Source organism: Vidua macroura, chromosome 2 (genome assembly GCF_024509145.1).
Source record: "Vidua macroura isolate BioBank_ID:100142 chromosome 2, ASM2450914v1, whole genome shotgun sequence".
Lineage (NCBI taxonomy): Eukaryota > Metazoa > Chordata > Aves > Passeriformes > Viduidae > Vidua > Vidua macroura.
This window is the reverse complement of record NC_071572.1, coordinates 23,302,284-23,374,372: the sequence shown is the minus strand read 5'-3', so window position 1 is coordinate 23,374,372 and position 72,089 is coordinate 23,302,284. Positions and strand designations below refer to the sequence as shown.

Below are 72,089 nucleotides of genomic sequence, written 5' to 3'. Positions count from 1 at the left end.
TTTTCTACTAGTCAGTCCAAGGATTTTAACACTTAATACTTTATGCATGGAAAGCAAAAGAACTTTCAGCATGATATAATTAAATTTTCTCTCATTGACCCTTAACATAATTAACAGCACCTCTTCCAGTGACATAATTACAGTAAATTGGAAGGAAAGCTTCCAAATTCAGTTGGCTCTCCTGAATAGTAACTGCATTCCTGAATCCACAGCTGTCAACACTCCTGTTGAGATGTATTTAAAGAACCTTCAGAGAGTAACAACTACATACCCATAACAATATTAGGTAGAAAATCCTACTTACATCATTGATGATTTGTTAGATATCAAATACCTTTCTGCAAAATGTCAGATTTTCCATTTAGAACACAGTACCCAGGATTTAATCAAAATAATTTAGTAGATGTCTCTCTGCACTACATTCTCAATAACCAAAAGTACACAAACAGATATCAATTACAAACGTTTCCGATTAGAGATACTTAGGGGAGTATCCATGACCCAGGCCATGGGCTTCGGAAAGATGAATATCATCTCAGGCCATTGAGAGGTAAGATTGAGGAACAGATATAGAAAAAAAAATAATTATCAATGGAAGTTTTAAGCCTTTCTGCCATTCTCTCACACAGAGAAAGCCAGAGTACAGATTGCCTTGGTCCTGGGAGAGTCCACCCTTCAAGCTTGAAAGAGGGCCACCTGGTATGACTGTCACAGATACCCTAAATGAAGATTTTTCTCATTGCTATTTTCTTAATGTAACTAACTCTCAGTTTTAATCCCTACATGTACAGGATTTCACAGACAATTTCAAACTGAAAAACCCAAGCTTTTTTGTTTAGTCAAATGCTCTCTTTCACAATGCAAAACTTCCATGCAGTGACAGCTGGAATCATTATATATCCAAAAAAAAAAAAAACAAAAAAACCTGCCAATATTGTCACTGAAAATAACTCTGAGAAGACACTGGTTTGCCATCTGCATCCTCTGCAAGTCCACTTCCTGACTATTGATTTATAAGAATTTCCTTCCCTCCATGAGCAGTATTGACCATGCACAGCTTATTCACCGAGCAAGTGAAACAGAGGACCTGCATTTCAAGGGACCCCACAGCTGAGCAAGAGCAGCCACCCTTCTGAATCACACCAGCAAACCTCTGTTCTCCACAGAGAACTTCCCTAGACTTTTTCTGGATCAAAGTATCACCCAGTGATAATGTGGAGCAGAAATGGAGGTCTCTTGGCTGCTGGAGGCAAACATGATAGCACTCAAGGTTAACATGTGTTTTTGCTCTATTAGAAAATTATCTCAGCTTCCATCCCTCAGATTTCTTATGCTAGAGGAAAATCAGTCAAAACCAATGTAGCAGATATTTGAAGAGTGGGAGGAGAGTTATGTTTCTTTTAACTTAGGCACCATCAAGAGCTCCTTTCAGCTCTAGCACATCCATCTCCCCTTACTGCTGTGAGCTTTTTTGATGGGCAGAAGGCATCTTCCTCTCTGTCTTGCTCCACAGTGTGTTCAGGGCAGATTTCAAGGCTGTTATATACTTCCCTAGGCAGACCTAGGAGCTGGGCCTGGGGCCAGGAGTCTGGCTCATTGTCCAGAATGTGATTCTGATTTGGACCTTGTGATGGGTGAGGGAGCTGTGCTGAGTTTCCTTGGGGAAGAAAGGAGTTTGGCTAAAGCCTTTGCAACACAACAGAAGTCTAAACCTTTGAGCTGGAGAATGCCTTGTGATAGAAGGGGCTTTGGCCAACCTCATTTGTAGCACTTGAAGCACTCCAGGACCTGCAGCTGTACCAGAACTGTGTTGCATGTAAGTGCTAATCATCACTGTGTTCACAGCCATGAAAGGGCACAGCAACTCTTCCACATACGATCGAGCGCCAGTGATCCACACTCACCTCACAGCTGTTTGCTCCTGCTTTGGGAGAGGATTAAAAGTACATGGAGAGAAAGGAAATGGGATTTGTGCTGGTATCCTGCTTTTCCTTCCCTCTTGGAAACTGTTAAGTGTGGAAGAGCAGAGAGGCAAGCAAGCCCCCTTTCCATGAGCACTGTCTCTTTGCAAACTCAGCTGGATGGAGACAGTCAAACTCACTAAGACAGTCTGCCAAGACTTGGCAACACAGCTGTAATTATTTGAGCTGTTTGCATTTTGTTTATTTACTTGATGGTTATATAATTTAAAAAAAAATAATCTGGTTTTCATTATTTATTCCTTATCCTTTCAATTTCCTCAGGAAAGAAAGGAACAAAAGAAATTTAATAAGCAAAGACAGGGACCCACAGTATTTCTAAGGTCTTCTATCCTACAGGCTCAGGAATAGAAAGAGAGCAAATTCCCAAGTGTTCAACTACAAATTATGACTACTACAAAAGTAGGTAGGATTTTGAGAAAGAAGAGATGTGTACTTCCCAGCTTACCTTGCACAGCAATAATCTCTGGTTCGAGGACAGAGTGCTAGACCCCTACCAGGCTGCAAAACCCATCCATACTTGATCCTTGCCCCTATAGCATCACCTAGCTTCAAGAAAAAGCATGACCAGCGATGAGAAAGTAAACAGTGGTCTTTGAACTTCTACTTTCTTTTTATATTCTGGTTAAATAACCACTATTTTACAAAAATAACTTAATTGAGAGACTGTGTTTTCATAGTTGCCTGTGCCAATGTGTAAGAGAGGAATTGAGGCTTTCACTCAATCAGACTGAGGCATCCTGTGAGCACGTCTGTCTGACCACCTAACCTCAAGAAAGGAGAGTAAGTTCCTCCTCACTATTCCAGTTTAGAAACTATGCTATTTCACACAAAACTATAGTAATAGATAAGTTTATTTAAGTAGCTCATTATATAATAGAAGAGTAATCACTCTTCTAAAAGAAAAACAAAAACAAAAACAAAAACAAAAACAAAACAAAAAACCTAAACAAAAAATGAAAGGACTATAAGGAGAGGACAAACAACTGTATATTTATATTTGCAGCCTCCAAAGCAAAAACCAGGGCTTCCCAGAAAGGCAATGAGCTTTGCTGAAATGATGGCAGCAGCCCCTGGAGCAGGAGCCCTGCCTGTGCAGTGAACAGGACTGCAGCTCTGCAAAGCTGCTTGAGGTGAGCCAGGTCTGTTTCCACTCCACAGTCCTCTCAGGAGAAGGGGATTTTTCATCTGGCTGACTCATGCTGTAAGAACAAGCCTGTTCCTAGGGAGCAGCATGCTAAAACCCCTTAAATAGTTTTACTTTTTAAGGAGGCTGATTCTTCATCTGAGTGAAGGCGGATGCAAGGCAAGTGAAACCTCTCCATTCAAGTACTTTCAGCCTCATTCCTTTTTAAATTAATTTTGGCTGCGTGACAACTTCCCTTTCCTGTCCCATTGCTCTTTCAGATCTCACCTCTTCCCCCCACGAGCTGTCAGAGCTCTGTTTTCACTCTCTGGCTGTCATTTCTTAGTGCAAACCCGAGACCACAGGCTCTACCCTACAAGCTCTTTTTCCTTTCTTCCCCTTGGACTGTTCTTACAGACTCTCATCTTACTCAAACACAGTGGAAAAAGACCACTCCTCATTTTGACTCCTTTGTTTATGCTGCTGTTACAGAAAGTCTGAGGAGAGGCAGAAGAGACGTGTGGGTGTCTGGATCTGCATGTTGCACTCCAGGATGCTTTGACACCTCCACCACACTGAGAGAGACAAAAGTATCAAAGAATTTTAAGTACTCATTGTACTAATTTAAGGACTAAATTGACCCAAGAAGGTCATTTACAGTGACTCTGCTGGATAACCACCTGGAGGTTAAAGCCTTGACTCAGGCTCAAATAGGTGACTCAGGGGCTCCCTGCACTTATGTCTAACAACAATCAAAAATCCAGTGTACTGCAGGCCTTCAGAGTTTCTCCCACTATTTGGATGTGTCTGTAGGATACTATGGAAAGATCATATTGTGACAGATCTGCAGAAGGTCTTTACTGGATCATGGCACACCTGTTGTACACGAAAATGACATATTTCCAGCCTCTTGAATCACACCTTTTAAAGACTCCATATGGGACCTGGATCTGAAAATATTTTGGTGTATTAGTAAAAGATTTCCACATGTCTGTGAAATCATGTGTTGAGGCATTCTCATGAATCAAATCACTTGAATCACTTTGTCCTTAACTTCTCTCCCAGCTACTTCTCTGTGAGATTATTTAAAGCAAAAAAAAATAGAAATTTTGATTCAACTTTGTTTTTTTTTTCCTTTACATTCTCTGGTGCTAGCCCACATAACATACTTTTTTCCCTCAAAATACCTGACTTATATATTAAATTTAATAATGACAGTTACATTCAATTAAAACAGAAACATTATGATGTTAACCCCCTATGACTGGCTTAAGGGAGACAGACTTGCAGACATACAAAGAAACTGATGTTCTTTAAGTGTTTGGAAACTCCTAAGCTATTATAGGAGAAATAATCTTTCCAATCTCATGACTGTGTTCAAGTATTAGCCAAAATTATAAACATTAATGTGATGACAAAATTATTTTTCAGTGAGTAAAGGCAACCTAAAAGTATAGCAAAGCATAGCAACATCACAGCCTTCTTAAATCACAACAGAGCTACTTTTATGATCTTTTTATGAATAGGGAGTCTTTAATGGCTATTCAGTTAAACAGTTGCATAGTTTTCTTCTGGATAAACCTACAAGTGTCACTCTAGGCTAGAACTTCTTGGAAAATGCCACAAAAAAAAAAAAAAAAAAAAAAAAGAAAAAAAAAAAAAAAAAGAAAGAAAACCCCTGAAGTAAACCAAAATTACCCTTGTTTTATAAAATAGTTCCATGAGATGCCTCCCAGTTAAATTCACTATGTTTTGTATTATTACCCTCACTGATCCAGTGATGCTGTATCTGCAGACATAAACATCATAAACTATATATTTCAATTCTGTGAAGTTTTCCAGACTCACAAGAACACAATAAAAAGTTTTGGGATTGAAGTGTCAAAACTCTTGAGGCCCCCTATACTCCAAGCCTACGTTTAATGTCTTAACTCTGTGATGCCCTGAACGAGCAGACACAGCCTCTCCAGAGATCTATGGAATCTCCTTTTGTCCAAGGAGACATTTTGAAGCTCCCTGGCCATTTACTTAAATTCTTGGGGCAGATTTTCCATCTCCTGATCTGGTTATACCCCTCCTTTTCAAATCAGGACCATTGGGAGGAACCAGAGCACTTGGTGTGTGTCAGCTGATGTTCCTGTTATCTTGCTGTGATTTTGCTGCTGTGTATTACACTTCCAGCATTGTGATCAGCAGCATTAGAGGGCAATGTATAACATATTCAACACACTGCAAGCTGGAAGTGCAATCGCTTCTGTGCCCAGTAGTACAAAATCACTGAAATGTTTTTAAATAGTTATTTCAATAGGCTCATTTTTAAAGAAAAAAAAATTACACACTGGATTACAAATTAATGCTTTGCTTGTGAGAAGAGGACATTCTGTGATCCTTGACATGGTTCATGGGGGAGCAATGCATGCCAAATAAACTAAAGAAGAGCCCAAATTCACATCAATTCAAACAGGAAATGAGAGAGGAAGAGTTTTGTTTTCCTGCACATGGTTTTAAGATCAATTATTTTAACTCCAAATTTAGAACTGCTTGGAACTAAGCCTAGTTGAAACAATTAAATTATTTACTATTATTTAAAAATAAATATGACTTCAGAGTATACTTTAAAAGTACTTCTGTGGTTATTTTATTCCTTTTAATTTTTTTTTTTTAGAGGGAGAACAATTCTTCCTCTATACTTCTGTCACCAAAAGGACAAAGAACAACTCAGGCTCTGTTAATTAACAGTGGAAAAATGTTTCTTGACTTTGAAATGATTTATTAAACTATTGCATATTTCAAAAGAGGAGGATTAAAAAATATATTGTGTTACTAATGTATGTACATAAACTGATGCTTAAGTAAATGCGGAGTATATCACAAGAAAGGCATGACTTGGAAATGGCATCAGTTTCCCTCTGTTTTCAATTACATGTATTCCAGGCCAATTCCCATGGCACAGTTTTCAGGGGAGGAGAAAAGAAGATGTACTCTGTGCATTACCAAAATCCAAAATATTAAAGGGAATTCTTTTGCCGACATGAGGCCCCCTGCATGAGCAATATGGATGCAATACATTTGGGCTGCTTGAATAAAACCAGGTGGGAGCAGGCAAGTGTGTGTCTTCAAACCTATGGCACAACTCTGTCATCCAGCCCCAGGAACAGACGTGAGGCTGCTCTAGCCTTCATCCTGAATGCCTTCCCTGACCCAGGAAACATCTTTTCCAAGAGGTCTGCTGTGCTTTGTTCCCATCTGCCCAGGATAAATGTTGGCTGACAAGCCAAATGGGATCATGCTTGGGCTCTTGGTTCCTGCATGGGCTTTTTTGTGGAGACACATTCCCTTCCCACACTCCAGCCAGCCATGTAGGATCAGCATTTATTAATCAGACAGACTATGTCTGGTGGAAATGCAAGCACAATGCCACAAGATGTGATTATTTGTCAGCTTGTCACACCACGACAGAAAGAACTGGCTGCAAGTTAATTTCTTGTGAAACTTCTCTGTCTGACAGAGGCGTGTTTTGCACAGCAACCAGCACTCTTTGGATTGAGTGCACACCCAGCAGCTTGTGAGCACACCAGGTTTTGTCCTTCAGTTTGCAAAGAACCGAGTCCTGCATTAACTTCAACCTGCATCTGCAATCCACAGAAAGGCCACACTAGCTTTCAGACTTGAAAGAACAGAGGTTAAATAGCATGGTCATTTAGAACACCTCTGAGGTAAAAAGATGTATTAACTACTGGAAACTGTGGTTCTACACATGGAAGTCACTAAGGTAACAACTCTTTACCATGAACTTGCTGACCAAAAAAATCATTTTTCTTCCAAATGAAAATTCAAAGCTGTCTACAGACAGCAAATCCAGCACCACCTTTAATCAGGACTTGCTTGTCATAAGCAAACCAGCGTGCAGCAGCTGACACCAACACATGGTCCCTTTCACAGCTTCAGACCTGAATTAAGTCCAGAGAGGTTAAATAGTCCTTCTGTAGCATTTGAGAACACAAGGAACTGAACAAAATTCATACTTTGTAATTTCAACTCTACTGCAGTTTAAATTGTGAGAACAATTAATTATATTACTTATAAATAATAACTTGGTATTAATGGCTGCTTAGAAAACTATAAAATGGAAAAAATATTAATCTAAAAAAAATGCTTTCTTTTTCAGTGAAATACAGAAAAAAAGGAGCAGTGTATATTTTATTTTCTTGGCTTTTGAGGACGGTTCTAAGGATGTCACTTAAGATGAGTACAAAATATTGTTTTGTTGCTTTGACTCCAGAGGGCTCTGCCTGAGCAGGGGCATTGGGCCAGCTGACCTCTGGAGAGCCTTTCCAACCTCAACCACCCTGTGCTTCTGTGAGATGGTCAAATGAAAGTCAAAACTTTTCTTAAGTATTTCCTTCCCCTGCCTCAAATTAATCCACCTAATTTGATCCTTGAACTCCTGAACTACTCTGGTGTAACATAAGGTACTTGCATGAGATTCTGACAGAAAACTTTCAAACCCAAGGATGTAACACTTCCATTCCCAAGACATTGCTCTTCTTTAGTTTCAAGTACTCCCTCCACCCCTAGAAACTGCATCTGCCTTAAATCAACTACTGCATGGGTGGTTGAGTTTTTTAGTTGGTTTTGGTTTTATTCTCATAGAAGGGGATACAGTATCAAAGGAAATAAGCACTGGAAATTTTTATTTCACATAGTCCTTTTTCCAATTTGAAAACATTTGACCCTCAAGCAAATAAAGGTACACTGCCTAAATGTGCTATAGTGATACCAGACAATGCAGATATATTTTTCCCCCTTCTTGCCACAGGTAAATATTTGTTCTGCAGTGTTACATTTCTATTAGAGCATTTTGTAGAAGGTAAGGTTTTCACATTACCCAGACACCCTGCTTTCCCAGACACACACATACAGCCTTACTCATGTCCCACTATTCAAAACATGCAAACTGAGATAAATTGGGTAAATGCATCTATTGACATTAATAGGAGAAATTTTATTTATTATTTATTATTCCTTAAGCTTTGTATCTTTAAGGCTTGTTTTAAAGAATTTTAATTTAATCATGTTACTGGAAATCCTTTTAAATACCATGATAGGATGTGTTCTCTCTCTTTGTCTCCTCATTCATTGTCTTTCATGATTAATTAATCTGTAATGTATTGCTGCTATCGCTCATAACACATTGAGAAAAAAAACAGGATCAGGGATTTTTTCAATAGAATAAACAGCAGTGAAATCCACTGAATGTCACCCTCGGGGCTACAGGGAAACAAGTTTGAACATGAAGCAAGCACTTGCAAAACATTACAGGAAAATACAGCTATCAATCCTTTAAAAGGAACTAGCTAAGAAAAGTAAATGCAAGAACTTTATTGGCAATATATGAAACTATACTATAACTCAAAGCTGTAACACAAAGCTGTGTCTCAAGGTGGCTTTTGTTTTAGCTTCCAATATATCATATGGATATGGCCCTATTCAGAGAAAAGAAACCAAAACCCAGCAAAACCCTCACACTTTTGGACAACATATGTTCTAAATGTCATTGACTGTTTCTATATTCTTCTTGCAGATTTTCTTCTTTTAGTTGCTTGAAGTTATGCCAATCTCGGATCAACTAAAGCGATTTAGAGAGAGAACAAACTTATGGAATTCATTATTTCAAGTAGGATGACATCTCTACTCAATGTACAGAATACACTAGAAGCTTAAAGACAATACAATGTAAATGACTCCTCATTTGCATTTTTTATTGTATTAATTACTATTCTATTTGACAGTTTGAAAACAGAAAATTCAGCACACAGACCACAACAAATTAAATAACTTTCAGTACAGCTCATAATTTTGGTATTGGCATGATAAGAAAATAGATTTTTTTTTAATTTTTAATTACATTGACAAAAAGAATCACTTCACTGATCAATCTTCTTATTTTATACTTGAAAATATAAAAAATCTTAACCAAATCTTCTCTGTCACCAGAAGACCAATGGAAGTTTGTTTCCTAGACTTGTAAGTTATCTTAATGAAGGCTATTTCACTCCATAAATCCAAAGATTTTTACTCTGCAGCAAACTCAGAAGCTGAGAACTTTCTCGTATTGGCAACTTCCATGTGTCACATAAATAGAAAAAAAAAAAAAATCAGTAAAAAGCCCCATCTTTTAAAGCTGCAAAGCCTCCTTTGCTTAAGAAATGTGACATCACATGTCAAAATTAAAACCATTTAATATTTCATGAAGATAGTATAACAAAATAAGAGAAAAGGTTAATACTATTAACTCAGCTGCTCCTTTTCTAGTGAGGTGAACCTTGGTCTTGGGGGTAATAAGTAAGATTTTATACTTCTATCAAACCTACTTCAAAGTGATACAAAAGGCATTTAGAGTGATAACAACCAACAATCTGTTCTCAGGAGGTGACTCCAAACATGAAAGCACCCTAGTGAAACCTGATACAGAACAGAGGACAAGCTGCTCGGCATCACCACAAGCCAGAGTGCAGGTTTGAGAAATGCCCTGTACATATCCCAACTTCACTCCTGAATACTGGCTAGTGCCATAGCTACACTTTACTACATAATTATTGACAGGTTGAAGAGAGGAGTTGAAGAAAACTTCCTCTTTTTATTCCTCATCCAGTAGCTCCCAGTGTTAATTTAATCCCCAGCTGAAGAACTGATATCAGCCCGCCTTCATGATACTTGTTTATTCAAACAATATTACTCTATTTCCAACCTAAAATAGTTTGCATCCAAAGTTTTGATATGGTTAAATATCTTATTCCTAAACTGAATGCATAGTCTTTTCTTATTTGGTTGCCAGTTCAGTGCATTAATTAAAATTTTGAACAAATTAACATAATAATTTCAATTCTGCCATATTTTGCATGTAAATAATCACCATAGGAAAAAAATTATAAAGTTACTGGTAGAATCTAGTCCCTAAAACAGACTTCAGATGTTTTCAAAATCCAAAACCAAGGGTCAACAAAAAACCTGACTCAAGGGTAATGGTCACTCATGTTCTGATAGAATGCCTAGAAAATCTATTTTAAAATAATTATTAATTATTATAATTGTTATAAATCTCCCTTTCCTCAATAGCCAAATGATAATATTAAGTAATAGATTCAGTCTCTAACAACATTTGCTTAAGTGATTCACCACCACACTTTCCTTTTTGCATCATCAAGATTCCGCTGGGGATTACATGAGCCATGGCAGCTTTATGTAAATATTTGAAGATAGGTTCAAAATGAACTCTTAGAATTTTGTTTTATTTAACACAACATTGCAATAGTCACACTCCCTGGTGGAAAGTACCTGAAGAGCATAGAAAGACTTCAGTCACACTCAGCTTGTGAAATCTCCTTTTCAGATAAACTAGGTGGAAGAAGTGCTTTTGATCCAAAGTTCAGGTGCCAGCAGGGAAACATTTCTGACAGATCAGCTGGGTTAGCAGGCTCACTTACAGCTGCTACATGGAAGAGTGGCAGGAGGAGCAAGTGTCATGGCACAGGACTGCAGTGCTGCTTTAAGGCACAGCCCAGTAAGAATTCACAGAAGAATAAGAGAAAAATAAGAAAAATTCTAAATCTAAACACATTCAAAACAGGAATTTATTAATCTGAAGAGGTTGCTGTTTCTGGATAATGCATTTACATGAAATTGCTGTTCCTTGATAATGCATTTACACTATCAACTGACAGCTCAGCTTTATTAACAGGGAAAAAAAAATAACTACCTCAGTTTACTCATCTGCTTATTTTTTGCAAAACCTGCTAGTAGAATATGTAAAAGCTTGACCAAAAACGAAGAACAGAATGTTAAGCCATCTAATTAACATGCATCAACGGAAACTGGTTATCAGTACAAATGGAAAACATGCCACTTGTGAGTGTTTTATTTACTATATTAATACAGCCTAGCAGCACTACTTCACTTAAATGGTGCTTCACAAGCACCTTGATTTTAGAAGATTTAGGTCCTAAATTCAACTACAATTTCTTTTTAACTGAGAAAATAAAAACAGGCCAAAGAAGCCACTAGATATTATACACACAATATGAAACACTCCGTATTTTTGGCATTTGTTCACCAAACTTCAGAAGCACGTAACAGCACAGAATCTTTTACTTTTGTATTCCAAATCAAAAACTGAGCTCTCTAATACTTAATTTCTGAAGAACTGCCTTTGTAAAGCTCAGAGTTTTTCTATACCTCAGTCTTGATATTTGCTAAGCTGCTCAGTTATACTCTCACAAAGCTGCTCAAAGAAAGAGATTGATTTGGTCCTTCAAGTTGAAAAGGCTTAAGTTTAGGCTCTGCAGGCTCGAGCAAGCTTTTGTTTTCTTCATGTGAACTGCAGTAGTATTGGCACTGAAAGCACAACTACCTCCTCTGCACAGCTTACACTTGGGCAGAAAATTAAGAGCATTATGATTTTAAAGCATTGTCCTCCAACCAAGGGATTTTAGTATCAAGGATTCTCTAAACTAGACTGATTACTGACTTAAGTTGAAATTAACTCTGACTCCCAAAACTACATTTTGGATACAATATTGAGAAAAACAGGAATTTTAGCTTAAAAGCCAGCATAAACTTAAGCACAAAACTGGAAAAGTATTTGGATGCATAGAAAATTGCACAATTCAGCTTGCTAGAATTCTACAGTATTTCTGGTTTCAAGGATAAATACAAAGTCTGACATACATTCATATGTGATTTTTTGAAGAGTAGATGGAAAGAGGGCATGAAAGACAGAATGGAGTTGTTTTCTACTGAGAGCAGCAGAAGAGCCTTTTACTTTCCCTGTGAAAAGCTGCCTGAATTCTGCAGCTGAGATTGAAGCAGCTAGGAGTTTGCATGTGAAAGAGCTTGATTTATGAGTAAGAATCCACAAAGTACTGGGCAGGATCTAGATGTAACAATGCCATCTGCTTTCTACCATTCCTTAGAGTATCATACCTTTACTAGTTAACAGAGGGCCACAAAACAGTGGGAGATTGTCAAATTCGGTTTTAAGAGTGTTTTGCCCTAAAAAGGCCTAATGAAGCATGAAGCGAGAGATTTGGAGGTAGTGAACAAAACCTACCTGCCCTGAATGAGCGAAAAAAGTGTGCTTTGAATGGCTTCTACTGGAAAAGAGTTACACATGCATTCAAAAAAGATGGAGCACTCAGGAAAATGAACAAAAACTGCGCCACATGGCTGGGGTATGAACAAGATAACAAACAAAATTCTTTCTTGTTGCCATTCAAAAATTTCCTGTATTTTAACTGAAAAGTTCTTTTGATTCATGTCAAAGACATGATTAAAAACTTGCCAGGGCTCATTGCAGTGTTCCTTCACTTTCCATTACCAATCTCTTGAAGTACATGACATAGTGGTTTACAAGAGAAAAACATCAATGCACAGAATTTAGAATGAAGCCAGGCAGAAAAAAAAACAATTCCATCTTTAACAAGTGAACCCTTAACTAGGCCAAACTGTATCCAGTAGGTTCTATGACTATGTAATTATCACCAGATTATGATATCTAGGAGATAAGAAATAAAATACATTTGACCCAAGAGAAGGAATTTAAAGAGCTAAACAAATTTTGTCAGAAACAAACTTTTCAAGTTTTGATGGAAGATGAAATAAAGAGTAAGTCAGGTAGACACTGTGAGAATTTTTTTAAATGCTTAAAGAAACGGATTGAACTGAGTGTTCTGGACAGCGTTCAGGTCATTAAGTTGTAAAAATGCCAAAGCAATTATGGTCATATAATCAAAGTTTAATGAGAAGTTCAAATTAACACTTTTGGTGTAACTACCTGGTGCACTACCTGAAATGGTTTTGAAAATGTACTTTTGGTGCTTCTTTGATAACATCTGAAATCTGTTCCAACACTTGTGTCTTTTCTGAAAAGGCTTAAAAATGTGAAAAAAAGGAACAGTTGTTTTTCTGCTCCTCTCATCTCCCCTTCACCATTTTCTTGGATGAAGAACCCCAATCTCCTACCAGCATAAATGGAAGCAAACTAGGTTTAAACATTTGAAAAGATATAAAGGTTTATTAAACGAATCCAGATTTGACAGATATTACATTAAATTAAACAGCAATAAAGTTTTACTAGGGTTTATGTACAGATCACAGTGATTTTTCATTGTGCAATGAGGGCTGACTTTGTAACTTGAACAGTACTTACACGTAAGCTACAACAAGCAACCAGCAACACACATTAGCCCAAGTGAACCTCCAAGTCGAGCAGTCCAAGCTGATTATGCAGCACACAAATGTCTGCTACCACTATCACTACTTACTATACAACAGAGTACTTATAAAGCAGTCAAGGTTTGCCATAGAAAAGTGCAAAACATGGGAAGTCTGTACACAGTACAGTACAAAAAGGAATCATGCTACAGTCATTGAAAGCTTAAAAATAATTCTATAGCATAGGAAGCACTGCATCACAACTCTTCTGAATGGCAAGCAGTTGGGCTGAGGAACAGCCGTATCTTCATTGCTTTCAAAACCGTAAAATCCCTGTTTATCCATTTAAACATAGTTTAGTACCTATATTTGATCCATAACAATGACTTTCTACAGTGGAAGATCACATTAGTTAAAGCTCAGTAGCACACATATTTATTGATCAAGCTCATTTACAGGAAAATCTACAGTATGTTCTTCATTGAAATCATGAAGCGTTTGTATCATTTGGTTACAAGGCAATTGAGTTTACAATTCATGTTTATCACTTAAAACCTCAGATTGGGCAATTAAAAATACAAATATAAAACTCAAAAATAAAGGCTGTTTTTTTAATGTTTAACATTCTTGTTCATGGATGTAGAATATCAAAGGCCTTTGGGCTCTCTTGCAAGAAAACAGTCCTTATGCAACAGTCTATATGCAAAAGTAGACATTAACAGAAATAATCAAAATAAAATGAACTTCAGAGAACACCCTACTTGAATAGGAACTAAAAAAATCTTCTAGTCTTCTTTTAAGAAATCCATAAATCCAGAAATCCTCGTGCAGTGTTTACCTACATGAACACTCAGAACTACATTAGTGGGCCATGAAGTCTCAGTGAAGACTTACAGCAGACTCACTTGTGCAAACAAATAGAACAGCCAGGTAATAACACCTCATTAAGTCCAGGACTGTAGAAAAAAATAACTGATCGCTTGAAATAATGCTTCAAAAATGTTTTGGTTTTACTTTTTACTTGAGTATTTTAATTTAAAAAAATTGAAAGCAGTTTTGTACTAGAAAGCATGCTGACGAGGTCAGTAGTTAGGTGTTATGTACACATGGCTCGGAATCAATGTAAAGTCAATGGATTATCATTATTAATAACTTCCTTAAGTCTCCATCATGAGTGTCAGTGCATCCACTGCCAGCAATGGGTAAGAGTCATAAAAAGAAAATTCACTATCACCTGTTGTTCAAGCGGTCAAAACTTCTAACTGCCACTGTGGCAAATGACTCAATTTCAACTTCATTTCCTCAGATCTGAAGACTTAAACACAGAGCAGCTTTGAAATTGGAAGAAAAATCCTATATGTAGCACACTTTCTTGTTGCAGTATGTAGATTTTCAATTAAGAAATTGATGTATGTAGTATTCAGAGTCCATAAGATACCATACATTTGCACATTAAGAAAACTCCCCAACTGTTTGCTGTGTTTTATGTGTTTCAGTTTTTCCAATTGATTCAGAATAACTAATTCCACAGATACAAATGTAGTGGGCTAGATTCATTTTTCCAAGAGACTAAGGTACTTACACTAGGTTAAAACTGTAATTTCCTATGGATTGTCCTGTATTTCATTATACATTCCTACACTATATTTACTGAATGGCAACTGAGGCCATCAACTTGCGTAACATCAAGATAGCTTTGCGATATTCCAGAATTATAATCTTGAAATATCCTGATTTTGTTACATGTTGTATAACTCTTGTCAAAAATGCACAGTCTCCTTTAGTAAGACTTGCTTTATGAAGAAATAATCTAATATCCTAGAAGTTACAGGTTCTCAATAACACTTCTGTACTGTTTAAACAAAAAAAAATATTGAGATCACTTTTCCACAAAGAGACTCCAATAACAGATCTGCAATAAAATCATAAATATGGTAATTTCAGTAACAATTGCTAGAATGCCTGTTTTGTAGGCATTCAGGATTTAGTTTAGAAAAACAAATCTTTGGCCTACATTTCTCATTGTTTTCAGATCAAAAATGTGGAGAGTAGTTTTTGGGAAAAACTGTCTGTATGAACTAATTAAACAGTATTATGCCATAGTAGTAGAACTCCAGAGAGGTGATGTGTTCTGAGAAAAAAAAAATGGTCTAAATATGGTAATTTCACTAGAAGTTGTCTAAACCGATAACATCCTAAAAAATATTGTTTTTTTAATTGAAGCACTTTAAAATCAACTCTCTTATATTAACACAAGTATCACAATATGTAACATGAAAAAAAAAACCTAAAAAAAGAGATTCTGCCTAGTATTCAACTACCTTCATGTTTCTGTGCATTCATATTAGAGGTACATACATATGCACATACTGATATTTAGTGCTACTTAAAATGAAGCAATATTGCAAATACTTCCAAAACAGTGTGCTCCAGCTGCTAGAAAGATGTTAACATAGGATGAAAAAAGAGACTCTCTGCATCCAAAATTTGAACTCTGTACATATAAAATTGCTGGCAGCAGGGACTAGGACATTAAAAAAAAAGGAGCAGAAAAATAAGGCTGTACTATATATTCAGTCTTCCCTCTGATATTCTGAAGTGTTCATCATTAAACAACAGCTATTTCACTAATGAAAAAGGTCTGTTACGGCTCATGCTTTACATTTGGAGAAGACAACAAGCTTGTGAGGGAACAACTCCCGTAAGAACCAGTTACAGCCCTTTTATCAGGATGGACTGACTTGCATGTTTATTTAAAGTTTTCATGTGAGGAATCCCATTTCACACAGTGTATAATCACTCAAAATTCTGGTTTGCAAAGAGACATAATTGTAACAGAACCTCATAAATTAGCCATTAAGATACATCTTCAACAACAATAAAATATGGCCTGGTCTTTCTGCTTTCAAGTACCATGTTTGTAAGTGTGAGGCATTGGAAATTTTAGGTACAAATCTTTTTTAAAACGTAATTATTTTTGTTTTTACAAAGAATTATAAAATGCATATAAGATGATGAAAAACTCATTTATCCTTTTTTAAGACTTTTATTCCTAAAGAACTTCTTGAAAAACATTATTTGAAAAATAAAAATCATAGACTCTGCAAAGTACAAAAATTTACATCTTTGCACAATTCCTGTGCTTTAGTTGTACTGTATCCATTATATACATATATACTAATTTGTGCTTTTAATTACACAACTTTAGTATAAACTTATAAAATTAAGTCTATGAGTTAACTATGCAAAAAGGATCTGGGAATAGCAGGAAACTTAATTCAACCATAAGTTAAAAAAATAATCCTAAAAATATCATTTTAGTTAGTCTACTTCAGAGCAGACTATCATTATTACAATTTAATAAACTAAAGTCAAATGTTTACAGCAAAAAATTGTTCCTGCCTGCCTCCATCTTTTTTGACATTTACTAATACATATATCTGAATGCAGTATTATTCTTAACCACAAAGAAAATCTTCCTTTATATCTGAACTCCATCGTTCGTCAGACTTGCTCTCAGCACTTCAATTTCCTTCCAGTTTCTAAGACAAAAAAAAAAAAAGAACACAACTCAAGGTGGACTATTTGAACTCAGTAACAAATATCAACCTATCACATTTATAAGAGAGAATATCCAGGGTACAGAATTAACCTGACAATCCTATTCCTCTATAGAGTCTGTATTCTTAATAGTAAAACCTTACAGTTAAGAACTATCATATTTCCTTATCTATCAAATCAATCTAGGTATTTCTTTTTACACACTATTTTTAAAAATTTAAGGACAGAAGGACTTAAATATTTGTATGCAAATAAACCTTCATCAATGTAGAAAACCAAATCCTGTGAGGTTAAGTGATTTTTGTCACTTCAACCTATTATGAATCAGACAATGTAATTTCTGTGTAAGGTTTCTTTCAAGGGCACTCTTGACATTTGGACATACCTTGTCCAGTGTAGATGTTCTACTCAGAAATTCTTGAAAATTTCTAGATCTTTAGGAGGTACTGGAGGTGTCTTGTTCCAGTCATCTTCAGGATATGCTTCAAAATTGGAAGTATCTCCATCATTGGATACTTTGGGCACTATGGGAGGCTAGTCAGAAGAAGCACAACAAAAATGTTAGTAGCTAACAAAAATGTTAGTAGTTTCCTCAATGAGCTTCTCTCCATCATACTATTTGGTAAAAGATCTATTAAACAAATGGAGTACAGATTTACAGTTCAACTTTCCCCTAAAAATGAGTGGCATGAGAGAGAGAAGCTTGCAGCAACGCATTCCCACTTTTTGTCAATTTTACACTTAGATATGTGGTTAAAAGACACATAGATAATTAATACACTTAATATAGATACCTATTTTATTGAGCACTAGGTTCTTTTCAACTAAGAATCTTCACAGCAGCATAGGAAACTGTTACCATATTGAAGGAAAAAAGCCTCCTCTTCACTGCTTTCAAAAATATTGCTTTTAAAGAGGTTGAAATTACTAACTTCTGTCTACCAGCTGTGTTTCTTCCTAACCTAGCAATACATTGAAGCAGGTAAAGAAACTGCTTCACCATAACTCATTTCACAAGGATGGCTTTAAGAGCATCTTAAATCAAATGGATTGTTTTTATTAAACTTGAAGGTGCCAAGAGTAGTATCAGCTTCACAGTACCTGTAGTTTTAATTTGTCTGAAATCTAACATTGAGAATGCTCTGCGCTTCTGGCCACAGACTATGAGATAAAGATCTTTTCAGGAACATTTCATTAATTGCAGGTGTTAATGAAGGGCAAACCTCTTTTCCTCTCTCAGGGGACATTCATCTCTCTATCCTCTTCTCAGCAACTGGGAACTTAACTATCACGCTGAATCTAACAGAACACTTAAGAATGAGGAAACCTTACGGATGATCATAAGGATGAACTGGCTCAAAGTCATACCACAGACAGAACTATGAAGTATAGCAAAATGCTATCCTGCATATGCTCGAAAAGATAAGTCTGGCTTCCACTAGCTCACAAGATCTTATCTGAGCTTTTGGGCTTTTCAAAATGATGTTATCATCAGTAGGTTTTCAATGAGAAAGATGGGTCCCTAACTTGTAACCTAGTACTTCTAACCTTCAGCCAAAAGCAGAGTCCTAATTTTTTGTCTGGCAGTCACAGCAATACTGCCCAGATGCTGAAGAAAATGCACAGAATCTGCTCTGCCCCTGAGAAATGTTTGTTCCACTGTGGGCAGTGCCTGGTACTCCTCCTCCCTGTAAGCATTTTGGCAGAAAAACCAGTTTTGTGAGGTGACATACAGAAAGAAAAACCCAAAGAGAGAAAGGATGATTAATGAAATGATTTTCTCCCTTTCAGGCATTGCTATTGTTTATATGATATTGATATTTAAGACCTTTATTAGGACTTTAGGACTATGAATCAATACATAATTTATATAATAGAGAAATTCACGCTTTTTACAGGGAAAATGGAGCATTGTGTGCATTATTTCATATTTTCAATCTCTCATTAGTATGAAATCATGAAAACAAATTCTGAAGAATATAGCTGCCTCTATAAATAACCAGATAAAATTCTGATCCACTTCACATCCCTACTCTTAAGTTTAATTAAGCACCATCGCATCTTCTAAGAGCTTAATGCAACCATCAGAAAGATTAAGAAACAAGTTTTGTATTCATAATAATCTGAATGCTACAGTGACTCTTTTTAAATTAATTTTTTAAATAAAAATGCCACACAAAGGATGTTTGGACCTGAGACATTTGATTGTACATCTAACAATAATTTTTAATTCTATGTTTTTTATTGCTTTGGTTGTCATAAACTTCAGAGTTTATGTATCATTAAACGGGTTATCATCCAGTTTGTGTTCTTTGAAGGTTTCAGTAAACAGAATTTATAGTAAATACCTAGAAAAATGTGACTTCATTACAATGCATTTTCATAAAATATCAACTGGTTGCAGTAAGGATTAAAAATAAAACCCACACATTTAAAACACTGTAAACTTATTTTTCTTAAAGAGAAAAGTCATCTACAGCTTTATATTAGATGTTGTTTACAATACATCAAGAACATTTTAATACTGTCTCTTTTTATTTTGCAAGAACTCAAGGTATCTACCTGGAATTTAAGTGCAAGAAACTAATGCAAAAAAAAGAAAAACAAATATTTAATTGCTACTTGATTAACTGCATGTGGTAACCCAACCTCTGCTACAGAAAATCACTGCTGTAAGGAACTGTACAGGTTAGAACTCTGAGGAAGGAAAGAAAGCAGTTTTACTTCCAAAGGACTTTAAAAAGCATTTTGTAATGTTGATAGCTTTTGCAAACATCTGCCATCATACAATACTAGAATTCAGTGCTATAAAAAAAGTATGTTGGAATTACATTCATAAATCCTTCTCTTTCACCTTCCCTATTCCTCCTACTCCCATGTGCTTTACATTTTATTAAAACATTTACCTGAATTGAACTTGGCACAAAAATTTAAAGCCCAGAGTAAAATACTTCCATATATGTAAGGACAAGGAAAAAAAAAAACAAAAGGAAAAAAAAAAAAATTCAAATCCACAAATTAGCAATCCCCTCCACATCCCCAAATAAAAAACCACTTACAACAAGTAATCACTTACAAAACCCTAAACCTGAAAACTAAATTTTGCATTAACTAATCACCTTCAGCAAACTAAAGCAGAGATTTTTTTTTTAGACAGTTCGTATATAGACAAAAATGCAAACAGACATTAATACAATTAACTCCACATTGCAAAAAGGCAAATATGCATTTAATTACTAAGTGTGCATATAGACATGTGGTTATACACACACAAACACAACAGCCAACAAACCTTCAACAGATCAGCTTAAATGAATAATGATTTCTCCTTGTGATGTCCTATACAGTATTTGCAGAATGTACCTTTAGTCTCCTTTGAGGTACAGCATCCCAGTCTATAGACCTGAACCATCGATGTCTCTTCACATCATCTGCTCCATTCTTTAAGGAAAGAAATCAAAATACTAATTATATTTTAAGGTACATGTATGCCAAACCATGTATTTCATTACAAGGACTGTGATATCAGGTCTATCCTTTTTTCTATTTTTCAGGTGTTAATCATTAAAAGATTCTAAAGGATAAATCCATAGTGTTAATTCCCTAGTAAGTCCTGCGTTCCAGCAAAACCCAAGTAATTTTGATTTGGTGTTTCTTCGGGCTTTTTTTAGCATTCTTCTGACACAATGGAGATCAAGAAAAGGCTTTAAAGTACGCACAAAACCATTATAATCCTATTTACTTTTGTTTTCAACAACATTTAAGAGAATGCCTTTTATTCAGATAAACTTTCTAATTCTTGCACTATAAAAAAAACCTGAGGGTTGACGGTGTTTTAAATAATGTCTTGGAAGCACATAGTTTTTTTAAATATTACAGGCATTTAATGCTGACAGCAAGAGGTTCTCAGTACTGTTGCGAAAGTAAATACATTAAAACATTTGTTTTCATTTTAGATATATAGCTAAAGGTGTATTTGCCTTGTAATGATTAATCTCTCTGAGATGCCTGTTTTATTTATGTATATAAGAAACAAAAATATCACTTTTTTCATGATTAACCTTGTTTCAAGCACGGACTTGTTCTCTAGGCATTAAGCACTGGGGAAAACCAGCTGGTTCTCTATCTCAGGCCTGATCAAAGAACAAGACTCAAGACTATAATACAAAAGCTCCACAAAACCAAGCATTATCACACATTTAGGTTTTTTCAGATTTATGTGGAGTGGAACTATTCATGCTCATATCCAATGAGGCATCAAGGAGAAGAGTATCATGTAGTTCCCTCAAAAGCAGATCTGACTGAATGTTTCACCAGAAAATGTTTTGTGGGATTTACATCTTTTTAAAACATTATGACAATGGAAAAGGATCAGACACAAGTCTGACCTAGCGGTCCCACCCCAAAAATCTGCTCTTAATTAGAACTATTTTTGATTAAAGAATTTTAGCCAATTGTAGGGAAAGTCCCAAAACAAACCTAAGCAACCACGGACTAAAAACATCCCCCAAAACAACACAAAACCTAGCCAAACACATTTACTAAAGCCCATGTTTGAACAAGTCAAGATTTGTTTTTGTTCTTGTTTTCCTTCAAAACTGTCCAAAGATATAAAAGTTTTCACTGGTAAATAAGTTTAAAAAATTTCAGCTTAAGAAACCCTCCTGAAAAAGACTACAAAAGATTCTGAAGGATAAGAAAAACATTATTTCCTGTTTGTTCTTACCAGTCTAACTTTGTGCCATAAAAAGGCTCCAAAAGAAAACACTGACAGCTGGTTAAAACATTTATATTTATATTAATATGTTAAGAAAACCCTGGATGATTGTGCATCTATTACCATCTTCACCTATGGTTACCAGTCCATGTGCTTTGGGCCAAAAAGCAAACCTCTACCATCCCTTGCACAGAGAAATAAAAATTTTAGATGTCTCTAAAGAGAAAGATTATACAAGCTAATTTCAGTATCTATTGTCTTCATAAATCTATTTCGATTAGGGTAAATAGTTCTTCCTGGTGGAAGAGTATTTGACTGTGCTTATTCAGCCCCACCAAGACAATGACCACGTATCACAGTACTACACCAATCCTTATACTTTTAAAATAATTTTTAAACTTCAAGTTTGATTAGTGGTCCTTCTGGTATTAACACCCTCACAAAAGAAGAACCAAATGACCTGGCACTCTGCACTACAGGACTTAATACCATGTTTCTGGTCTAATCTAGGTTTTCACATTAATGAATAGGCTGGTGGTAGGGAGAGGAAAACCATAATGAAGAGTAGCATTAATTAAAACAGGGGAATGATTTTCAGAAACACAGAAATACAGAAGTAAAACTCTGCATTTAGGATTGTATAACCTAAGTAATGTATGGGGAAATGTAGCTGTTTCCTGATTATAAAGACAAAAACTCTATTAAGAGCTGGTCTCTATCTTTCCTACAGAATTCTTTTAACCTTGTGCTGTGTTACACTAAAGATTTTAGACTGACCTTCATATTTCCTAGTCGTCTTGTTCTGTCAACCACAAGCAGCTTCTTAATAAGGTCTCTGAAGCAGAGAAAACATGTTCTCTGTTAAACAGAAGTAATTTATATTTGACTGTCAAGTGTTACAGAATATAGACACACTTACCTTTGACCATTCATTTCCTCATATTTTCACGACATTTAAGAGTAAGCAATAAAAAAGAATCTAACAGAATTCTTGCAGATTTCTTTTAGACTCTTCCAAGAAACAAAGGAAAAAAACTCTCTCTCCTCCCTGCCCCTTGCCAAGTATTTGGCACTATTTTGTTCTTTGTGTTTTTGTGCTTTGCTGGGCATTCCAAATCTCAAAATGGATCTCCAATCTGTTTGTCAGAATTCAACACTAATATATATTAAAAAAGCAGATAAAGCTTCACCCTCATCTTTATACTAAATATCCAGGGAAACCATGGAAGAGCTAGTCATCTGCTTAACACTAGTAACATCTATAATTTAATTGAAAACAAAAAGCCTCACTGAGATACTGGCTCATTGAACAGTTATACATAAAGCTAAATCAACATTTTAAAAGATTAGAAGTTTAGAGACATAAAACTCTTCCATTTTAATAGCAAAGTACTTCAAATATTAAGCCCCAAACAATGATGACATAAACCAAAAGTATCATAATTTATGGAATTAGCTTGATTACTTATGAGTTGAAAGAAAAATATGGCTTCATATTTCTATAAGCAGTTACATTTTATCTCAAAGATTATTTTGATGTTTGATTTTAGAAAACTGGCATTCTGGACTAATTGCATGAAGCAGCAATGACAAGAAAGAACAAAAGTTTAACCATCCTTATTTCTATAATCTCAAGTATTCCTGAGAGATGACATACAGCATGAAATGATGGAGATTAAAGAGTATGGAGAGTTCAAATGTTTAACAATATCAAAGGTTAAAAAAGTCAACTGTTTTATTTACAGAAAAGAACACAAACATAACAATGACACACCTGCCTCTCTCCATCCCTACCTGTAATATCTACTATGCCTCCCAAAAAGAGTATTGTGTCACCTATCCTTGAAATCACAAAAGTGTGTGCAGAAAGAACATGTGAACTGAACGTGCTAGACTGTTTAAAAAGCTGTTGCATTTGGCAGGAATACAATTCTAAAATTCAAATTATGGATCATTCTTGCCTTGCTTCAAAAATTCAGCATAAAACAGTTAAGGGTTGAGCTTACTTGCTAATACTGTATTGCTACTAAAGATGATACTTCCTGCACTGGACCAGTGAAATATCCATTGAATTGAAACAAATAATAGATAATTTAGTAGTTCTTTATTACATTGGTTCTAAAAAATAATTTAAAAATTATGTTAAAATTAATTCAATAGATATGCTGGTGTATGTTTTTGAGAATCAAATTCTACATGAAGGTCTCTGCAGACCAATAATCAGTAAAATGCCATAACAGTGACATTTCATTTGGAAGTCTGCAAAAGTGGCCTTGCAAAGAAAAGTTTAAAAAAGCAGTAAGAGAGAGTGACAGTCATGCAGCAGGAGGGAAAGCAGAAGTGGTACAAATTCAGAAAGTACAGAGTAGAGGAGAGTGATGGGGGTAGGTGAGTGAAAAATGTCAATGCCCATAAGCTCAGGTAGTACATACCCCTAGGGAGAGAAGCATTCTCAAGAGTTCAGAAAGGGAAAGAGCTTTGCTGCCTCAGAACAGAGAGTTAAAACACTGTATAGCACTAATACTTCAGACACAGTTTGGATCTGACAGGACCTAAGATAGCCTCCTTTCTGGTTGAAATACTGACTTATTGGAAGGAGAGAGAGAAAACAGATGGGTTAGAAGGTAAGAATCAGACTGCCTTCATCAGACAAAATAATCTTGGCACTTGCTTTAAGCTAATGATGCAGAGATGTTCAAGGACTATCCAGTTCTGCATCTTGTGGATTAAAAGAAGAAAAAGGGGCTGATATCCAAGACATTGTGCTCAACACTCACTGCAGAAAGCAAGTGAAGTCATGGAAATGCAGCCAGCAGGACAGAACAGTGATCATCCCCCTCTACTTCTGGTGAGACCACACCTAGTGTTCCCAGTTCTGGGCTACTAACTTCAAGAAAGACATTTGAGATGCTGGAGTGTGCCCAGAGAAGGTCAATGGAGCTGATGAAGGATCTGGAGGGTAAGTTCTACAAGGAGTGGCTGAGGGAGCTGGGATTGTTTAGCCTGGCTAAAAGGAGGCTTGGGGTAACCTTATCAGTCTCTGTAACTGCTTTCACTGTATTGGACACATCGTTAGTGATGATAACCTAATTTGAGGTGTTCCACCTTCTGATCACAATATTATAGTTCAGTGCACAGAATACTACAAGAGATAATCCGTTTTCTTTCCAAGACCAATTGGATTAGGAAGACCAGACAATGAGACTACACTGAACTGTAAATTGCGTGGAGCTACTAAGAGAAGACTGCTACAAAGACACAAAAATATGATACATTAGTCAGCCTAAGGGGAAGCAGACATGCTTCATTCAGTGCATCCGATGATTCAGTGGAGGCTTAAAAAAAAAAAAAAAACAACAAAAAAATTCTCTCAAATGATTAATTTTGCCTGTATCTGTTTACCCAGTAGTGACAGTAAGCAAGTGCCTCTCTGAAGTCACCATCAAAACATCATGAGTGATTAACATAGGAATAACTTCCTGTCTTCACTTCCTCACTCATTCACTCAATTCTCACTTAGGATAAGCTTCATGTTTATAATTGCATTTCCTCGGTTTCAATGTTTACTAAAAATTATTTCAGTTATGAAATTTTTAAATACGGAAAAAACCTTATTTCATCTGCAATAAACCTTTAACAGTTGCTACATACTGAGAATTAAACCCACATTACATGTATATGTAATACTCCATATTGAACTGAGCCTCTGCTATCATAAATTTAAGTTGATTTTACACTAGAACTTCTGAAGTTCGCTCAAGTAATCATGCTGAGAGCGATTTAAGTGGTATGTATCTATAGATAGAAACAGTTTAGTGTCCTATACCTGCTCTCCTAATTTTTACTCAGATTATCTCCTCATATTTCTCCTCTTGACCTTCTTACAGTACATGCCAATGGGGTTTGCACAAGGTGGAAAAGCATTTAATAACTCAATACACAGAAAACAGAGTCAGATATTACAACTGTATCACCACCTTGAAGTCTACCAAATACATAAGTTTATTTGGACTGAAAGTGTATATGCAATATAAAATATTTTCCAACATGATGCTTCAGAATATCACAATCTGAAATTAGGTCTTCTAAAAAGATTTTTTAGAAACAGTGATCAGGAGGTATTTAGAATAGAAAAGATAGTGTTGGGAGTCATGGACTTACTTTACATATAAATCCAAATGCCTCGGGAAATCTATTTTGCCAGCAAGAATCTTCTGATATATACCAAATGGATTGTCATCAAAAAATGGAGGAAACCTATTTTAATATAGAAAATTTTCAGATGTTAGAAAAAGAAGTTCTAAAAATCTTATAAGCAGTATTATGTTATAGCAATTCCCCTCAGAAATAATTGATTATACTGTTCTTTTTGGTAGGACACTACCAATCAAATACTATGTTGAAGAATAATTTAAAGCTGCCATTGAACAGAAAACATTTTTGTATGCAACACACTGAATGCAGAATTAAAATTTAAACATTACAAAATAAGAGAAAAATATAAGATTGCAAGATAATTGCAGTAAAAATAATTTATGAAAAAAAAATTCAGTATTAAAAGTAAAAAAATGCTTTGCTTTTATCTCTAAAACCCAGGGATATACTCTCCAAAAGAGCATTACCATTTTTCATCTTGTCCTGTAACTGCCAGCACACCCTTATTTACCAGTTTCTCTCTCAAGTGTTAAAGGACCGTCACACGAATACGTTATCCAGTTCAGTTATTTGTTGTGCATCTTGAATTCAAGTATATGTTTTGCTAGATAAGGTTTTTGAAACAGTCAGACTGCTCACAACTCTCCAAGTGCAGCAGCCTTTCTGTGTGGGACAGATAAAGTTCTCATTTCATAATCTTCCCCACGATGAACAGTAAATAACATGTAATTAAAATTCTACATTTATGTCTTCTACGAAGTTCTTCATGAAGTTATGAGCTAACAGAGAGACTACTTGTTGTACAGCTACAGCAAGAATTGGAAGTTTTCTGCTGCGCTTCCTTTACTAGTACAGTACATGCCCAATTGCTGCAAGAGGTGCCTCAGTACAGCCAGTTCAGGCAGCTGAGCCCAAGCACCAACAGCGTTCTGAGTGTCAGTCATGCCCTTAAAAGTTACAGGAAACCTTCTAAGGCAATGGAGTAACTCCTTCAGTAATCTCAGTCCTGCTTTGCCCTCTGTAACAAGACCAAAACAACCTTCTTACTATGCTTCTGCCTCAAAATCCCCACAGAATTAAAAAACCTGCAGCTTTTGAGTGTTGACCATATTGGTAACATCAAACCACTATTACAGTTTAAATAAAATATTTTCACATCTTCCTAACAATTCATAATTATTTTCTCAGAGAACTTAACTGTGTGCATACACACACAAATACAGTGCTTGTGGCGTCAGAAATCACTGATGGCACAAAAACAAGGATGAAAACATTTCTTCACTTCAGGCTCTTTTTTTGAATTTTATGACAACGGACTAGCTTATTTTTTAATAAGTACTGTACATTATTTCCATTATGTTTTCAGAAGTATTAATTTCTTCATTATTCAGCTGATGATCAAGTGGATTAGCATTCCCTTTGAAATGCTGTAAATTTCAGCCATGGTAATAATCAAATTCTATGATAATAATCAAGTAAAGGTGTCTGTAGGCTTATGGTAAAAAATCCATAATAATTCAAAGCACTGAAAAGCATGAACTAAACTATCTGGTTAGGGAAAGACTAAAGGACATTTGTTGGTGCTTAGAAAGTCAGAGTACTTTATGAAAAACTACTTCCCAGCTAACTGGGAAGTGGAAGAATCTCAGGAATAACACTTGTGCTATTAAAAATTCCTGCTCTGACACTAAAGAACAAGGAAAACACGACTTCTATTTAACACGCACAAGTTTTTCCTACACAAGAAAGATTATCATATGAAGTTTCTTTTTTAGTCAAGTAACATAAATGCCATTCACTTTCTCCACAGCAAGTTGACAAACCCAATTTTCTATTTATTACCTATTAGAATCTATAAAAGCATAAAGCAATTAAAATTATATTTTTAAACTATCTATTACAAAGCTATCAGCTGCACTAAGCAGATTACTGTATATTACTGAGGTGTGAAATCAAGAAGAACAGAAGTACATATATTTTTTTTCATATTTGCACTCCATTGTTTTAATTGCTCTTTGCTTTCCCACTTTGAAAATCCAAAATTACATGTCTAGAGTTCTTGTGAAAAATTTAAATCACAGTTGGCTATAAAGTAATTTTATGGCAATTAAAGTGCATTTGAACTCTATGTAAAATGACAACAGCTTTGACAGATTGCAGAGATTTCTCATGGAGAAACCAAGTAACTTGATTTTGACGCCTTTTGAAAATGTCAGTCTTCAACACAGCAGAGATTTTAGACAAAACAACATAAGTATTGGGGGGGGGGGGGGGGCAGGGGGGGGAGCTACCTAATAAATCAACAAAAATCCCCTTGAGTTTCAGACTTTCTTCACACCACAACACAAATACAAACAGCTGCCTTTTCACCAACTGAAAAGAAGCTACAAAAAAATATCATCCCTGTAAACAGGAGAACAGCTGCAAACCATTCCTTTTGCTAACTGAAGCATAACAATGGCATGGACATAAGTTTCCAAGACAGTTTGAAGAACAGAAGTTGTAAAACCTCAAGGGAAAACACACAGGTCTGAGAATATGAAACTGCAGACAGGAACCATTAACCTACCTAAAATGCCAGACCAGCACATCACATATGACAACCAAAGCAAAAATAAAAACCACAAATCCCATATTAATACACAAAATTAATATTAGCTGCATATCTGATAACAGTACAATTACAACCTAACTATCTAATGTTAAATAACAAGTATATTTTTGCTTGCAATGAATTGTAACAGAACTCCTTTACTCAAAATAAATAGGTTTTTTTGTATTAACAGTTTGTTTAGCTTGTTTACATTAACTCAATGAACTTGGTGTTATTAATCTGTTAAATTTTCTTCTCACCCTTGCTTCTCCCTGTTCCTTGCCCTTTCTGTACCTTCCTATGTTAAACCTAAACAGGACTTTGCCTTAAACCTAGGTTGTGCAGAAGAAGAATTGAATAGGCCTCTGGAGATTAAGTTAGGGAAATAAGACACTGTAGAACAGGAAGGTGTGGGTTTGTTTGTTTGTCTTTAGAGAGGCCATTTCCTTACACACACACACCTACCAATTCTTTTCAATTGCTTTTGGGCTTCAGAGAGACTTAACTTCAGGAAATAACTATCAAATGTCTTAGATTAATTTACTTACAGACAATAACTTAAGAGTCTTGAAGTCAGATATTGTTCACCTTCAAAATATTTTCAGATTTCTTAAATCTTTGAATTTTGATAGATAAAGTTAACTAGGACTGTTCCTGTAATAAAAGCCTTGACAGTAAATATCTAGTCAGATCTTGAGTTGGTGAGGTAAAGTGCTTCAAAATACTATTGCCAAGAACAGAAAGAAGTTGATAAAATGCTAAAAACATACATTCATTGTGACAACTTTCCCATCTAAAGCAAACACATACAGACCATAATCTCTGCCCAAAACAAGCCTCAAAATGCAAACATCCCAAACAAGCTTGTATGGAGTCCCTATTCCAGCTTTGGAAAATGACTGAATGCTGCTGTGTTTAATTTTTTAGTGTTGGATGGAGTCCCTATCCAAAGCAGTTTTCCATCATTATGAAGAGCATGTCTATACAAGTACTATAGTAAAAAAAAAAAACCAAACAAAAACTTACAGCAGCAGACAGCTGCTCTGTCAATCAGCCTATATAAAACCTCACTTGATTTTCAGGATAGTGTAAGCTATCTCTATTGGTTAAAAGCCTCTAAAAGCTGAAGTGTTAATTTAAGCCACCATCCACTCATCCCCTCACTCTTACCCCTTGAGCCAGACAGCGTCATGATGCAGAAGATCCTACACAGAAACAACAGCAGCTGCTCCCTTTTTTTATGAACAATATATACCAGTAGAATATACAGAAGTCATACTTCAGCACCCTGCAGTCTTGAGGTCTCAATGGCTCCAAATATCTTGCTTGACTGCCACCTGTACTCAGTATTTTAACTTTGCAAACCATGTTTCTATTAGAGGTCTAGTGGAGAGAATCCTACCAACATCTCTGTAAGGCATGCAAATAAAAAAGGTCCAATATCCACTTACACTGAGACCACACAGACCTAACAGAGAGTAGTCCCACTAAAACCTATGGCAGGAAGGTAAATCACAGCTGGGTGACTGCAACACCTGCACTCTTATTATAGCCCAGATACTTATCTACAGTCTTCCTGCTGTCTAGGACTAAGATTAGTGACAACAAGCTTGCTGGGAATCTCTTTTTTCTCTCTGAGAATCTTTCAGATTCTCTCTGAGAAGGACTCTTTTAACCAACTTGGGCTGCTCACCTTACAGGAAGCAATGGAAAAAAGGTGAAGCCTGGTCTCTGTATGGATCAGCCTACATAAATAACAACTTCATATTAGACCAGTCAGCCAAGCCTGCTTGGGTCAGCCAGCAACTATTTTTATTGCTTTTCTGTCTACAAATTGTCATGAGATTCCAAGTCAATATATATGCGAGCCTTCAGGACACTCAGAAAGCAAGCACTGCGTAGCAATGCTGTGCTGGGTAAAGTTGTGTTACTATTGAGTGAACTTCACAACAGTACAATGCAGCAGATTAGAGCTCTGAAGCAACCACCCATCCATCAGGGGAGCTACTTGCTCAGGCAAACTTACAAGCTTGTCCAAACAAGCTTGGACAAGACTGGAAGAGTCACCAAAGTCATTGAAAAGACAGTACTGCACAGAGAAAAGGATGAATAAATCCAAGCAAGGACACTTTGTTCTGATCATTCTGCAAGGCTGCAGATTTATAAGGAAAGGCCACAGAGGACACCTGATGCACCTGGGGACCAAGAAGGTGTAGAATGCAATGAGCCAAGTACCAGGCAGAAGGTATGAAACTATGAAGAAGGCAGATCTATGAAATCAAACTGATGAAAGAAGCTGTTTGTTTCTTCAGAAGCCATGAAAGCCTTGCTTTCATCTACATTTGTCCTACAGCACCCACCATGGCAAAGCCAATTGCTTTCAAAAATCCAAATCTTTTTTCAAGTACCTTCAAACAACACAGCCAAGACAAAAAAAAGTAAAAGGAAAACCACGTAGATGCTTTGTTTAGCACACAAGCACAATTTCACATTCTACTTATATTAGTTATTTATTTTACTGAAGAAAATATTTATTTTTTGAAATCAGAGCAAATTGAAACAATTACTTTTATCTAATACTAACAAGTCATGAATAGTTAAGTATATTAATGCCAGAAACTGTTTCTTCACTTTGAATCTGTAACTTCTGAGAACATTGCTTTATCAAAAAAATTCCAAAACAGCTAAAGTAGCATTTGAGCAAACTGATTTCAAACAGACCAATGAAGCTTTTTGCTGATCTCCCTCTGGTTTAAAGAAATCAGTGCTCAGCTGTATTACAAACTGCGTTAATAAATGTCTTCCTAATTGCCACTGTGCATTTTTACATACTAAAGCTCCCACTGTAACTAGGATTTCCCTACACTGGAAATTAATTACAGAAGTAGTCCTGTTCTTTACCCTTTAAATGTAACGGACCTCGTGAATAAAAATCTAAACTTCAGCAAAACCTGAATTTCCAAAACACATAAGGAAAAGAGATGTTAAAAAAGTATTAAGTAAAAAAAAAAAACCAAAAAAAACCACAAAAACCCAAACCAAAAAGAAAACCCAAATCAAGAAACAAAACCAACGAACTCAAAATCCTAAAACATTTACTGATGTTTACATCACTGTAACAACAGTGACATATGTTGTTTTGTAAAGCTTCCCAATTCCTTTCTTCAAAGGCAGAAATTAAACTGATGTATCAATAATAAATTTAGCCCAAATTTGCTAATCCAAATACTGTAAACAGAACTAGCAAACAATTCTGTATTACATAATATTGCTGTGATACAGTAATTATCACTTACCCTGACAACATCTCAAATATAAGAATTCCTAGGGCCCACCAATCCACAGCTCTTCCATGGCCTTTACTTTGTATAACTTCGGGTGCAAGGTACTCAGGAGTGCCACAGAGAGTCCACGTTCTGGTTGTAGAAGAAAGGGAAAAAAACCACAAAACAAACAACAAAAGCAGATCAAAGTGAAACTGAAATAACAGTAATAGGAAAAACCAAACACACACGTAAAGAACTACCCAACATATACCTATGTATTTACTGTACAAAGAAACATAGAAATAAGAAAGGCCTCTACAAGATCTAAACAGACTGCTTTGATGATATTCTACAATTCTCCTGGAACACAGATATATGCAAACTAAGAAACTTCCTATCTCAGAAAATACCTGTGCACAGAGTTTCCCAGCTGGTGCTGTGGTACTCTACCCATTAGACTATACATTGCTTTCAATTATTAACAGTGTTTTTCATGGACTACTTCTGACAGGCCCAGCAAAGACAAGCTTAATGGCCTTTTCCAGAAAAACAAAACTTCATTTAGAAAAAAGAAAAGGGAAAGAGGGAGTTCTTAAAGCAGTAGTAGTTTAAATCAGTAAATAACAGCACATACATGAGGATTTGTTTTACAATCTAAGTAAAGTTTTTAAAATAGTATTGAAATCTAACCTGTCATCACTTCTACAATACTCATTAAAAGGGAAACATTTGTATTTTTAGTTATTTAAAATATTCACAAGGCGTAGTCAAGCAAGTGTGAGATAAGTAAGCAATACTTTTTGTGATATATTTTTAAGTCATTTTTAGTCATAGCTTTCTATGGTAAGGTCAGAATAAAACTCTTATATTGCTAACTAATTGAAGCTCAAGTTCTATAAAGACATGAAACAAATTGAAGCTAAGCAGTTATATTTACAAAGACCAAATTACATTTGAAAATAAGAATATTCTGAAATAATTTCTTCCAAAAATGTGACCTTTTCATTGTAAAAATGCCCATGTAGAATTTGCCTGGCTTCACTCCCTTGACTTCGGTTTAAATGTACACTTGAGAAAAAAAGGTGCTCTCATTTTTAATAAATTACCCTTCCCTGGCAAGTCAGAAGATGAAACTTTGAAAATGTGCTCACCTATTCAAGAGAAACTGAAATCCCAGCACAAAGAAAAAGAAAATTGTACCACATTTTAAAAGGCGTTCTAGTAAAATATGACAAAGAATATAATCACAAATGGTCACCGCACAATTTCTAACTTGCACCAAAAAAACCTGAGTGTTTGTGAGAGGAAGAATTTACTCCAATCAAACTGGTAACACACTCCTGAACAAATACATTAAGATAAACAGCAATCACCCTTAGAAGTAATGCTAATTCAATTTCTTTTTTTCTGAGAATGCAGGGAAGATGTTTGTTTCACCCTACTCTGTGCTGACATGGCCTCACCTTGAGCCCTGCGTGCAGTTTTGGGCACCACAATGTAAAAAAAGACATTAAGCTACTAAAGAATGTTCCAAGGAGGGCAATGAAGATGGTGAAGGGTCTGGAGGAGAAGCCTTATGAGGAGGGGCTGAGGGCACTTGGTCTGTTCAGACTGGAGGAGACTGAGGGGAGACCTTATTGTAGTCTTCAGCATCCTCAAAAGGGGAAGCAGAGGGGCAGGCACTGATCTCTTCACTCCTGTGATCAGTGAGAGTACTCAAAGAAATGTCATGAAGCTGAGTCCAGGGATATTTAGGCTGGATATCAGGAAAAGGTACTTCACCCAGAGGGTGGATGAGCACTGAAACAGGCTCTCCAGGGAAGTGACCACAGCACCAACCCCAAGCAAACTGAAAAAGTGCTTGGAAAATGCTCTCTCAGCCACATGATGTGACTCCTGGGGATGTCCTGGGCCAGGCCAAGACTTGGATTTGATGATTCTGATGGGTCCTTTCCAACTCAGCATATTCTATGACTCTTTGAAATATTTTAAAGGGAGCTTTGGGATAAAAAAAAAAAAACCTGAAAAAAAATTAAGTCCTAGCCTTGATTCACAAAAACAGTTAAGATAAAGGAAGGGGAGCTGTACAGTCAGTTAAGGCTTTAAATGAAGAATTACGACCTGAATTTCTTTAAGCTTCAGTTTACTATGGCAAAAGCCAAATTACTCCAGCTAAACTGTCAGAAGTGTTAGGCACATTTTGCATCCAATGTGCTTCAAGGCTCTTGAAACTACATTCCTAAGTGTAAAGAATACATCTTTATTTTTTATCATGAATTTATCTAAAAAATAAAAACACTAATTTTCCAAATCAAGCATACTGAATTTTTACGTGCAGTGCTGCTTAACACTACTGCCATCTAGCAGCTACCTATATCAGGACTATGGAATTAATAACAGAGCAAAGCTCTGTCATCTTTTAAAATTAAGTACTTCTCCCTCTCCCAAATTTAAAAAGCTGTATCCATTGTGCTACCTAATCATACTGATTTAGGCAGCTATGCAAATGAAGCAGCTGACAGTTTTACTATTTTTATTCAAGCAAGAGGAAAACTGTGAATTAAGGCCAATGTAACTTGAAGTCTCCTAGCTGCACTAGGAGGTAAAATTTATTACCACCACATTACCTACTTCCTTAATTTCAATCAAGAAATGTATGTTTACTAACTACACAAAAATTTGGAAGAAGCTAATGTTTTTTTTCTAAGATGTGCATTTGTGCCACAAGATTTGTGGAATAGGTTCCATAAGAGGAAACTTGTGTTTCCTCTTTTGCTGGTCATGAAACAGACTATTTAATATTTTGGAAAACACATCAAGTAGATGCTACAAAAATAAAATATTTTAAATTATTTTTATCATTACTATTTCATAGCTACTGCATATTAATCTGAAATTCCAGATAACTTTTTTGAAGATAAATTACAATGCAGAAAGATAAGAATAGACTGTTCCCTTCAATTGCTACAAAATATTCACTCTTCTGAATTTTCAAGACAAAAGCTGAAATACAAGAAAGTATTGCAGTTTCTCCATAATTATATTTAACAAATATTGCTTTGCATCCAGCCGACAAAAATTTGTTTTGCAAGACATTCTTTCTTGCTTCTACAGTGACAAAAGGTATGCTTTGCAAACTAGACTTACTGTGTCTTACATAGTCTTTCTCTCTTCAAATCCACTGTGTAGAAAAGTCATGATGCACATCCAGCTTATGCAACAATGCAGAACTATCCCCAATATGTTTAAGATTAATCACTTCTCAAGTTTCTAGAAAGACTCACAGGTATATTTCTTTTTTAGGAATGTAAACTGAGTAAATTAAAATTAATGGTAACATGCCAGGAAAAAAAAAGACCACTCGTCTTAATTTCACCTAAAATGTTTATAACCTTCTGAGTGAAATCTGTCCATTAAAAAAACCATAAAATTCCATGCAGATTAGTTTTGTCCTGCTCTGAAAGAACATGGGAATTAAACACCAACCCCCAAAAAATCCCAGAAAACCCCAAACACCCAAACCAAAACAAAAAAATCCAACCAAAAATCACACAAAAAATGGAAAACAGAACAGAAAAAAAATTCAATAAAAATACTATACCCAAAAAGAGGCATATGCATTTCAGAAAGAGAAAGGCCTACAAATGTAACAGCTGTAAAGTTCCAAGGAAATCCTTTTTACAGCCTTCAGGCAACAGTAATTTATAAAAACCCCTCCCCAACTTTCTTCTTGACAGTGCCGTTTTTTAGAAGTAGTGGCACATCTATTTTATACGAATGTACTTACAAGAAACTGAAAAGGCTATTAAGTCTTCAGTTAAGCAACATCAAGGTGGAAAAGAGAAGAAATAAACAGCAGCTGAGGCAAAGACACACTGTTTTGGAGAAAAAATTTAAAATTTTTAAATGTACACTAAGAGTGAGCAGGGAGGAACAAGAATAAACAGAAGGACATACCAACAAGGAACAGAAGGAGCAAAGAAAACCTCCTCTCTTTCCTCTGTAAAAGGAAAATATTAAGAGTATAGCCCTTCAGAAGTTGTACTAACAAAAAGATACAGGTGCAGGCTGCTTCCCACAGTAGGAACAGGAGCTATGAGCCAGACACTGTTTCTGAAGAGCATCTTAACTGAAGAGGGACATGGTGAATATTTCATCCCTTCACACATGGCAGTGGGAAGAAAGGAAAATGTCTACAGAAAAACCTTAATTAGGCAGCTAGAGAATCATTCATGTGAAGTATTATGTATCTGGAATGTGGGATCGTATCCAAAGTCTTCTGCAGACCATGTTTTCATTTACATGCTATGTCTTCTTCCTAGGAATGTCTCTGCTGATCCTGAGAGCAGGTTACCTCACAATGTTTGAAGAATATAAATACTTCATGTCTTCTTTATGCCATTCATGTATGCTGTATATATGCTCACATCTATACACTCACTGATACCCATATACATAAGATTCATGTGTACAGATATTTGCCATGCATAAAAATGACAAAATATCTCCTATAATTTTGATCAGATCAGCTATGCCACGAACAAAAGCACCTACCGGAGTGTGGTAGTGGATAAAGGGCTGATAACTATTTTTACAATGACAAAACCAACATTGTGAAGATGACTTCAGCTAGTGGGGAGAATACTATGTAGTTTCAAAAAAAACAGCAACACAAAAAACTAAACCAGATTAGCATAGATCCAACTGTGCAATCTTTGCCACCTATGCTCTGATTATGTTTTTGCTCATTTCAATTTTATGTTCTGCATTTATGTTACCTGTTGTACATTTGAAGGAAAATCAGCTACGAATATAAAACTACTATAGTCTTCTATGATTCAACACAAACCGATCAACTCGACTGTCCCCCAAGCAATATGGAAAATATAAACCCAATTAAAATCAGTAGTGATAACTAAGTTTGAGATCCTAAAATATATTTAAACCATTTTACTCTTAGAGATTCATCTACCTGGTTGAAAAATATACTCTGATGTTAACTCTCACCTTATTTAATGAAGGGTTACTTCTCTTGTGCTTAAACCCACAGAAACACAAAACAAGAATTACCACTAAGTGGCAGTATTTACATATAAACAGCAAACCGTAAGTATTTGCATGAAAATGCCCTATAAATAGATTGTACTACTTTCTTGCATGGAAGTATGTGAGCTCTTCCTCAAAAAAGTTTTTTTTTGCTGTAAAAACAAAGTATTAAAATGAAAGGCCAGCATTGGTAGGCCTTTTTGCTTGCCCAGTGGAAACTGAATTAATATACTCATAATAACATTCTATGGTTTTAAAACAGATTTTCAGACCTTAAAGGTGAATTTTGATACTATTTTGTCATTTCATTTGTCTCATCTGACTTTACTTCCTAAGGGATCCATTAAGCAGCTTCCTCAGATCCACTCTTGTTACTGGTAAGTAAAACCTTAAAAAGGGAAAGGCCTTGTAAAATCATGGCTCAGGCCTGTTACTTTGGCTAAGCAGAAAAGGACTGTGGGAAAGACTCAGCTGAATTAGGGGTAGAAAAACAAATTATGTAACCATGGCAGGTTCACATCCTGGTGTATGGTGGCTGAATTATGTTTGTTATGATTTAAAAATACATAGCTGATAATGGGCTAACTGCTTAAAAGGCCTGTTTTTTGCAATAAAGCAGCTCTCCTTTGCACCTGCCTGGGGACTCTGCATCACTATGGACCCTCATCCACACACTCCTTTCAAATTGACCTTGTAGAACTCTCCTCACACATGGACCTGATTGTTGCTGAAGCAGCAACAAGACTGAAGAGGATGAGCACCTACGTAACACCTAACTCAGCACTGTGCTGCCTCTATCAGAACAATCAAATACCATCTCCCTCAAGAGATGACTCAAAGGCATAACATCAAACCCTGTCACACTACTCTTCTGATACAACAGGCTGGTTTTTACCTCCCTTTTAGTGAATCCCAATGCTCTTGCTTACTCTTAAAAACATGTATTATGGTCTTGGAAGAATAGTCCAAACAGAGAGAACAGAGAAATCACTGTTGGGGGAAGCCTCTGCATTATCAAAATTTACATATGTAATTAAAGCTGACAGTAATATAGAAGCTAGATGTAAATAAATGAGTTCTGCTGAAGCTGCCTTATGGTTTCTGTCTAGATTTTTGCAGTTTCATTTTCACCACAGACTCATGGAAATGCTGTATCCAGTTTTAAAATCACACTTCAAAAATATCTAAGAGGAAACATGAGTTATAAAACATATTCTGTATGTATGGAGGATTAATTTATGTATCTTAGTATTTATTCATATTATTTCCCTGAACTCCCTTTTTACAACATGAACTGCTGAAAACTTAAGCATACAAAACCAGCTACATAAAAATATTTTTTTGTCATTGCTTATGTGTGATATTGCTCCTGGTTATACTTAAGGGGTAATACTGCTTTCCATACAGCCATTTTAAGATGATAATTTCCTTCATATTAAGGGATTTGACATGTATGAACCACACAGACTGTTAAACCAAATGCCGAGCACTTGAAATCAAACATTTCTTTCTAACTGTTTAGCATGCAAAATGTAACTACCAGAACAAAACCTGACTTACCTGTCCACCAGTTTTTTTGCAAATCCGAAGTCAGTAAGCTTGATATGTCCTTCTTTGTCTAGTAATATATTTTCAGGTTTTAAGTCTCTGTAAACTATTTCTTTGGAGTGCAGGTATTCTATTGCACAAATAATTTCTGTTGAGTAAAACAGTCCTGTGCTGTTGTTGAAACGCCCCATGTTGCGCAGGTAACTAAAAAGTTCCCCTCCTGGCACATATTCCATTAACATATATAAAAAACGTTCATCGTGGTTGGTCCAAAATCTGTAACAGAAGTATTGTTTTACTGGATAAAGAAATTATGTCTTTGATTTGCTTTACAAGTAAATGTCTGTAAAATGGCCTCTGCCACCCAAACCATGTACATAACTAATTTCTGATTCATTGTCTGCAAATATTAAAACCCCCAAGAATCCAGCAGGATTATGTAAGACATTCAAGTATCCACCTTAACCTACAATACAAAACCAGATAGTTGACAATAAGTACAGCACAGGCTGTACTTATTAAAAAAAACTAATTGATAGATTCTGTCTCATCATGCAAAACAGGTCTCTTCTAAGCACCAAATAACTGACCTGATATAAAGATCAGACATTCTTTACAGACCATACATTTTATATTATCAAGCATTAACAAAGTGATGGGGGTAGGCAGAATATGCTTTTGTAGACTTTCATGACAATATTTTCAAAACCAGACATCAAAGAGTTGTCCTTCTTGTCTCCTATGCCTTCTTCCCTGGAGATACACAATCCCAAACTAAAGCATCAGATGACAACACTTGCTCTTCTATGGCATCTTTCACAAAAGCAATAGAAAAATAAAAATGACAGCAAAACAAGATTCATTTCTGTACATCAGAATTAACCCAAGGATAGGTACCTTCCATTCCTCAGACTACCACCTTTAAGAGCTATTTCTGTGGTAGTCAGAGAGGAACGGGTAAAGAAGAAAGAAAAAAATTGTATGTTGCTTTAAAATGCTTCATTACAAAATACAGGAATCTTCTCTTCCACATTCCCTGAAATTATGTTGTATTTCATTCTATCTACATGAAACAACTCACCACACCCCTAAATGTAGCTCAACAGTTAAGAAGAAAACAAACAGGCGGTAACATCTTGAAGAACACTGCCATTTGAAACAAAGAACTATCCCTAATTCCATAATAAAAGATGGAGAACACTGTATCCTTACTTACTTTATTATTGATCCAGTGATACAAGAACAGAAGCTACTTCAGCTTCTAGTCAGTTCTTCTGCAGTATCACAAGTACCTCATGGTTAATCAGGGCATAGAGCCTCAGGAAAGATAAGCAGAAACTGAACTCCCCCAACATGTGAGTGACACTTTCTCCAGAAGAGTTTATTTTTGACAGTAGCACTGAGGCAACCAAGGAAATAAGACAGACTAACAGATATCAGCTACAGCTCTTCAATTCCCTCAGTGATGGAGAAAGCAGAGCCCAGACTTGTCTTCTGCTTTTATGGAACTTCTTCCCTATCACAGTCATCAACATCATTAATTGGCTATTGATAATGTTCACAGTATCTATTGACTACACAAAAACACTCTGAAAGTGTATTTTAGGTAATTAGGCAAAGCTATACCTACAATAAACAATGAAAGAAGAGCAGAAGTAGGTGAAACAAAGCAAACCACATATATATGGTAGAGGAAGAGCAAAATCTGACATTACAGAGGGGAAAAAATGGAACTTCTACATCATTAAGCACAGCAGTTCTACCTGAATTAATTTCTTCAAAAGTTGACTCAAAGGTTTGTCTAGCCACAGAAAAATGGATACATTATTTGGTATACATGAAAAAGAGCAAAATGAAGAATTTCTGTACTTGCAATTCAGACTGCTTTAAATGGTAATGTAATACAAAAAGAAAAGAAAAAAAAAAACATAGAAGCTGTGATTAGAATAACATGTGTGGTGCCATTAACTCAGCTTACTTGCCATTAATTCAGCTTACTACATAAACTTCAGATGCCATTGTGAAGTCCTACAAACAACCTGTTTCAGCTTATACAACTACAAGACATAGTTGATTTTCATTAGTTCTTCCTCTCTTCAAAAACATATCAACATTACATATCACTATGCAGAGCTGCACCACACTGAGTATGACACATTACTCAGTTGTCAGTAAAGACTGCCTAGGAATCTCCAGTGATCAGTTGCTGCAAAAGCACCTAAGAAGCATTTAGGAAAAAATTGTTTAAAAATACATAGATTAATAACTTCAGTGTCTACAGAAAACTGTACCTCCCTATATTTAGAATAGGTATTTCTCAGAAGTAACAGGAAAAAACCCTTATTCTTCATGTATAGGAAGACATATGGACTTTCCGAACACCAGAAATCAATTATGTGCAGCATTATTTTATACTTTTCCGTCATAAAATCATGAAATGTTATGCTGCACTGACACCTATCCCCTGTTTTGCAACCAAAGGAGAATACTATCAGTGTTAAAGATGGTGAAGCTAACTGAAAATGCAAAAACCAGACCATGCAGATAACACACTTTAAAGGCATTAAAGCTGAACTATATAATTTTTCCGTGTTTTTGTTAAACACTGACAATAAAACAATTAACAGAAAAAAACACTAACATACATCTATATATTGGGCAGGAGGTGGCTGAAAAAAGCTTTTAGTCACACAAAAAGCTGCAGAAAGTGCTATTTACCATACAATCAAGTGATAATCATCCAGAACGGCTTGTTTAACCTAAAGCACATAAATATTGTTCTGACCTAAATTTTAACTACATCACTTCAGCTATGTTTCTTGGAGTCTCCTCCAACAAAGGAAAAAGGCATCACATGGACAATTACATGAACATAGCTGATGCAACATCTCACTAGACATTTCAACAGAAAAGCAGAGCTCTAGAAGACATGAAGAATATTTGCTTTGCATACAAAGATAACTATTTGAATTGCCTTTGGCAACCTGAAAAATAAGGTTTGAATGAAATCCAGGAAAACTCCCATTCGATTTTTGATCACTTCAGTATGAATATGCATCCTCCCTGTCTCTGACACCTCACCCACATTTCTCTATTCCTGCCGTTCCTGACACACAGACCTGAGACAGGGTTAGTTTGTGAGTCTGCTTGTTGTTTTTGGTAGGGTTTTCTCTTAAAGAATTTCCAGATGTACCTAGAAACAGATACAAAATCCTGTTCCCCCCATTCCATCTATACTTCAACTAGTCTAATCAGACGTACTCAGCCTCTCCATCTTGCTTTCTTCCATGAATTTCAATCTCTACATATTCTAGAGCTTGTCATACTGATAGCATGCCACACACAGGATTTTTGAACACTAGCTGGAAACTAATAGCATCATGATACTGGAAAAAGCCAACACCACAGCAGGGAAAAAGCCTCCTCCTGCAGGGCTCATTCCATGTTCTGAATGACTACCATGCTGTTCCCTTCTTCTTTTCCCTCTGATACTCGCCTAATCCTGGCAGGAAGCTGCACTCCCTGCAGATAGATTAACTAATGCTATTTTTGTGTAATTTTATGTAAAACTGATTAAGGCAAGTAAATGGAAACAAATCTTAGTTAATAGCTGGCCATATATTCATTAATGAGAAAACATAAATGGAAATTAACCTGCAATTACCAGAGGTTTAGTTATGACATTAATAGATACAGACTCAGATACACAAGAAGCACTGTAGCAGAAAAGTATGATACCTTCTCTTTTTAACAATGGGACCATTGGGATCATTAGAGTTGCCTCAATTCCACTAAAAAGTATTCTTTATGAACTGCATTTAAATAATGCTTCTCAATAGGTTCCATCACTTAACAATCTCAAATACAGGAATACCAAGTCCAAGAAGTGCTGCAGTTATTTAAACTCTTTAAAAATAAAAGTTTAAAAATTCACTTAAGTTTTCAAAAACTAGCTATTTAAGTCTAGGAATGTCTTTTGCTTTTTACCAATATCTACAGCACGTACATGTAGAAACACTTTCATCACCATTCTAACATCAAGAATCATTCTAGAAGTCATTTTGACGAGCCAATTCTAACAATTCTTCATTAGCAAAATGTCTCTTCTACAGTGTGAAAATAAAAGAGGAAAAACCTTATAATAAATTATTGCTTGAATGTTTAAATAATGCCTCTTTATTTTAAATTCTTGATTCTTCTTCATTCCAAAGTCTATTTTAATCTAGATTACAGATGAGAAATTAAATGCTCAGCATTGGTTAAGTACATAAGAACTTGCAATGAGACTCTGGAGTATTTTAACTGCACTTTCTGTATGAGTGAAATAAATTTAAAAAAATACAACAACTTACAATCTGATCAAAAAAGGGTGGTTGACTTCTTTCAAGACAGACTTTTCATTGTGCACATGCTGCTCTTGCTTCAGTCGAATGACATCAGGAATGCTCATTACTTTCAGTGCAAAGTAACGCTTGGCCATTTTTTCCTTTACCAGATGAACACGTCCAAAGGTACCTGTGCCTGAAAAGATGGAGCAGAAACAACAACTTAGCATGAAAAGGGAAAAAGAACAAAGATAATTTGCTAAATTACAACCTACAGGAATTCAAATTATTCAGATGAGGAGATTATAAACTTAAATGTGCACAGAGAGACAAAGTGATTCAGTAGGATAAGGAAGTGATGGGAAAAAATACATAAAATTTGCTGATCCTTCTGAAAATTAATACTTTTTTAGTATCTGCTTATAGTGCTCAGTGTTCTATCACTTGGAAACAGTAGCTGTCTGGCACCCCTTTTTTTTATATTTAATGTACGCCTTTTCTAACTCACTCTAAAGAATAAAGAAGGAAAATAAAAATGTATGCACTTTTAAATAATGTATCAGGCACTTCTCTATTCAATAGTCATTAAAGTTCCTTTTAAGTGCATTGCACTCAAGATAATCATATACAGCTAAACTGATTATCTCTTTTAGTTTGAAATCAAAGTTAAAATTGGCACATTTAGCCAGATTGCTATTTGTTGTGCATCACAGTTTAACACATTTGAAGATCAACACAAATTTCAGCTCATTGGGTGACTGCTTATTGTTTTTCTGCTTATTAAACAATGCCACGTAGGTTCCATTACAACAGTACACCTGATATTTTTAATCCCATTCTCAGACAGAACTATGTACCACTATAAAGGACACTTGGCATTCAAACCAATCACCTAACTTGTGAAAGGTCACTCTCTCCATAAAAGTCAAAAGCTTGTACTTCAGCTCCCTATCGTTCTTGCATTTGCACATACCCTAGGAAAGGCAGCACACAGACCTGTTACAGTATTATTAACTGGTTTGTTACTTGATTTCAGATTGTGTTGATCAGCTATGGCCAATTTATAGTAAAGACAATTTCCTAAGATGTGCAACAGGTACAGAGAAAGGAGTATGTATGTGAAAGGAAATAACATTTTTGAGATATAGGTAGGAGCAAGAAACCAACAAATGAACTTCTAAAATTGCGTTACTGGGGAGATGAGAAAAAAACAAGTGAATTTTTGCCTCTGGTAGCTTCAATTTATGTTTGAAGTACTTGTTTACTGTATGTGTATTCTCAGCTAAAATTTTTTATGTTATTCAACAGTTTTTCTTTCCAATCACTTAGAATTGTGTTTAAGACATAGCATTTACTAAAAAACACTAAAAGCTACTAACTCCAGCAATTCAGTTTTATGGAATTTGCAGCTCCACTACCAATACAGTTTTCAAAGCAGATTTTCAAGATAAAAGTTCTCATTACACAAACATATCAAGGATTATCATTGTCCAAGCACAAAAGATTCTATCAAAGCAGTTTTACATTCCCACCTATCCTAAGTTACAGTTCTTTATCCATGAAAACTATATATAGCTCTCAGAAAAAGAATGCTGTTATAGCAAAGTAAACCATCAGGTTACCCTGGAAAATTTATCATGCAATGAAATCTTTTAACAGTGTAGTCACATTACATGACTATACCTGCAAACAACTTTATTTCCTCAGGGATAGGCTTCTGCAGTAAAAAAAACCCAAATAAATAACATAAAAACTCAACAGACACCAAAAAAAGGCCCAAAAGCTTCCAAGCAGAGACATCTGTTCAAGCTCCTTTAAATACTGATTACTTACACTGCATGCACAGACAAAAAAATTAACTTGGTTATTTCTGAATTAGGAGCTGAAATTTAAATTCTGAGTAAAAACATTGTGAAGAATAACAATAGTCATATGGCACACTAAAACTAGAAACCATCTTTCATTTTTGAGACTTCCAAATGCGAACTCAGGGAAATTAACAATACTAACCCCATAAGCAAATGTGGTTTTACATGCATTTTGATACTGGTACAAACAAAGTGCTTCCACAGACATATCCAACAGGAAAGTCAAAAGTGAACACATATCTAATTGTTCCTAGATCTCTAGTGATTACATGCTTCAGGACTTGTTCTACTTGTTTAAGAAATTTTTATTCTAGAATACTTTACTTTTCCTTATGCTATTAGTTTATCTTTGCAAACCACTGGTCAGAAATAACAACAATAATAACAGAAATCACAAGTTCTACCTAATTTCAAAGAAGAACCTGTCAGGGACTTACTTAGTAATAGTTTTAACTTTGGAAACACTTCCTCCGTAAAAACATCTCTGCCAGGAACAGCAAAGCCTGGCAGGCTATTCCAGAATAGTGGCAAGGCCCTAATCTACAAAGCCTCTGGGAAAACCAGACGACCACACAGACAGGCGAGAACAGAGAACCACCCTAACCAGTTTTATTGCTGAACTGATCCCAGGCTATTTTCAAACATCTTTAGCACACTTGCAAGCAACTATGAAAATCAAGACAATACAGACCGAGAAGCCATCTAACACTTGTTTTCAGATATCTCCTCTCAAAATATGCATCTTCTCTCCATCAGGTCTTCTCAGAAAGTCCATTAGGCCTGCATTAGCTGGCAGTACCCACACACCCACCACTCTTCCATGGGACTAACTGCTATGTCTTTTTCTTGTTTTGTTTTATGCTTAGCTAGTCTTCAAATAACCAGATAAAATTTGCATAAATAAACTACTGCAATTAAAAATCTCACTTCAAATTTGCTCATGCTTTTAGGCATTTCTGCTAATATTCCGTAAGTGTTCTTCCTTGCAATTGATAGGGAAGAGGGAGAAACAGGATGATAGTCAAAGTAGGAGGCTGCAACAAGATTGTTGTGGTTGTTTAGCACAGTCAAGTAAATCTGTTTTATAAGAATAGGTTGCTGTGTTTGACTAGATGGCAATTCTGCCCCTCAGATTCATAAAAAGAAAACTAAAAACCTGAAGCAGTAAGTGGCACTGAGCAAGACAAAGGCCCAGCTCCATATATCTGAGGGAAGATTTTTGGCAGCAAAACAGGCAGTGTTATTAGTCTTCCATCAAAGCACTACTCGAGGTGAGGAGATACCTAACTCATGGAACAATTTCTGTTAATCCCTATGAAAGAACTGTTCAACTTTTCCCCCCGATCACCTGACAGTTCTGTGTTCAACTTCAACTGAAGTTGACCTTTTGTGACAGATAAGTAAACATTCCTTATGATTACCTTAAAATTGAAATACCCTATACTTCTCTGTAAGAATTAAGGGAAACCGTGTTTACAGATCTGCACTTTAGTCTACTCATATTTATTTCATATTTGGCTCAAACCAAGAGAACTCGAGGTAACTGCACCATTCTGGATTAACCCTAGGATCTACCAAGTACTATCCTGTTGAAGGAAGAGCAGTGGCTTCATACACTCCCTACATATATCCCTGTTTAATTTAGTACATGCTACCAGAGTTTCAGAGCAAAACAAAGCACCTACATGATAAGACCATACCTCAAGAAAACAGCTGTTCTTACACCAAGTCTGAAGGCAGAGTTGTAGTTTATTTGAACAGGCCCCTTCTCCCTGCCAAGGCATATGGTAAGTGAAGGTCTCTGGCCACCACTAACAACAGCAAGAAGAGTGCCTGTACTGTCTGCAACACAGTTCAGGATTTTCAGGACTAAATGGGCAAGCAGACTAATTTTGTAAACGCAGGTGAACCTGGTGGGAAGAAATGATGATGTCTGACTTCAGTTCGGAAGGCTGAATAATTTCTTTATTATAACTATACTATAATACATGAATATACTATTTAAAGGAGATACTAAAACTACAAACCTACTTTCTCTAACTAACTCAAAACCTGTGACACTCTTCTCAAGAGTCCAGACACAGGTGGATTTGATTGGCCATCAGGCCAAACAATCCTCACCAGGATCATCACCCCAGGTAAACAATTCTCCATACACATTCCACATGAGAAAAACAAGGAGCAGAAATAGAAATTGTATTCTCTTTCTTTCCTTTGTACTGCTCTATGAAAAATCCTGAAAGAAAGAAGAATGTCCCTGCAACAAGAATAAAATATGCAAAATGCTAACCACTAATCCAGTATAATCTGTTTACAACAGAAACAATAAAATTCTTGGATTCCATTGCAAATTTTATGTGGGTGCAGTGCTTGAAAGAATGCCTGCAATCTTCTCCATTAGCTAACCTTCTCATGTTAAACACAAAAAATGAGGACAAAAACTGCAAAGGACCAACTCGGCCTATGTATCAAACATAAGTAGTCTTCAGTCTTACAAAACAAGATTTTGGATTCCCTAATACCATTCAAAAACACCACAGCCAGTTTCCATTTTGTTCTCTTTGAAGCCCAGCAGAAAAGAATAAAGAATGTGGGAACATTTCTGATGCAATTTCAGATACTTTTGATGCTAGGTAAACCAATCCTGCAACTTTTGATCAGCTAAAACAATTTAGTGAGTAGTCATGTAGTGACTATTTTGCTGTTGATGTAGATGACTAATGCTTAGATTGCCTATTTATTTGCTCCCATTAATTAGACCCATCTGTTTCAGCTTCCCATCCTTTTAATCCCCAGCTCTTTCTTAAAACCAAGTTTGCCTTGCTCAGATAGATACCATCTGTTTTAATGAAGAATAAACTAGGTCATGTGAGCTCTGTGACCCTGGGGGCTGCTTTCTGACTCCCAGAAGCATTGGCCCCGACTTCAACAGATGCCTAGAAAAATCATCAGATGCATTCACTTTTATTTACAGTTAAAAGAAACATTTCCTACTGTGACACAGTCTTTACTGATAGCCACAAGCACAACAGACTTTATTCTGTTAAATATCAGAGATTAACTAAGTGATATGTATCAGACTGCAAACTAACTACTGAATGTCAAATTTTGTCTGCCATTTAATCGCTGTCTTATTTTGGGATGGAACTTCAACAGCCTAGACTTGGAAATGGGGGTGTCAATAATTCTTGACAAAGAATTGGCAGAAACCAGCCTGCCTAAACAGACTGGTAATCATAACATTAACACATGGGAGAATGATTTTGGGAAACCACAAGGCACAAACAACTGTGGGCTTTTACAACAAGATGTGGTTGGCACACGAATAGGGCAACTCAAAATGAGGATGATGATTTTGGACATCATGGTAGGGAAGTTTAGATTTTCATTAATATGTCAACCCATAAACCAATGTCACTGAAAATGCCAAATTCAGTGTCTTCACTATTCTGCAAGCCAGCTGTGGATCCTTCACTATAAGTCTTAGATCACTGCTTTTCTAGATCTGCATTTCTCTAGAGGGTTCAGATCTAACACTGAAAAACATATCAGAGAAATAACAAGAAGTTAGAGAAGGTTTTATAGGATGCCTTTTTTTGTCTAGAACTGCACATCTCATACTGCTGAATCAACAAAAGAAATGTCTCATCACAATTTTTGTGAAGCTTTTTTTGTATCCTTCAACAATATGCACTGAAATCAGAGACAGTCTGATTATGACCTTAATGGCACAGAAGACAGAGATGCATGTGTAGTGTTCACCGTGGACAGCCCTGCCAGAGGAGCTTGCTTCTATGATGCTTCTTATTCATCCATTGTGCTGTGATTCCATTTCCACCTAGCAGCCCTTGAAGAGCAAAAATGTCTTTCTACTTAGCAATAATGTGAGACAGTACACAGCAAGAACTATACCCATCACATTCTAGGCAAGATCATTGGATTACCTGTTCCACAAATTTTATTGGCACTGGCATACCACTGTTTTTCTTTTCTGTTTTGGATGATAGCCACAACCCTTAACAAATCAATTGAAAGCTCAGTATCATTAATTCTTTATCCCAGCTCAGTTGAGCTTAAAAAGAAAGTAGCAATGCATGTTCAAAGTACAGCCTACCTTTTGACTCAAAGGGGATGCTACAAAAAATTTCCAAAGATCCCAAAGACCTGGTAACTTTTAAGCTCCTTCTTACTCGGTATACAAGGAACCTGTAACAGCACACCACTAAAACCATTTAACCATCTGGAATTCAGTTTAGTCTCTTTTCAATTTCATACAAGTATGCCTGAGAATACCAAGAAGTTGTGTCAACAACTCTTGTTGTTGACCCACTCATTTAGATCTTACTGAACTACAATCCTTAAGAACTAAGGACATGGGAATCACCAGACTAATTAATACTCATCAGTCAAGTTTCTTGTTTTTCACATAGTTCAGAGACACATTTTTGATTTCCAGAAAGTGACAATCAACTGAACATCAATGATGCAAGTTTCTCTGTAATTTCAGGTTTTTGATTTTTTTTTTCCTTTTTTTTTTTTGCTCACAAATTCTCTCCACAAAAATATTGTAAATATCAGGGTGCCCTTAAGGAAAACATGCAGAATTCTCGAAAGTTTATTCTGACTCTTTATTCTTTCTTTTTAAATTTATTTTGAAATACTAGGGACCAATAAATAAATGAAACCAGAAAGTAACCAGATTGCTGGTTATGATAACCATAAATCCTCTCAATTTCTAAACAGGTTTTAGAATACTGGTTCTAAATGCATCTCCCTTCTCAAAACTTTTAATATCCACAATCTTCAGAACAATTCTCATAAAATTAGTATTTACCTACTCCGTTCTTCAATGGTATTTTTGCAGCTCTTTCTATAAAGTCTTCTACAACCTGCAATTCCTGACACTGACAAAAAAAAAAAAACAACATTGATAAAAAGAAAATAGATGAGTGGATGATACAGCTTTTCTTCCATAGTGAAACTAGGACATTGCAAAATCATTATTTCTACTACTTTTACCTATTTAAATATTACACTTGAAGTACAGATAGACCACAACTTCAAAACTGAAGGTTTTTTATAAAAACTGCTGAAATAGAAACCTCTAAAGATGAACTCCTTTTTCACCTAGAAACTATGTTTTATATTACTTGCTGAACTAAATTAAGGAGGCCTAGTCAAACAGCTTATTTTAAATGATACCAAACACTTGCTAGAAGTGAAGCTTATCAATCTGTATTACTGTAATTTTTAAAAAACTTGGCCTTCCATGTTTTAAAAGGCAAGTATATTTAAGCTAAGAATCATGTACATGTCTAGCTAGTAACACTTGCCAAGCTAAACAGTTGGAAGTATTAAATTCTCTCTTCCATCTGATGAGAATTTCAGGTAATTAAAGCATTATCAAAAAGTGACACATTTTAATAACTGGAGAAGAATCTGTAAATTGGAAATTATACATGAAAGATCTTTTCTGGAATTTACAGTTATAACATTTAAATTGCATTCACAGAATTGATTCTTTCAGGTAGGGAGAGGTTAAAATAAGCACATGAACAACTTCTTGGAACGTAAATATTAAAGGAAAGAATTTTTAACGTATTGGTTTCTTTCCTAATTATTTCTCAAACAACAAAAGCATGCAAACCCCACACTAGTTCTGTACATTAACTGCTGCCAAAAAATTCCCATCAAGTTTTGAGTAATTCAGGACTCTTCCTAAATAAATGTGTTCAAAGTGAATCTTTTCTAATGTTGTTAATTATCTTTAAGTGCTTAAACCCACTAGGAAACAGCTTCCTAAAAATTAAAACTAACACAAATGGATGTTTAGGACAGAAGTTACCATATTCAATTCAAGTGTGTTAAACTTCCAGTTACCACAAACAAAATGAGACACAAAATAACCCAGATTCCAGCAAAAAGAAGGAAAACCAACAAGATGAGTAAAGTACTATGCTAGATATCATAAAGCTTCAAATTTTAGTCTATAAGATTTGTCTTGATACTTTAAAAGAAGTAATAAGAAATGTTATGACAGAAACATTTTCCAGTACAATCCAAAGAAATGAATCCTGATCTCTCTTCAGATACTCTTTGATTTTGTGTCTGTGAATAGATGTGAGTTGTGAATACACAGCTCTTGCTTCCTGAGCTGGGATTAGTAGTACACTCAGTATCTTGAACTGGATGTCCCAGAAGCAGTATAAGCCAAAAGGCTTCTAATTTTCAATGAGGATGAATAACTTGCAGTTTACCTCTGGTACTACACAAAGAATCAATTCAAATAAATCATTAATACACCATTTTCCATGTATTCTGTTCAGTTAATGAAAAGTGTTTCTCAATGATTTTCTTTATCCCCTTCCAAAAAAGGTAAGTAGGAAAGGTAAGTAGGAAAAAAAAAAACTAAGCAGGGACATCTCATATTGGGGAAAAAAAAAAAAAAAAGCTCTGTTTCTAAGTTTCATTCTCATAATCAAATTTTTACCCACAAGGACAAGTAAAGCTCTCTCTCATCATTTATCAGCACTTAGATCTTCACCTTCAATTTCCCTGGTGACAGGAAGTATTTACAGAACTGTTTTGGCTGGTTGCTTTACTCAAATTCAGCATCAAGAAATTTAGTTGGTTCTCCACAAAAAAAAAAAAAAAAAAAAAAAAAAAAAAAAACACCAAAACACCACACACCTTGCAAAATAAAATAAAAGAACCAAAGCTAAATAAATTGCCATGCCACAGCAATAACAACTTTTAGCAGGCTGAAATCCTTTTCAGGTAACTAGGTATTTTCAACTAAAAGACAAAGCCATTAAGGTCTTCCAAGTTTAAAACAGCGCCTCTGCAGAAGCTTTATGATTCTTCAAGTATTTGAAATATTGTTCCAGTATCTTTTGCTCTTTCAGTTGCTACAGCTGAACTTATGAGGTCGCATATATTACCATCAAACAATTATACACATCATCATTGTAAGCTCACAGTTACACCCAAAGAAAAAAAGAAAAACTCAAAACAAAACTGGCCAGCCAAACAACTACAAAACCTGGCTCAAAACTCACATTTTCATGCCAGAAAAAGAAATAAAAATAAAGTTTTGATGACTAAGAAGCAAACACCAATGTAATAATCCATAAAGGACTTAGAAGCACTTAGTTCCAAAGAAGTTCACACTATATAGAGTCTAATAAAAATCAAATCCATGCAACATCACAGATCAAAACTTTAACAGCAGCCCCCTCTGAACTAGGTAAGTTTAAACAGGGGTACTTAGTATCTGATTAGCAACTTTTCTTTTCAACCCAGAAATATTTGTCTCTACATACTTGTATGATTTTACACAATCATCATCTTTTAGTTTGTCCTGAAACTCAGCTTTTCCTAAACAGTTACTTGCTGCAAGTCAGTCCCATGTTAATGCAAAGAAAGCATGAGCTTAATACCCTTGTTAGTGTTAAAAAGCAAACAATAAAGTCTTGTGAAGTACAAAGGTTTATTATTGCTGACCCAAGGTAATAAAAGCCACATTGTTTGTACTTGACCGATTTCCTCCTTCACCAGTGCTAGATAGACTCCTTTGAGGGACTAGTACCTCTTATAATACATTCCTTTAAATTACATTTCACTTCCATCTTCACTGAAAGCAGTGCTAAATCAGACACAAACCAAGAGGAGGTATTCCACACAGTGCACAAAAAGTGTATTTTTAAACACTTTTCAAACAGATTGTCTATTTATTACTTAATATGTACTACAATGATTGTAAAGTATACGACTGAAATTATGTTGAAGAGCTTCTAGTTGAAGACAGGTGAGACTTACATTTAAGACTCAGGATTTTTTAGTTGTCTCATGTGTTTCAGGAAATGTGTAAATAGTCAACTAACAGAAAGTCAACTAAAAGAAAATTCCAGGATTACTTATTCCCTGCTATTTTCTGTTACCACACAATTAAACACAGAACTCCTTAGTCCAGTCACTTTCATTTTAAAATTTTAAACTGACCTAGAGCTAACTCAGGATATGGAAAAACAAAACAAACAAAACCTCTGGACATTCCCACAGAAGAAAAAGCCTGACCATTCAGTAGTAGTTAAAGACCTCAATGCATCAGAAAGTTCAGTCTTCACATTATATCTTAAAACATTAGGACTGGTATTTTTGAAAACTGGAGTAAAACTTCCACTTTCAAAGACAGAATACCACAAAGCACCACCTCAAAATAGCTCATACTATCTTCTTTATGGTTGGATATTAAAAGACACAGTAAGTGTATGCTTTGAAAGAAATACCATTTTTCTTGGCCTGTTCCAATTTATAGTAGAAACTTATAAAAACTCATTGTACAATACAAAAAAAAAGAAAGTAGCAAAATTGCAGGCTAAGAATGTGCAAGCTGTTATAATACCTCAAACACAAGGTGAGAGATACAATTTTTCCCATCTTTTAGGCAAATAATCAACAGTCTCCGCAGACACCCTGAGCCAGAATGTCTTCACTTACTGCACAGCTTAACTTTGGACTAGCCAAGAGGAATTCCCTGCAATTTATCAGAGGAGAAAAACAGCATTTCTGTATTCAATAGAGTGGTTTTACACATCTAACTTATGAACACAGAATTACTTATTTCCCTCTGTTGACTCTAAACACATAGGCTTGATATCTGTTGACAGTGCATAGTCTACATTCAGACAGAAGAGACTACCTCAAAGTTACATGGCTTGATAAGTGCATGACACTTATGACATAGGAACTACTGAAACAGAATATGCTAATCTGTGTAAGAAAGCATATAAATTTGCAAGGCTTGAAAAAGAATTGTTGGCAACTCACTGAATTCTTCAGGCTCCATGTCACAAAATCTATGCCCAATTATGTCCCAGCTGAGACAGCCATGATCCATGGAGTATCATCATGCCACTTCAAAAGGCTTCAACCCATACAGAGTAACACCATACCACATCAGAAGGTACACCTATCCTTCTTGTTCTTTAGCCCAGCCTTTTATACCCCTCATGTTTATCCATTGCACCTCTGTGCCCTCTGTTCCCTTTGGTGATTGGCTAGTGCACCTGGGCACTCCATGTCTCATTACCTTCAATACTGCTCACCTGCTTTTCACAGCTGTAGCCCACTGGGGACGAGGCTCTGGTGCAGCCCCACTCCCAATTATCACAAACTGTGTGCCTACAAATGATAGTTATGCTGCTTTATAATCTTCAACACTGTTACCTAACTTACTGATCCAGTGTCACAAATGCGGTATTAACAATGACAGTTCATTCATCTGGCATTTTTTTCATAATATTGATATAGTTTAATATTGCACACAGGAAAGGATATTGTGTGTACAAATAATCATGATTCAAACCACATCTGATTTACAAGCTTGAATTTATCTCTATAGTCTGTAATTTTACATATGTTTTTCAAGTTTATATAGCACAATAGTCTTAGAAGATATTTAAAACATTACTCTCACACTTGAGCTATTATGCTGACAGAGAAAAATATTTCTGATATAACTATGACCTTTTCTAAAACATCTATTTATTTTGATCTTTGTTTTGAATGGATTGTAGTGAGTACTAGAGATTTTATTATAATATGTGCAAATGACTCGGCATTGTAACCACAGGAAAAGGAAAGCCTTTCCAAAACACTCGAATAATTCCTTTGCATCTACAAGTTACGAACAGTTGCAGTACCACCACAACACTGCATTCTATCTTCTGCAAATGAAATTTTACAAAACAAAACCAAACTACAAGCACACAAGTATTTTCTCCTGAAACACTATCTAAATCTGGAACAAGCACTGCAAATATATTTGTATTTGGTTAAAGGTTAATACACTAAGAATTCATGAGTGGAAAAAAGTATTCCTCAAAGAGAAGGCTTTGTTTATATTCAGAAGGCAGTATCAACTGATATTCCTATGAGACTACACAATAACAATACCTTAGGTATCTAGAATTTACTTCATGTGTTCCATTACCTTTCCAAATTCTCACATAGTATACCTTACAAAAATTAGTGTAACTCTGTACAAGATAAGATGATGAAATCACCGTTGTTTGGCACTAGAATGAATATCACCATAATCTCCACATAAAGAGCTATTATCCAAGAAAGAGGAAGTAAGTCTAGAATATCCAAATAAAAGTTGTATTTGATATGGAACTGGAACAAAAGCCCTAACAAAATATTAAGTTTCAAAATCCCAGTCTCCAAATTGCATTCTCAAATATCAATTAAATATACTGGAAAAAAATCTTGATAGTACCCAAGAATTACATTACTAATGGAATTAAATACTGAAAATATCACTCGTATTAATACCTAATGTTACTGAAGACATGCCAATGGCAATTTAACATTTAAATACTCTATCAGAAAAGGACCATGGTCTGAATTTTTCATGTTATTCAGGATTGTATGAACCAGTCACTGTTTATTTCTCTAGAATGCAGAAAAATAAGGCTAAACTTAAATTCTGTTCTAACTTCTTATCAGCCAACTATATGACTGAAACATAGAATGGATACAGTAGTTTTTTTTCTATTTTTACTATGCAGTTCCTTAATAGGAAAGAAAAGTCATTTTATCAATCTCCCACAGTTTCATCTTCCCCTGAGTTTTATGCACATTTCCGTTCCTTCCCATATCAAAACTGGGATCCAGTCTCTCTCCGTTACTATATCTCTCAATATCATGCTCAAGGAACCCATTCCAATCAACAAATAAGACTAAATAGAACACTGTACATAACTGACATTTTTAAATGGACCAGGATGAAAACACTTGAGAATTTATTTAAAAGTACACTGAAACAAGCTACAAGTAAATTCCTTTCACAAAACAACCTTGAATTTCCAAACAACTCTTAAGAAATTAACTCTGCAAGAAAAGAGAAATCAACTCAATATTAGAGTAAGTTTCAGAGGCTATGGCATATATTTTAACAGTATCATTCATTTTGCAACAATAAGGAAAGATTTTTTTTTGCTGACAACATGATGGCATTTCTGTGTTGACACTGTTTCTATAACATCTTTCATTTTTCTTTAAGTATAACATCATCCAATATTTATTCTTTTAAAAAATTGTTTTTAAAAATTGTTTTAAACACAAGTTTGCAAATTTCATACATCTGAAGAGACAGGTGGAAAGATGCAGTATATCACGAACAGGCAAGGATAGAAGTGAACTCCCAAAACAATACTTTTTTTTCCGTGCAAAAGGAAGATTGACAGACAAGATTACAGAATAAATCTCATTTGCAATGACTGAACAAATATACTTAAAGAGTAAATATATGTGCATAATACAGAATTTATCGGATTTGAAATTATTAACAAGAAATGCATGCTTGCAGCCCAGAAGGCCTGCCACATCCTGGGCTGCATCACAAGCAGTGTGGGTGAGCAGGTCAAGGGAGGGGATTCTGCCCCTCTAGTCTGCTCTGGTAACACCCCACTTGAGTAGTATACCCAGGTCTGAGGTTCTCAGCACAAGACAGACACAGACCTGTTAGAATGGGTCCAAAGGAGGAACACAAAGGTCATGAAAGTGCTGGAGCACCTCTCCTGTGAAGACAGGCTGAGAGAGCTGGGTTGCTCAGCCTGGAGAAAGCAAGCATCAGGGGAGACCTTATTGAGACTTTTGGGCAGTTAAAGAGGGCTTAAAAAAACCAAAATAAAGCACTACTTTTTACATGGGCAGATAGTGACAGGACAAGGGGGAATGGCTTCAACCTGAAAGAGGGTATGTTTAGGCCAGATGTTAAATTAGATTACCCAGGCTGCCCAGAGAAATTCTAGATGCCTCATCCCTGGAAGTGTTTGAGGCCAGCTTGGATGGGGCTTTCAGCAGCCTAGTGGAAGGTGTCCTTGCCTAGAGCAGAGAGGTTGGAACCAGATGGTCTTTAAGGTCCCTTTTAACCATTTCAAAGCATTCTCTGATTTTATGACTACTCAAATCTTGAAAATAAAACCAAGTTCACTTTTTCATAAGAATGAACATTCCTCTCAGATTTTCTGCTATTTCACTCTGTTATTTCACTCTTCATCCCATGTATGTCTTCATCATACATCAAATTTCTCATGTAAGTAACAGAGGTTTACACATGCACCGATTTACAAAAACTCAGGTAAATTTATTCTGTTGTTTACTGCTATAGTTGCTTCTTAGTTCTACTCTATACACTTCTCTCACCCCATACAACCGCAGAATTACCTGCACCTTGTCTGATACACTTAAAAACAAGACCACAGTCAGTAGTAAAGGAAGTAATGAATAGCAAATTAAACACTATTTTGATAGGATAGATTAAATTACAGATAATTGAATTAATGAGTTATAGTTCACATGACAAGAGTACTTAATGTGCCCTTTGTAGACCCTGTTTCTCCAAAATTAAAACATCATTGCTGAGGGTCACTCACTATTATAGCTGACACAGCACACAGCTCAACAGAAATATATTTTGACTTGTTTTGAATTTAAAGAACAAACAGTTCAATATAATTTATAATTCAGAATCTACATTTAAGGAAAGAAGCTCAAGGCTGCTAAAATTAGAAGGCAGGGACAGATTTAATATCAGAAATAAACACAAAACCAATCTATCTGGGCCTGCTCATATTTAAATCAGTTGTAAATGAAAGCTACTGGTAATCTGATGGTTATGATATTATCCATTAACACTTTTTACAAAAAGTTGAAGCATGTAAGTTTTTAGTAGCAAAGCCAAAAGGTGTATTTCTTCCCCGAAGACAGATGAAATAGCCAAACAAGAAAAATTAGCAGGCACATTAGGTATTTACTGTTATTGAAGCTTGTTTCAGATTCAGATGCTTGCAGATCACCTAGGAACAAGTAATAGTCTCAGAAGATAAGACAGACTGATGAAATTTTTGTGTCATATATATGAGGTCCTCATACATCACTAATGGAAGAAGAAACTAGCACTGCACTATATAAAATACACCTCCTCGCAAAGTACCAGAAGAAAGCTCTGCCAATGACTAATAAAATTTCATACTTCTTGACATAAAAACGAAATGTTATCCTTTGCAGGACATGCCAGTACACAAGCTAAGTATAATCAATGTTTAAAGAGTCCCTAAGCACCTGTTTTCACTACAATGCCCTTTTAAGTCAAGTTTACTTTCAGTCTCTAAAATGAGGTCTGTGTATAACATGCAAAACCCCTTAGAGGTGACTGTACTTTATGGCAAATCATTTGAGTTTCCACCCTTCCCTCCCTCCCTCCCCCCCCCCCCCAAAACTGTCTGCTTATAAAAATTTATAAAACTATGCTGTGAAAAGCTCTCCAAAGTGAAGTGATCACAGTATGGCTTTTCTCCTCTTCGCTCCCCCTTCCCTCAAGTGGTATTGTATTTCTAGATGGCTCTTTTTTCTTCTTATTATTACAATCATTGTTTAATTCTATATCTAAATTCATACTTCAGAGAATTAAAGGAGACCAAGCAACAAAGTTTTGTTTGTTCTCAAACAATGCAGCTCTTAACACTTCTATCAAAAATGAAAGCCAATCAGACTAGAAATCTCAACTATCACGGGACGACCTGAAGTCCTGAATCTCCCCACAGGTATTACACCCAACTGCCAATCAGAGATTTTCCCCCCTTGTACAAATGTTTTAAATGCCAAAACATAGAAAGATTAGAGAGAGGTTTATCAATATATTTCATTACAGGACATAAACTGGCCATGTTTCATGCAGGAGCGCCCAACCTGAGCATATCAGAGAATCCATCAAAAAAGCACCATAGCTGACTTATTTCCACATGAATAGATGACATTGCACACCTACTATTACCTAGCAGAACTACACATTCAGATGCATTTATCAAGAACTAGTGACATCAGATTCTTCACTTACAATCACAAAGAATACCCAACTGTCCTCCTGGTTACACTTTCACTCAGTTCTACTGGTTTTGCTCTGAAAAGAAACAATTATCCAGGAAATATAAACCCACCTATACAAAACGGAAGTGTCTCAAAATAGCATTAAGCCCCCTTATTATTTCTTTTTCCAACACCATTTTTAGTAGGAGCTCCAACATTCTGTACCAAAGGTATAGACTCATATAGCTCCACTGCCTGCCAGCCTTCTCTTATTATTCATTTATTTTGGTAAGTCCCCATTTCACCAAGAATCCTCTTTTAAAAATGCAAATAGCAACCACACAAAATCAGTAAATTTCTAAAAGAATATTTAACACAGAAGTGTAAACCCTTGTCTCCAAATACTATGCCAAAGCATTTCAGTTGCAATTCAAAGACAAAATTATCTGTATTGCAGTCTTTTATCACCCAGGTACAATCATGGGAAAATCTTAAAGCAATGTGAAACAGGCAGACACTAAGCTATGAAATTGCTAACTATGAAATCAACTCCTGCCTTACCCTTAAATTAGATGGGTTTACCTGCAAACCTGTCCAGATAAAAAAAAAAATACAGAAAAAAAAAAAAGACTGCTTGCTGAGATACTGGTTAATTAGTCACAAAACCAGTTGTCTTCCTCATTTATCATTTCACAATGTTGTCTCTCTACTAATGATTAGCACGTCTAGCAAGCTCTTCTCGACAGATCAAGAATTCACTGATAAGAAACATCACCTCCAGACAGCACAAATCATATGTATTTCATGTACCTGCATTTTTAAAAAATTGTTTTCACAGAATTATGCCAAATCAAACAAACCAGGCTGTACTCTGTCTAATCCACAACCAACAGTAGTCTAGGAGCATTGAAAAATTTAGGTCTGCCTAAGAACCGAGGTAGCAAAATTTATCACCACTGCCACCAAAATAAATCTTTTACCTTATAGTAAGTCAAGTGTTGCAGATAAAGAGTTAAGATAAATACAGAAACTCTCTACTTATTAGAACAAAGAATATAATTTATTTTATTAAATTACTTAAAAAGGATAGATGTCATTTCACAGCATCAGGATTGGATGCGCCCCAATTTGCATCTACTTTTCAGCTGATGATGTATAAAGCCTGAATGAATGTAAAACTGAAATGAAAAAAAAAATGTTTAAAAACTCTTCCCCCCCCCCCCCCGAAAAAAAATATCTTCATGGTTTTGAAAATATTTTGCATTAACTGTTAGGGTTTTTTTCCAGATTCTTTCCATTTCTCTTCTCAGTTACTTTTGTTTTTCCTTCTAATGGCTCTGTCTTGTAGGACACACTCTTTCTCACAGCTTCTTCCCAGCTGCCATTTGTAGCAGGAAAAACAAAACAAAACAAAACAAACTCAACTTTAATCAAGAAAAAACTTTCCATAACCAAATCCAAGGATACACAGCTACTCATTGTAAAAATACTAGAAGAGATATAGAAAAGCTTTCAAACAAATAATTTCATTTAAGTTGCAATACTGGGAAAATTTTAGAAATGTTTTTAAAATTTATTATAACCCAAATTCCACTATTTCCAAATATATGAAAGAATGAACAATTTCTACAAATATGGGAATTGAACTGTGTTGGTAACTAAAAAAGGAGGAAGAAAAATGGTGCTGCTTCACCATAAATTCTAAATTCACCACTTCTGAGTGTGACAACTGGGTGGCTTAAATAAAGACATACTGCCAAAGTTTTTATAGGGTTTTGAAAGTCACGGAAATCAGGGAGAATTTAATGGCCTCAGAACACAAACTCAACATAGTGACATGCAATCGGAAAAAACTTTCATAAAAGAGAGAACAAGAATCCCAGTTTAGAAACAGACTGACCAGCATTGTCCTCATTGTTTGTTCTCCAGGGACAGACAACAAGTTACCCACTAATTTTCCTGAAAACAAACAAAAATTTTACAATGCATACTCTGAAGTTACTTTTGGCAGGCCAGGCAAATTGAAACTGTACAGGCTATCATCTCCTGCAGCCAAGAGCTGTAGGAAGCCACTCCAAGCTGGGAGGGAAGAGGTCTGAGGCTAGAAGTCTGTCATCAGTTTTGGAGCAGGTGGCATGAGGAGTCTGCTATTATAGCACCCAGAAGTTCAGTATGAGCACAGTCAGCCACCAGCCCCTCCCTTTTTATACTTGCCATGCCTACAGCTATTACAGTGCAACCCCATTAGCAGACCAAGTAAAAATCTTATACCCAGTTTAGCCTGTTTTTGGAAGAGTCTGTAGAGGGATAGTTTCCTTAACATCTACCTAAATCATTTCAGAGCATTTAATTTACTGACTGGAGCAAATACCTGAGAGGCATAAAAAGCAGTACTAACTAGACATTTTGTTTCCATCTAGAGAACACCTTGCTCCTTCAACAATAATGGCAGAGCCATTACTATAAATATTTCAAATTGCTCTGAGTCACCATATTCCCCTAAACAAACATAACAACACTTTAACAAATACCAAGAATGCTCTGTAAGAAGCTACATTTTGGCAAAGAACAATTTCAAAATTCATAAAAAACACAGCATAATGGACAACTTAAACGCCATTTTATAGGATTTTGGTAATCAGCCTTTATCTCCTTGGAAAGAAGGAACGAAGAAGTAACGAAGAAACAAACAAACAAGAAACCAACCAAACAGAAAACAAAACAAAAAAATCCCACACCCTGGCACTTTCATCTGATTTCCTCTTGTATTAGACAATGTCAGAGGTTCTATAATCATATTTCCCAGACAAAATAATTTACTGCATTGTTAGCTTTAGTGCTTTTAAAAATATGCCTTAGACAATAGCAAGACTATATACAAAAAACAACACATCTAAGTCACGTGTTAAACTGCTGATAATTGTTTATAATATATAGCTCTTCTGCTTTTGAGTTCCCTTTCTCCAGCACTCCAATAAATACAAAATACAAATAATTACACACGAATATACAAATTGCATATTAGAATCAAATTAACAAATAACAGGTACATGATCTTTCATGTAAAATTAGCTCAGAACCAATCCTTTGAGGAAGTAAAATATATCCCATGTTAAAAATTAAATAAAAAAAAATTCACTCCTGCATACTGTAGGTACTGTATGAATAGTTTCTAAAAACAAAGATCTGGTGTGATAGCCATTAAAAAGTCCAAATATGCTGACAGAAAATGAGCAGAAGAATTACATATTCTCACTCTTCCTCTACCAAGCTGCAGAACAGTAAAATGTAAAATTTTTGACTTTGTGTAAACTTAAATATATATACATATTTACATATATAATGTATAATCCAATAGAAAAAGCTGTAGGTGATATTCAAACCAAATATCCAGGAAAGAAACAAGAGCAAAGATTTCACGTAAAAATTTTTCTTTTGATATACAGACAAGATAGCTGGTTGGCATAAGGGTTATGAAATACTCTCCCTAACAAATAAAAGAGTTACAAGACTAGAAAATCAGATACTTTAGCAATGGTTCCACTGACCAGATCAACCAGCAGACAAGTCTCACATTCCATCACCATCAGTAGCATATAGAAATAGGTTGTACCATACAGTTCAGTGACATGAAAAGGATGCTTCCTTCATTTAATGTGCCTCAGTTATCAATAAATAAATAACACACACACACATATGATTTGTCTGATTTGAAACGTATTGAAGCAGACCAATTGATTCCCTGAAGAAAAAAGACAACACATTTACACAAAAGTTACAGTCCGTTAATTAAAAAAAAAAAAAAGACCAGCTAGCAACTGCTCCAAGCTGGGACGCGAGTGAAGAAACCGGCCAGAAGAAAAAGGGCACCCAAGTGGAAAGTTTTCAAGACCAAATTCTACAGATCGCCATATTTGATCCACTCCAGTATTAAACGTAAGGATTAAAAAAATCCGTATTTTATACAAAAAACCGAACTAGTGCTCTAATGTGAAGTGCAAACAGTGCAGCTCACAAACTGAACATTATTAGCAAAAAACGTTGTATCATATCTCTCCCTTCTTTATTTTTTAAAAAAAGAAATCAACACTTGTTCAGTCATTTATTTGAAAGACAGTCTTTCTATGAGAAAACAGAAATAGTCTAATTTTGAGAATTGTTCTACCCTAAATATCCCAGGTGCACACTAACACACAGTACTCAGCAAAATTTTATGTACCAGTTTGAATCTGCTAAAAAACCCTCTAAAATATTGCAGAGATGAAAGGATGCTTTCCCAAGTAAACAAAACATGTTAAATTACTCCTTAGTAGTACAAGCTAATACTGAAAATGTTTTACACTGGTAAATGTCAACAGTAGGGGAATTACACTGAGCTAAGTAATTTGGTTAAAAACAACTTATGCCCAGACAAGACCTTGGAAGGGAAACACAGGTTCTTATCTTTACTTTACAAAAAAACACTCTTCATTGCTGTATATACCTCTATGTCTCTCATAATAAACAAAATGGTATATAAATTTCACCACACTTGTCTTTTTTTTTTTTTCTAGTTACACTGACTATCACCCTTAAAAGTGGACCAAACCATGATTAAACACACTTTTGGAAGGCATTTGTTTCGCTAAGTTTTCATTACATGAAGGCCAAAATATCAAGACACTCATCTCCAAAAGGCTGCTCTCCCTGTCCTCTAAAAACAGTCCAGACAAGCATGCTCAAGAAGCTAAACATAGAAAAAATTGAGTCAAGCCCTAAGAGCCTACATGCTTTCAACCCCTAGCATTTTAAAGTTCCTGTTTCTTCCCACTGAAAAAGGAAAAAGAAAAAAAAATAGTTAAAATCTCCATTTCTCTGCAGGTTTCTTATCTTCTTCATTTTGGGCTAAGACACAACACTTAACAGAGGAATTTTTCCGAAGTATTTTCACCTGGTACATCAGGATTTTTTTAAGTGTAAAACTTGGCAGGGGAAATGTATGGTGTTAGGTACTTTTGATTTTGTGGGTGAGTTTTGCATGCTTCTTATTTCTGAAATGTTAATACTAGCTGTGTTCCAGGTTATTTGATTATTTGCATTGCAAAAAGCACTTCTGGGCATCTCTGGGCTATTTATAGGACTTTACAAATTACTTATCTTTAAGAAGCATATTTGAGTGTCAAAGCCTATTCTATAACTATATTCTATAACATATTCTATAACTGTCAAATTTACAACATCAGAAAAGGAATACTGAATTTCTTTCTGCAATCAATTAAATATCTAAACTAGATTCAGACAAAAGAAACAGGTGACAGGCAAACACTAACAATTTACCTCAAGACTGATTTTAAACACTGAAGATAGAAAAGCAGAAATGTGAACTTTCAATTTTCACATGTTCAGACTTCTTCCATACACTCTCACTTTTCTGACCTCTCTGAAAGATAAAAGAGAATATTTGTTTCAATCCATTTTTTTCCATCCTAAAGAGAACAAGAAACTTATAGGAAAAAACCTGTTGCTGCCTAATCTACAATAAACCTTATGGTATTGAAATTCACCTTAGCAGTGGATAACAGGAAAAGCAAGGGAAGAAAGCTGAGTCACACACCTGATCATTTCTCTCTACAACAGCAGCTATAATAATAATGATTTATTTTGGGACAAGTGTCATTTTGTGGGAGGGAAAAATGAAGTAAGAAATAGAGAGAGTGAAAACAAAATCCAAGTAATTTAGCTTTATGACTAAAGCATCAAAGATATACAAACGTAATGGTGAATTCAGGTCACCATTACAGTCACAACATTCAGACCATGTTTTCTTTCAAAATGTGTGGTATTCAAGAACATTGCCAAGTAAAATAATGGATTATTATTTATCATTGCAGTATCAAGAAAATGTGACAAAACAGGGAAAAAATGCTCATACATGCCTTAGAAAATTTAAAATAGGTGACAACCTTGGTAGTGAAACAAAAATAACACTTGGTAAGAAAGTGAACTAATTTAAGCTTCTAAGAAAAGGAAAAAATCCACCAGCATTCTTTTCATGTAAAGAACTTAGCTACTCTGGGGCACAATTTCTTACTCAGACAATTCCCTGGCATTAGACTACAGCTGTGTACCTACTGTCATGTTGATACAATGCCACTTGAAATATATTTGGCTAGCATATTTTGTGTGTGAACATAGAGAAATTAAGTATTTGAAAATATGTAGCACCTCATTTTTCCCATGAACATTTTTAAATTTTCCCATGTGCATAAAAATGAAAATACTGGTATGCCCAATGTTTTATTCTGCATTTGTTTAGTGTAAAGCAGTTCATGGGAACAGTAGTTTAAAAGAATCTTTTTACATAAAAATACCCTAATTAAAATATTTCAATCAATTGAACAGATTCACAACTCCAAATTTACATTTACACAGTCTGCTATGGAATTCACTGCACTTTGAAAAATGGACAAGAAACAGATCTCAAAGGAGAGAGGGCAAGAAAAAATTTCTCACCTTTCTCCTCCTGGTGTTTTCTTCCTTCTCCCTTTCCCATCACCATGCATTTCAACTGGGAATGTAACACTTTTCCCACCTTTATGTACCCAGAAGTGAAGAAGTACCTTCTGGTTTTCCTTATTACTTATTGTAGTTTACCTGAATTACTTTTTCATTATGGCATTATTAAAAATTTAGCATCTCTATTTCAAGATAAGTGTCAGGTGTCCAACGGCTGGCACTGTGGCTTCTGGAACAAGAAGTCTGCCCATATTAAATGCTCATCACAACGAAGGATGATTCAGAAACTATGCCATTAGTGTTCAGTCTCCCTCTTTCACTGACCGGTTTGAAATAGGTTCACAAGAAGTTTGAAATAGGTTCAGATAAGCACAGGCCATGAACTTTGAATGAACATGGTGGTCATGGCATATAATTTTTTTGTTTCTGTACAACACAAAACTAACTCAATCTTGGCACAGTTGAGTACATAAATTCACTGAGATTCAGAGTATTTCAGCCTGGCCTGAACAGCAGTTTCTGAATGTGCTGAGCAAACATTTGTATTTCACCCTCCTTTGAAAGGAAAATTAATTCAAAACAAGATGAGGACAACCAGGCAACTTCAAGGGCTCCAGAGCAAGAGTGTTCAACTTTCATACAAGGAGACTAGTTAAAAAACCCATACACTTCAAAGGTTCAAAGCCACATGTTCAACCCCTCAGGAAGTACCTTCAAAGAAATATTTTTCCTGTTTAACTTCTCTTAGTGCCGAAACCAGTACGTGCCCCAATCCTGTCCCCTCCCCAAAGCCCTAACTTCACTTTATCAACTAAATATTAAAGCACTTCCCTTCAAAGCAAACCTGCACTCCAGACTCTGCTCCAATTGCCTTTTAACAAAGGGCCCACAAACACTCAAACAAAGGTTGAATCCTGGGATGTTTGGGGGAGATAAATGTCCTCTGAATCATTACACTAAACCGTACTTCCCTTTTGCTCTTCCCGCCTTTACACCTTTGCTAAACCAGGCACAGCATCCCAACAGAAATCACAGAAAACACTTGTCACAGAAAATCCAGCCTGCATTATGGTGGTCAGATTAACAGAGAAATTTTCAATCCTCTCAGACTATGAAGGATACTTAAAACAGTAGTTGCTCTATTCAAAGCAGGTATTGCATTCAACATTTTTTTTTACATGGATTTTATTCCATCCTCAGAGAGAAGCTGCATCAAGTCATGGATGACTACAATCTCACAGACAGCAACACAATTCTGTTACCTTAAATATTAAACAGCTGCAACAGCATGGAACTCATCTCCCTATTTTGACTTTCAACTTTCTCAAGTTGATAGTTTCCAAAACCAAAACTATTTCTAAGCCTGGGTATATCTATAAGCAATGATTCTACTAATGGAGATACCCAAAAATTACATAACAGGAAGTTTTGGTATTTCCCCTCCCATCCCCAATTATCTCAGACAAAGTATACAGCTTTCAAGAACATCAGCAGAAGAAAATGGTTATCCTTATCAGAGCAGTCAAACTGCAGACTACTCTAAATTGCTGTAACTGATGACATTAATGCCATCTGTTTGAGCAGGGAGATCAAAATGGAGGATAAGGTAATACTGACTTAAACCACTGCTAAAAAGAACTGTAGATATACTCTTTCAGTACATGTGATATAAACCTACAGTGTACTTAACTAACTGAATTTAAAAAGGTCTATGCCAAGCAAAAAAGTTTCTCAAGCTAAAATACAAATCTACTCTACTGCCCTGCAGTATTTTGCACTGATTTAACTTGCAGCCCATTTAAATCAGGTCTCCAATGCTTCATGTTAGCAGGTGCACACAGAGCTGCCCAACCTCACGCAGACTCAGATCCCTGACTAATGCAATACAGAAGCATTAGTGGGGCACTGCGTCTTTTATAAACTTGGCCACTCAGAGCAGGTATTCACGTGTTCAGTTTCAGTATCACCTTGAGGCTGCAATATTGCTTCCTAGTCAGGAGCAAGACACACAGGCACGTCATAAATTCATTTTTCAACCAACTTAAAATAAGCCAACTCAGCTTACCTTTGACAAGGTAAGGCTTTATGTATTTATCTCAGCACAGTTTTATGCCTTTCCAGTTTTGTTTTTTTAGCTTTATTTTCCCTATAAAATGACAATGATACAGTTCAAAACAGATGCAAAGAATGGTCATCTTTTGAGACAGAGCTATTTGAGGAAAAAAAGAGAAAAAAAAATCAAGTTGGAGAAGACAGAGAATGAAGGGGGACTATATATTCTGCCAGTACGTATATAGCTGCCAGACTGGCAGCTATCTGCTCCTTTTACCTTTTATTTCTTTCTCTGTTCCTTTGTAACAGGTAGTGTCTCACTTTTTTTAAGTCTCTCTTTAAATTCTGTGGAATCACAATCCTCCCTTTCCTTAGTCTCTACAGAGCATCTTAAACACTCTAATAAAGGTATACTGTTTAAAGTTGACACCAGGATTATTTCCACATTTCTTCATTGGCCGCAGGAATATTTCCATAAAAATTACTATTTTTCAGCAATCTGTGTTTCACCCAAAGTCTTAATCCTCAGCGATGACTAAACAGTCATGATGTAATGAAGAAAAGCAACCACTTCTGGAGGGGGAAAAAAAAATTACAAACCTTTCAAGAAGTCTCTTAATAATCTCAAATAATTTATCAGTAAAATGTCTGCCCACATTTCAAATTGGAATACTATCTCAAAACACAACGCACTTCTGGAGAAGATAATGCGTTCTTCACTGACAACAACATTCTTGGGTCTTTCCAATTCCATGTTTAAAGCCATCAAAACTTCACTAAGAAAGGGTTTATACCTTTTGGCTGAAGAGAGATTACAGGAAATTAAGATTTACATCACATTATTTACTGGAATAAATCTATCCAAGATAATTTCACAGTCCTATAATGAAAAATTGAATGAAACTTCCATGTACATACATGCCTTCAAACCAAGTGCAAAAACATATACAACTGTCAGTATGTATGTTCAAATACAATGCACAGATACAACACACATGAACACCATGAACATCATCACGGATGTCTGAAAAGCCTATTTATTAGGCACATGCTTTTACTCTGCAGTGCCACTGATTACAGGCAGTTTTACTAAGCGTGTTACTTGTGAGATGAGACCTTACCTTCTACCAAAATTCTACACACGCAAAGCATCTTTGCATCTATATTCAGGGCAACAGCGTGTAGGGGGGTTGACATACACTCAGCTACATTCGGTTAACCTGTTTGATCTCTTCCCTGGCCCGACAGCTAATTTAAATGATGAATTTTTTATCATGATGCAGGTAGATGAAGTTAAACCAGATAAACCAGGTTTTATACCAAAAGGTCTTTCAGCGTCAGCAGCGTCAGTACTCAACCCAGAGACAAGCCAAACCCAGGTCTGGGTGCAGGCTCGCTCTGCTGCAGATCCCGCAGCCGGAGCCGGTGAACACGGCAGCACCGGGCCGTACAATACCCGCAGCCCCGCAGCGCGGCTCCCGAACTGCGCGGAGCCTGCGGCGCGTCCTCGTCAGCCGCCCACAGGCACCTACAGCCACCCCAGCTGCCCTCACACCGGCCAGCGGTGGCGCGGCGGGAGAAAAGGGAGCGGAGCGGGGAGGAGGAGGCGGAGAGAAAAGAACACCAAAAAGAGGGCGCTGGGGAAGGGGGCAGCCAGCTGTTCGGGCACCACCTCTCTCCGGGCACGGTCGCAGACAGGCACCTCGGCAGCTCCTTTGTTCCCCTCCTTCCCGCACTCACCCACGGTGGCCAGGGTCTCCAGGTCCTCCAGCTTGTAGGCAGCGGGTTCGAGCGCGGCGGGCGAGCCGGGACCGGCGGGGCTGGGGGCCGGCACGGCGGGCTGAGGCGCGGCCACTCCCGCCGCCGCCGCCTCGCCGCCGCTCTTCGCCCCCATCTTGGCCTTGGCAGCGCTGAAAGCGTCCATGGGGCCGAGCGGGCGCCCCGCGGCCGCTCAGCGCATGGAGGAAGGCGAGAGGAAGAGGGAGGAGAGAAAGCGGCGGGGACGCAAAGTTTCAGTCTTCAGCAGGCGGGGTGGCTGCTCCCCAGGGCTGGAGCCCGCTGCCGCGTCTGAGGGGGCGCGCAGCCCTTCAGCATCGCGGCCACAAGCGCCGCGCCTCCCGCCGGTGCCCGCAGCAGGCAAGGACCGCCGCGCAGACAATGGCGAGGGTGCGCCCAGCCGCGCCACACGCGGGGCGGAGGGCGGGGTTTGCCGCTGCCGCTGCGGCACCGTCCCGCTGAGGGCTGGCGGGGCGGGGAGGGGCCGGGGGAAGCGCGGTCCTGCCGCACAGCGGGAGCGCGGCCCTCGCCCCTCGCCGCAGGCACGGCCTGGAACCGTGTGCCAGCCCCAGTTCCTCTGTACTCGCCCTTCCCCACCCTGCGTCCCGCCCGAGGGGCAGCGCTGCGGGGGGAACGGGGTGGAGGGAAGTGCCGGCGGCTGCCGCGCCTGCCCCGCGCTCCTTCAGTGTTGCAGGGATACCTGGGACGGTCCCGTCCGCTCCCCGCAGAAAGTTAAAAATGAGCAGTGGGGCTCTTGCGAAGCGGCAGCCGCCCCCCCCTCTCGGCTGTACATTAACAGCCCTGGGAGGATCTGGTCTTTCCCCACGCGTGGGAGCGCGTTCGAGTAGCTCCCCCCTCACGCCTTATTTTACTCCCCGTTTCCAATCAGGTGTGAATTCCGCACCGGTCACAGCCCGTCCGCGTCCCCTGCTCCAGCCTGCAGGGTGGAGCCTGTGTGGCTGGGCATAGCTGGGGATACTGCTGGGCTGCGCACGGCCGAGGCGACAAGACACCCGCCTCATGCAGCAGCAGCAACAGTGGAGTGCCGAATATAGCTCCTTCCAGAGCAGCCAAGAAGCTGTTGACGATAATGCTGGAAGACAAGGCAAATTGGTGTGTGAACCAAGTCACTGTAAAGCGTACACATTAAAATTGGGAAGGAAATCCTAATTTTTTCCATGCTTTGTTCTGGCCCAGTTTTACCCTATTTACAGCTACTACCCTATGCTCCCATGAGCAGGACATCTGCGAAGCTGATGTGTAAATCAAGTCACACGGGTAGCATTTGGCATCTCCTTTTCATTAAATGTGACATCATGAGAATGTAAGGCTTATTAGTTTCTACGTGGTGTAGGTTCAATAATAATGAGAAATAATTGTGTGTATACAAAAGAAGTTAGTACAAATATATAAATTATTTATAAGAATTACAAATATATGTACATTTATCCTGAATTTTAAGGTATCCTTAGAGTCCAATTTATAGTCGTAATATCAGAGGACACAAAATGCATTTTTATCTTTTAGCTTGTTGACATGAAGGGTTATGACTAATACAGAAAATCATTAGGTCATCTCTGCTTCCTGTCAGCCTTTGAAAAGTCACCAGTCAAGGAGGATGACATCACTTTTGCTCCAAAATTTCAGATTTCATCTGTTAACTCTTTGGAATGCAAGTTTTGTCCTTCTATTTTGCTTTATTACTTTACTGCTTTACTTCCCTTTCTGCTTCTTTACTGCAAGGTTGACTGAGCACTAGAACAGGTCACCCAGAGAGGTTGTGGAATCTCCCTCACTGGAGATATTCGGAAAACATCTGGATGCAATGCTGTGCCATGTGCTCTGGGATGACCCTACTTGAGCAGGGAGGTTAAACCAGGTGGCCCACTGTGGTCCTTTCCCACCTTACCCATTCTGTGACTATGTTCTGTACATTCTATACAGAACACCATAGATTTATGATGGTTTAGGCCTTGAATGATATATTTTGAAGATTCCTTAAACTGCAAATTATAAATATTCTGGCAAGCTGTAAATTTAATTTCTGTTTGGTCAAAAGGTAAGCAAGCCAACAAAGCTCTTTTAACAATAACTGAAAATTTTGTTTAAGATAGCAATTTGAAAAATATATATCAAAACATTTAAAAAATCTTAGTGTGTCTAAAAATCTAACTTTGTTTTTCTAGCCAAATAATTGCAAATTGAGAAAAAAGGTATAAGCCGATTGTGCTAATTATTTTCAAGAGAGTACATTAACTTTGATCTAGCCAAGAAAATTGGTATTTGACCTTCCTGAAACCTTTCCTTTTTGATAAAAACTAAGAAAACATTCACTTCTTAGATGTTAAAAACAGCATAAAGTATTTTACTTAAGGTGTTGATTATCTTCAACTGATATTTCCATTTATGCTACGAATTTTACCTAATGTTTAAATTACTTGCATTCAGGACTACAAAACTTTCTTTTAAAGAGTCTCTTACTGCCATGCTTCAACAGTTGGTGGCATGTATGACAGCACCCATTCAAAAGAGCTGTGATTCAGCAAGGCTCCCAAGCACAGCATTAGTTCCGTTCAGTGCAGTGTCTGTTCTTAAGTTTGCTTCCTTCCTTTGTGTGCAAGGCATTTCCTAGTTGTAGTTGTAGTAACATAATTGCAATGTTTATATTTAGAATGTCAACATATTATTAGGGTGCTTTGCCACCTCTCTATAACCGTCTCAAAATTTATCTTGCAGATACTGGTTATTATCCACAATACTTCAGGGAAAGAAAATGTCGTTCTTTCTACATACAATGAGGTTGAGAATCAAAGCTCCTAACTTCATAAATTGCAAGTGGAAGTAGAGCTGGCCACTAGATTGCAATAATGGATATGAAACATAGTTTCTTGCCCAATTTGGGCGCAATTCATAGGCAAGCCTGCAGCCCTATATTCCTCTTTTCTTTCTTCTTTGCCTTTATTTTAACTTAAAATGTCACCTTTTGGTCACAGGTACTTTTTGAATAATATTGGCTTTTCTCTTGCTCTCGATAATTCATAGTTCTCAGTTTTTCACTTTCCCCACACATGCATTAGGTGCCTACAGCCAGGTTCCTTTATCTTAAAACAATTTACCCCCTTTATGTTTCTAATCCTTTACCCAATAGTGCTTACACTAAGGGTTAGTTCTATTTTCATTTTCTCTTAAAAGTACCAGATGTTGGAAATGAATCTTTCCAAAGACAGTGAAGATCTTTTTATAAAAAAAAAAAAAAAAAAAAACCAAAAACAGAGAACAGTAGTTTAAATGGTTTTCTCAATTCATTATTTTAGTGAGGGCTTATTCTTCTATTTCAGTTGCAAAAAATGTTTTATGTACTTATTCCTTTATAAACTCAGAATTTTCAGGGACCAGAAGGGTTCCAGGTGTCAATTTGGTTGTTCCCTGTGGCCTTTCATATATGTGCATTTGTCAAACTTCAGCACATAAAACCATACTGGTAGTTAAATGTTT

General features: G+C 36.4%; 1 protein-coding gene across 1 annotated transcript; it reads right to left on the bottom strand.

Moving 5' to 3' along the window:
- Positions 1–13,149: 13,149 nt before the first annotated feature.
- Positions 13,150–68,742, bottom strand: PRKX (protein kinase cAMP-dependent X-linked catalytic subunit). The gene is made up of 9 exons (XM_053971232.1): positions 68,559–68,742; positions 42,556–42,724; positions 38,216–38,479; positions 31,640–31,759; positions 25,757–25,852; positions 22,373–22,430; positions 20,242–20,319; positions 17,264–17,412; positions 13,150–16,859 (listed from the first exon to the last, which is right to left on the bottom strand). The coding sequence occupies exons 1-8, from the start codon at positions 68,740–68,742 to the stop codon at positions 17,287–17,289; spliced, it is 1,095 nt and encodes a 364-aa protein (XP_053827207.1). The 3' UTR covers positions 13,150–16,859; positions 17,264–17,286.
- Positions 68,743–72,089: the final 3,347 nt, after the last annotated feature.

Coding starts and splice junctions, on each gene's coding strand:
- PRKX (XM_053971232.1), bottom strand. CDS start 68,742: ATGGACGCTTTCAGCGCTGCCAAGGCCAAGATGGGGGCGAAGAGCGGC. Junction 38,480..42,555: donor CACCCTTTTTTGATCAGATT/GTAAGTTGTTGT, acceptor CTTCTGTTACAG/ATTTTGGACCAACCACGATG. Junction 25,853..31,639: donor ATATTTGAGATGTTGTCAGG/GTAAGTGATAAT, acceptor ATATTAAAATAG/GTTTCCTCCATTTTTTGATG.